Source organism: Pleurodeles waltl, chromosome 1_1 (genome assembly GCF_031143425.1).
Source record: "Pleurodeles waltl isolate 20211129_DDA chromosome 1_1, aPleWal1.hap1.20221129, whole genome shotgun sequence".
In the NCBI taxonomy this organism is placed as follows: Eukaryota; Metazoa; Chordata; class Amphibia; order Caudata; family Salamandridae; genus Pleurodeles; species Pleurodeles waltl.
The window spans coordinates 915,284,484-915,356,572 of record NC_090436.1 but is presented as its reverse complement, the minus strand read 5'-3'; positions in this window follow the sequence as shown (position 1 = coordinate 915,356,572).

Here is a 72,089-nt window from a genome sequence, read left to right as displayed (position 1 = left end):
CAGGAAACAGGCGAGAAAGCCGGAAGGATGAAACGATACAAGGTTGCAATAGTCGTCTTTGCTACTTTGTTGCGGTTTTGCAGGCGTCCTGAGCAGTCAGCAGTCGATCCTTTGGCAGAAGGTGAAGAGGGAGTTGCAGAGGAACTCTGGTGAGCTCTTGCATTCGGTATCTGAAGAATTCCCCAAAGCAGAGACCCTAAATAGCCAGAAAAGGAGGTTTGGCTACTTAGGAAGGAGGATTGGCTACTAACAGAGGTAAGAGCCTATCAGAAGGAGTCTCTGACGTCACCTGCTGGCACTGGCCACTCAGAGCAGTCCAGTGTGCCAGCAACACCTCTGTTTCCAAGATGGCAGAGGTGTGGACACACTGGAGGAGCTCTGGGCACCTCCCCTGGGAGGTGCAGGTCAGGGGAGTGGTCACTCCCCTTTCCTTTGTCCAGTTTTGCGCCGGAGCAGGGCTGGGGGATCCCTAAACCAGTGTAGACTGGCTTATGCAGAGATGGGCAGCATCTGTGCCCATCAAAGCATTTCCAGAGGCTGGGGGAGGCTACTCCTCCCCAGCCATCACACCTATTCCCAAAGGGAGAGGGTGTCACACCCTCTCTCAGAGGAAAACCTTTGTTCTGCCTTACTGGGCCAGGGCTGCCTGGACCCCAAGAGGGCAGAAACCTGTCTGAGGAGTTGGCAGCAGCAGCAGCTTCAGTGGAGACCCCGGAAAGGCAGTTTGGCAGTACCCGGGTTCTGTGCTAGAGAATGGCATTGGGGTGACAATTCCATGATCTTAGACATGTTACATGGCCATGTTCGGAGTTACCATTGTGACTCTATACATAGGTAGTGACCTATGTATAGTGCATGCGTGTAATGGTATCCCCGCACTCACAAAGTCTGGGGAATTTGCCCTGAACGATGTGGGGGCACCTTTGCTAGGGTCAGGGTGCCCACACACTGAGTAACTTTGCACCCAACCTTCACCAGGTGAAGGTTAGACATATATGTAACTTATAAGTTAATTAAGTGCAGTGGTAAATGGCTGTGAAATAACGTGGACGTTATTTCCCTCAGGCTGCACTGGCAGGCCTCTGTAAGATTTGTCAGATCTCCCTATGGGTGGCAAAAGAAATGCTGCAGCCCATAGGGATCTCCTGGAACCACAATACCCTGGGTACCTCAGTACCATATACTAGGGAATTATAAGGGTGTTCCAGTATGCCAATGTGAATTGGTGAAATTGGTCACTAGCCTGTTAGTGACAATTTGGAAAGCAGAGAGAGCATAACCACTGAGGTTATGGTTAGCAGAGCCTCAGTGAGACAGTTAGTCATCACACAGGGCCCCAGTGACACATAGACTAAAACAACATATATACAGTGACATATGGGGGTAAAATGCCAGGCAAGATGGTACTTTCCTACACAACCCCCCCCCCCCCCAAACGAAGGACAATAAGACTAGCCATGACCTGGTGAGTCTTCATTGTCTAAGTGGAAATATCTGGAGAGTCCATCTGCATTGGAGTGGGTACTCCCAGGTCTATGTTGCACTGTATAGTCCATTCCCTGTAGAGATATGGACCACCTCAACAATTTAGGATTTTCACCTTTCATTTGTTTTACCCAAAGTAGAGGTTAGTGGTCTGTCTGAACAATGAAGTGAGTGCCAAACAGGTATGCCCTCAACTTCTTCAGTGCCCAGACCACAGCAAAGGCCTCCCTCTCTATGGCCGACCAACGCTTTCCTCTAGGGGTCAACCTCCTGCTGATAAAAGCAACAGGTTGATCCTGGCCCTCAGAATTGAGTTGTGATAAGACTGCCCCTACCCCTAATTCAAATGCACCAGTTTGAACAATGAATTTCTTGGAGTAACATGGGCTTTTTAGGACAGGTGCAGTGCAGATGGCCTGTTTGAGCTCCTCAAAAGCTTTCTGACAGCTAGCTGTCCAAAATACCTTTTTAGGCATCTTCTTGCTAGTGAGATCATTAAGTGGGGCTGCAATGGAGCCATAGTTTTTAATGAATGTCCTGTAATACCCAGAGAGGCCTAGGAAGGCTCTCACCTGGGTCTGAGTTGTAGGGGGAACCCAATCCATGATTGTCTGGATTTTCCCCTGAAGTGGTGCAATCTGTTCTCCACCTACCAGGTGTCCTAGATAAACCACTTTCCCCTGCCCTATCTGGCACTTGGAAGCCTTGATAGTGAGGCCTGCCTTTTGCAGGGCCTCCAAAACATTCCACAGGTGGACTAGGTGATCATCCCAGGTAGAGCTAAAGATAGCTATATCGTCCAGATATGCTGCACTAAAAGCCTCCCACCCTTGCAGGACTGTATTCACCAACCTCTGAAAAGTGGCAGGTGCCTTTTTCAAACCAAAGGGCATTTCTGTGAATTGGTAGTGCCCTCCAATAGTCGAAAATGCAGTTTTTGCATTAGCATCCTCTGACAATTTGATCTGCCAATACCCTGCAGTCAAATCAAAGGTTCGTAGATACTTGGCAGATGCCAGTGTATCCATGAGCTCATCTGCCCTGGGTATAGGGTGAGCATCAGTTTTGTTACCTGGTTGAGACCTCTGTAATCTACACAAAACCTCATCTCCCTTTTTCCGTCTTTTGAGTGAGGCTTTGGTACAAGCACCACAGGAGAGGCCAATGGGCTTTCAGAATGTTCAACCACTCCTAGATTAAGCATTTTCTGAACTTCTTGCTTTATGCAGTCCCTGACATGGTTAGGCTGCCTATAGATTTTACTTTTGACAGGCAAGCTGTCTCCAGTATCAATTGTGTGTTCACACAAAGATGTGGTGCCTGGCACAGTTGAAAAGAGTTCAGAAAACTGTCCAAGGAGATTTATGCAGTTGTCTTTCTGCTCAGCAGTAAGACAGTCTGCCAAAACTACACCTTCCACTAAAGCATCATCTTCAGTGGAAGAGAATAGATCAGGGAGAGGGTCACTCTCTTCTTCCTGTCCTTCATCTGTTGCCATGAGCAGGGTGAGATCAGACCTGTCATAGTAGGGTTTTAGGCGGTTGACATGGAGCACCCTAAGGGGACTCCTGGCAGTGCCCAGGTCAACCAAGTAGGTGACCTCACCCTTTTTTTCAACAATGGGATGGGGTCCACTCATTTGTCTTGGAGTGCTCTTGGGGCCACAGGCTCCAATACCCCCACCTTCTGTCCTGGTTGGTACTGAATCAGAACAGCCTTCTGGTCATGCCATTGCTTTTGGAGCTCTTGGCTGGCCTGAAGGTTTTTACTGGCCTTTTTCATGCACTCTGCCATTCTGGATCTTAGGCCAAGTACATAGTCCACTATATCCTGCTTAGGAGCTTTTAAAGGTTGTTCCTAACTCTCCTTCACAAGTGTTAGTGAACCTCTTACAGGGTGCCCAAATAGGAGTTCAAAGGGGCTGAAGCCCACTCCTTTCTGTGGTACCTCCCTGTAAGCAAAAAGGAGACAAGGTAACAGGACATCCCATCTCCTCCTGAGTTTTTCAGGGAGTCCCATTATCATTCCTTGAGAGTTTTATTAAACCTCTCTACCAGTCCATTTGTCTGTGGATGAAAAGGTGTGGTGAATGTGTTTGTTACACCACATTCCTTCCACATAGCGTTCAAGTATGCAGACATAAAGTTGCAACCCCTGTCTGATACAACCTCTTTTGGAAAACCCACCCTGGAAAAGATTCCCAGGAGGGCTTTTGCCACTGCAGGTGCTGTAGTGGTCCTTAGAGGAATTGCTTCAGGATATCTTGTGGCATGGTCCACTACCACCAAGATAAACCTATTGCCTGAAGCAGTAGGAGGGTCAAGGGGGCCAACTATGTCAACCCCTACCCTTTGAAAGGGAACCCCAACCACAGGTAGTGGAATAAGGGGAGCATTTGGAGTGCCACCAGTCTTGCTACTGGCTTGGCAGGTAACGCAAGACTTACAAAAATCTTTTGTGTCCTCTGACATCCTAGGCCAGTGAAACAGGGGGAGAAGCCTTTCCCATATTTTAATCTGGCACAAATGCCCAGCCAAGGGAATGTCATGTGCCAGAGTTAGGAGGAACTCTCTGTACTGCAGGGGAATGACCAATCTCCTGGCTGCTCCAGGTTTTGGGTCCCTTGCCTCTGTGTACAAGAGGTTGTCCTCCCAGTAAACTCTATGTGAGTCACTGACATCCCCATTTTGCTGCTTGACAGCTTGCTGTCTGAGACCCTCTAATATGGGACAGGATTGCTGTGCCACACTCAGCTCTTCCCTGGTAGGCCACCCTCCACCCAAAAGCTCAGCAGTGTCTGCTGCCAGCTCCTCTGGTGAAGGTTCTGCACAGGGAGGAAATTCTTCTTCCTCAGAAGGAGAATCATCTTTAGAGGGAGGGATAGTGGGTAGGGATTTACCCTTGCTACCCCTAGCTTTAGGGAGCACTTGGTCCATTGTTCCAGGATCCAAGTCACCCTGTCTTTTTTGCTTTTTGGCCTGAGCCCTTGTCAAAGCAAAAATATGCCTAGGAATGCCCAGCATTGCTGCATGAGCCTCCAACTCCACTTCTGCCCAAGCTGATGTCTCTAAATCATTTCCTAGTAGACAGTCTACAGGTAAATCTGAAGCAACTACAACTTTCCTTGGACCAGTAAACCCCCCCCAGTTGAGATTCACAATAGCCATGGGGTGGCTAAGAGTGTTGTTATGAGCGTCTGTCACTTGGTACTGGTGACCAAGTAGGTGTTGTTAAGGGTGTACCAGTTTCTCTATTACCATGGTAACACTGGCACCTGTGTCCCTGTAGGCCTGAACCTCAACACCATTTATTAGGAGAAGTCGCTTGTACTTATCCATATTAAGGGGACAAGCAACCAAGGTGGCCAAATCAATGGCACCTTCAGAGACTAACACAGCCTCTGTCGTCTCCCTAACAAGACCAACCCCAACTAAATTACCAAAAGTGAGCCCAACTACTCCCTTGGCTTGGCTATTAGTAGGTTTGCTCCCACCACCACTGATATTACTAGGCACTAGAGGTTGCAGTAGGGGTTGTGGTAGTGGGAGGTTTGGTGTTTTTCTTTGGACAACTGGCATCAGTTGTCCAATGGCCTTTTACTTTACATAAATAACACCAAGGCTTTTTTACTTGATTTGAAGAGGATTTGGACCCACCACCCCCACCAGAGTGTTTTTATGGGCCTGATGAAGACTCATTTTTAGATTTGTCCCCACCCTTGCCAGAAGACTTACCATCCTTCTTCTTGCCATCCTTGTCATCCCCTGTATGAACTTTTCTGTTCACTCTTGTTCTTACCCATTTGTCTGCCTTCTTTCCCAATTCTTGGGGAGAGGTCAGATCTGAGTCCACTAGATATTGGTGTAACAAGTCAGACACACAGTTATTCAGAATATGCTCTCTCAGAATAAGATTATACAGGCTTTCATAGTCAGAAACTTTATTGCCATGTAACCATCCCTCCAAGGCCTTCACTGAACAGTCAACAAAGTCTATCCAGTCTTGTGAGGACTCTTTTCTGGTGTCTCTGAACTTAATCCTGTATTGTTCAGTGGTTAAGCCAAATCCATCCAAGAGTGCATCCTTCAAAACTGCAAAATGATTAGCATCACTTTCTCAAACAGTGAGGAGCCTATCCATACCCGTTCCATTGAAAGAAAGCCATAGAATACCAGCCCACTGCCTTTGAGGGACCCCCTGTACCATACAGGCCCTCTTAAGTGCAGCAAACCACTTTTTAATGTCATCCCCCTCCTTGTAAGGGGGAACTATCTTGTGCAGATTCCTGGAATCATGCTCTTTTACAGGATTACTATCAGGAATACTGCTGCTGCCACCATGGGGTCCAAACCCCAACCTCTGTCTCTCCTTCCCCAGGTCTAGGGATTCCCTGTCTAGAGCCAGCTGTTGCTTTCTAAGCTTCAGCCTGCTCTCTTCCACTCTCAACTTTTTGAGTTCCCTTTCTAACATGTTGTCTTCAGGGTGGGTGGGTTGGGAATGTTTAGACACTGAGGATATATTGGAACCAACAGAGGGAGACATGTCCCTAACAGCTTGTACTCTAACAACTTGGCCTCCAGGAACAAAAGCATCCCTACTATGATGAGAGCTTCTATTGCTACCAGCATTGCTATGTGGTCTGCTAAGGGGCAGATTTGGAATAGAACCCTCCACACCTCCCTCAAGGGGTTCCCCTGAGTCAGAGTGTGAGCTATCTACCATCTTCTCAATTGAAGTGCCAGCTGGGGACTTATCATTCTCAATGAGCAAATTAAATAGAAATTCTCCTGAAGGATTCTTTCCTATCACTAAACCTCTATCAATGCAGAGACTCCTTAGGCTCTTAAAGTTTAGATTGTCATAAGTAGTGTTGAACATTTTAAGAGAAGTTCCTACATCAGACATGATAGAAGGAGGTTTAGAGACAGTGAGAAGAGAGAAAAAGTTTCAGGACTTTTTAAAGAACAGGAAACAAAAACGTTTTCAAACTTTTTGAAACTTTTAGAAAGTTTAGGAGTACTTTTCAGCACTTAGCAGAAAGTGTAAGAGAAGAAAAGCAAAAACTTTTTGGTAAGGTGTACATGCACTGAACTTGTTTTGTGTATTATTCTCTTATGAAAAGTACAAAATGACAAAGTGGTAAGTAGTTACAAGTACTTATCCCACCGCTGCACAACCAATGTAGAAGGCTGGCCTGGCTTGTAGTGGGTACCAGAGGTACTTACACCTTGTGCCAGGTCCAGTTATCCCTTATTAGTGTAGAAGAGGTGTTTCTAGCAGCTAAGGCTGATAGAAGGTAGCTATAGCAAAGCAGCTTAGGCTGAACTAGGAGACATGCAAAGCTCCTACTATACCACTCGTGTCATATGCACAATATCATAAGAAAACACAATACACAGATATACTAAAAGTAAAGGTACTTTATTTGTATGACAATATGCCAAAAGTATCTCAGTGAGTACCCTCAGTATGAGAATGAGAAATATACACAAGATATATGTACACAATACCAAAAATATGCAGTAATAGCAAAAGGAAGTAATGCAAGCAGTGTAAAGTTACAATAGATTGCAAAAGGAGCACATAGATATAGGGGCAACACAAACCATATACTCCAAAAGTGGAATGCGAACCACGAATGGACCCCAAACCTATGTGAGCTTGTAGAGGGTCACTGGGACTGTAAGAAAACAGTGAGGGTTATAAAAATAACCCACCCCAAGACCCTGTAAGGTATGTGTAAAGTGCACCTACAACCCCCAGAGAGCACAGAAGTCGTGATAGGGGGATTCTGCAAGGAAAACCAACACCAGCAATGCAACAACAGTGGATTTCTGGACCTGAGTACCTGTAAGACAAGGGGACCAAGTCCAAGAGTCACGACAGTGTCGAGAGTGGGCAGGAGCCTAGGAAATGCCAGCTGAGGGTGCAAGGGAGCTGCCACTGGATGGAAGAAGCTTGGTGTTTTGCAAGAACGAAGAGGACTAGGAACTTCCCCTTTGGAGGATGGACGTCCCACGTCGTGAAGAAGCTTGCAGAGGTGTTCCCACGCAGAAAGACCACAAACAAGCCTTGCTAGCTGCAAGGGTCGTGGTTAGGGTTTTTGGATGCTGCTGTGGCCCAGGAGAGACCAGGATGTAGCCACTTGGATGAGGAGACAGAGGGGGCGCCCAGCAAGTCAGGGAGCCCTCACAGAAGCAGGCAGCCCCTGCAGAAGTACCGGAACAGGCACTTAGAAGAGGAGTGAACTGGAGTCCATGCAAAGTCACAAAAGGGAGTTCCATGACGCCGGAGGACAACTCAGAAGGTTGTGCACTGCAAGTTAGAGTGTCGGGGACCCAGGCTTGGCTGTGCATGAAGGAAATCCTGGAAGAGTGCACAGGAGCTGGAGCAGCTGTAAATCACGCAGTACCCAGCAATGCAGTCTAGCGTGGGGAGGCAAGGACTTACCTCCACCAAACTTGGACTGAAGAGTCACTGGACTGTGAGAGTCACTTGGACAGAGTTGCTGAGTTCCAGGGACCACACTCGTCGTGCTGAGAGGGGACCCAGAGGACCGGTGATGCAGTCTTTTGTTTCCTGCGGTTGCAGGGGGAAGATTCCGTTGACCCACGGGAGATTTCTTCAGATCTCCTGGTGCAAGAAGGAGGCAGACTACCCCCAGAGCATGCACCACCAGGAAACAGGCGAGAAAGCTGGAAGGATGAAGCGATACAAGGTAGCAGTAGTCGTCTTTGCTACTTTGCTGTGGTTTTGCAGGCGTCCTGAGCAGTCAGCGGTCGATCCTTTGGCAGAAGGTGAAGAGGGAGATGCAGGGGAACTCTGGTGAGCTCTTGCATTCGGTCTCTGAAGAATTCCCCAAAGCAGAGACCCTAAATAGCCAGAAAAGGAGGATTGGCTACTAACAGAGGTAAGAGCCTATCAGAAGGAGTTTCTGACGTCACCTGCTGGCACTGGCCACTCAGAGCAGTCCAGTGTGCCAGAAACACCTCTGTTTCCAAGATGGCAGAGGTCTGCGGCACACTGGAGGAGCTCTGGGCACCTCCCTTGGGAGGTGCAGGTCAGGGGAGTGGTCACTCCCCTTTCCTTTGTCCAGTTTCGCACCAGAGCAGGGCTGGGGGATCCCTAAACCGGTGTAGACTGGCTTATGCAGAGATGGGCAGCATCTGTGCCCATCAAAGCATTTCCAGAGGCTGGGGGAGGCTACTCCTCCCCAGCCATCACACCTATTTCCAAAGGGAGAGGGTGTCACACCCTCTCTCAGAGGAAATCCTTTGTTCTGCTTTCCTGGGCCAGGGCTGCCTGGACCCCAAGAGGGCAGAAACCTGTCTGAGGGGTTGGCAGCAGCAGCAGCTGCAGTGGAGACCCCGGAAAGGCAGTTTGGCAGTATCCGGGTTCTGTGCTAGAGACCCGGGGGATCATGGAATTGTCTCCCCAATGCCAGAATGGCATTGGGGTGACAATTCCATGATCTTAGACATGTTACGTGGCCATGTTCGGAGTTACCATTGTGACGCTATACATAGGTAGTGACCTATGTATAGTGCACACGTGTAATGGTGTCCCCGCACTCACAATTTCCGGGGAATTTGTCCTGAACGATATGGGGGCACCTTGGCTAGTGCCAGGGTGCCCACACACTAAGGGCTTTATTTATACTTTTTGGTGCAAAACTGCACTAAGGCAGTTTTGCCCCAAAAAGTTTTGCACCGGCTTGCACCATTTTTTAGCACTAGCTGGGCACCATATTTATGGAATGGTTCAAGGGTAGGCTAGCTTAAAAAAAAATGACATTAGGCAGGTTTGAGTCAAAATAAATGATTCTGACCAGATTAGCATAATTTTTTACCGCTAAGGGGCATATTTATACTCTGTTTGCACTGAATTAGCGTCATTTTAAAAAAAACTCTAATTCAGTGCAAAACTAACTCCATATTTATACTTTGGTGCTAGACCTGTCTAGCACCAAATTTATGGAGTTAAAGTCATTTTTTGGAAGTGGAAACCTACCTTGCCTTAATGAGATGCAAGGTAGGCGTTCCCGTGCAAAAAATGACTCTATGGCCTTAACGCCATATTTATTCTCCCTTGCAAAAAGGGTGCAAGGGATGGAGGAGGGGTCTAAAAATGCGGCAAAGCTTGCTTTGCCCCATTTTTTAAAGCCTGGGTCAGGGCAGGCGTTAGGGGACCTGTTGGCCTATTTCCATGGTGGAACACCATGGAATAAGCCCACAAGTGCCCTCTCCAGGCCCCAGGGGCACCCCCACCAGAGGAACTGCGGAGGATGGGGAACCCCATCCCAGGTAAGTACAGGTAAGATTGCTTTTAATTTTTTTTTTTTAAGTGCCATAGGGGGCCCTGAAATGGGCCCTCATACATGGCACAGTGTGCAATGGCCATGCCCAGGGGACCCCTGACCTCTGTGCTGGTCATTGGGGTGCTGGGCATGACTCCTGCCTTTCCTAAGGCAGGAGTCATGAGGCATGGTAGGTTTAGCACCATAAAATGACACTAATCTGGAGTCATTTTTTTTTTACTCTAACCTGCCTAAAGTCATTTTTGGTGCTAAACCCTCTTCTTCTATACTGCTAGCCCCACCCGACTACAGTCATTTTTTTTACTCTAGCCTACCCTTTGCACTAGCTTGCACCATTCCATAAATATGGTGCCTGGCTGGTGCACAGAAATGGTGCAAGCCGGTGGTAAACTTTTTGGTGCAAAACTGAGTTAGTACAGTTTTGCAGCAAAAAGTATAAATAAGGGCCAATATTTTGTACGTTTGCGCCACTTTTGTGTCAAAAAATGATGTTAATGCGGCTCAAAAAAAGTATAAATCAGGGTCTTGTTGCTAAACGGGTCTAGCACAAAAGTATAAATATGGAGTTAGATTTGCACCGAATTAGAGTTAAAAAAAAATGACGCTAATTCGGTGCAAACAGAGTATAAATATGTTGCAGAGTATAAATATGCCCCTAAATATGGCGTTAAGGCCATAGAGTCATTTTTTGCACGGGAACGCCTTCCTTGCATCTCATTAAGGCAAGGTAGGTCTCCACTTTCAAAAAATGACTTTAACTCCATAAATTTGGCGCTAGAGGGGTCTAGCACCAAAGTATAAATATGGAGTTAGTTTTGCACCGAATTAGAGTTAAAAAAAATGACACTAATTCAGTGCAAACAGAGTATAAATATGCCCCTAAGTAACTTTGCACCCAACCTTCACCAGGATGAAGGTTAGACATATAGGTGACTTATAAGTTACTTAAGTGCATTGGTAAATGGCTGTGAAATAACGTGGACGTTATTTCACTCTGGCTGCACTGACAGGCCTGTGTAAGATTTGTCAGATCTCCCTATGGGTGGCAAAAGAAATGCTGCAGCCCATAGGGATCTCCTGGAACCCCAATACCCTGGGTACCTCAGTACCATATACTAGGGAATTATAAGGGTGTTCCAGTATGCCAATGTGAATTGGTGACATTGGTCACTAGCCTGTTAGTGACAATTTGGAAAGCAGAGAGAGCATAACCACTGAGGTTCTGGTTAGCAGTGCCTCAGTGAGACAGTTAGTCATCACACAGTGAACACATACAGGGCACACACTTATGAGCACTGGGGCCCTGCCTGGCAGGGTCCCAGTGACACATAGACTAAAACAACATGTATACAGTGAAATATGGGGGTAACATGCCAGGCAAGATGGTACTTTCCTACACCTGTGGACCCATTTCCATGGTTAGACACCATGGAATGGGTCAACAGGTGCCTTTCCCAAGCCCCAGGAACACCCACACCAGAGGGAAAACAGAGGATGGGGACCCCATCCCAGGTAAATAGAGTAAGTAGAGGTAAGTATGTTTTTTTATAGTGCCATTGGAGGCCCTGAAATGGGCCCCCTACATGGCACAGGGTCCAATGGCCATGCCCAGGGGACCCTTGTCCCCTGTGCTGGCCACTGGGGTGTTGGGCATGACTCCTCTCTTGCCCATGTAGTATGGATGGTTTTGCTTAAAAAAATGTTGTTAGGCTGGTTAGCGTCATTTGTTTTTACTCTTACCAGTCTAATGTAATTTTTTGGTGCAAATCCCCCTTCTCCCATACTGCGCTGCACCCAGTGTAGTCCCACTTTTCTTGTGTCCCTTAGTGCCCCCCTAACGCCACCATGTGTTCGCTGTATCTAAGATACGGCTCACCATGGCAGTAGTTAGGGGAACTAACATCAACATTTTTTACGCTAGTTCGGAGCGTTGTAGGTTTAGCGTCAACAATATCGACGCTAATCTTGCAAAGTCCATTGAGGCCCATTGAAAACAATGGCATGTCTCCTTTTAATGCCTGCTCTAAGTAGGCGTTAAAAGTGGCGAAATAAATGACGCAAAGAACCCCCCCATGCAGACATTATACCTGGCGCAGGCATTATGTAGCGCACAGGCTTACTAATTGGTGCAATTCATGAATTGTGCCACTTTGTAAATTTGGCACAGTCTTTTTGGCATTGTTGGGCCACATTAGCATAAAAAGAAATTACACCAATGTGCTGCAAGGTGGCCCAAGGGGCTCTTAAATCAGTCCCTAAGGCACTTCTCAGAGCCATCCTATTGCACAAACACTGGTTCAAATTATTTAACTTTCTCTTTTTTAACAACTTGTCAAAATTCACGAATACATTGGAAATGCAAAAGTACACTTTCAATGCATACTACCACATTTAAAATTCACAAGTGCCTAAATGATTCTGACCACCGTAATGGGGGAATTGTTTAAGTAGGTCTATGAGAGAATGAATGGTGTCTCAAACTATGAGTGAGTGGATATATAAATCTCTGAGTGTCTGAGAGGATCATTGAGTGGATGCATGTGTGCCGTACGGGGTCTGTGAGTGAGTGAGTGTATGAGTGCCTGAGTTAATCTGTGAGTGGATGCATGAGCATCTGAGTGAGTCTGTGAGTGGGCGTGGGAGGGTCTGAATGGGTCAGTGTGTGCAGGAGTGTCTGAATGTGTCTATGAGTGGGTGAATGAGTGTCTGGGTGGGCCTGAGATTGGGTGCATGAATTTCTGAGTGGGTCAGTGAGTGGGTGCGTGAGTGTCTGAGTGGGTCTGAGAATGGATGTACAGCCCCCCTCCCCTGTTGGACCCACTCAGCCACACTTCCACTCACAAACCCTCTCAGACATTCATGCACCCACTCAAAGACCCACCCAGACTCACACACCCACTCACAGACCCACTCTGACTCATGCACTCACTCACAAACCCACAGATGTACTCAGAGACTCATGCACCCACTCCCAGACCAACCCAGACACTCATGCACCCACGCACAGACCTATTCAGACATTCAGACACCACTGACAATACCTCTCAGACACTCTCACACACACTCATGCACACACTCACATACTCACTGTAAAAGGCCAGTGGTTACAGTTATGAAATACATAATTTTTAAAAACCTTGAAAATTCACTTAGAAAAAACAAAGGTTTCAGGGACATCATAGTTAGGAAACAACATTAAAAAAAAACTTAGAAATTCACTGAAAAAAACAAAGGTTACAGGGTTGTTGTAGTTAGGAATCAGAATTTAAAAACACTTAGAAATTCACTGAAAAATACTAAGCCTACAGGAATGTTATACTTAATCTCACAGTTCACACATACAAAACCAGTGAAATTCAGCAGTTATAGTTATCAGAGCTAGCTATAACTTACATCCCTGCAGGGCACTGCTTATGACCTCACATATTACATCATTCATGACATGGTCAGTGATATCACTGATGACATCACTGCTGACATCTCAAATGACACACACCTATTCTCACACCCATGAGGCAGACCCTTCGGCTGTGCATGACAGGGGATGGGTGGTTATAGTGGGTTGGCAACAGGGCCTGGCTGAAGGCTGGGCACGATGGTGATTGGATTAATGTATAGTAATTAACATTACTTTACGTTTCAAAAGTCATATAAATTCACTGTTAAAACACAAACGTTACAGGGACACTATAGTTAGGAAATAGAATTTTAAGAAACATAGAAATTCACTTAAAAAACAAAGGTCACAGGGAGTTTCTAAATTTACTCATACAAAACCTTAAAAATTCAGGAGTTGTAGTTATTTCAAGTAATTATAACTCACCCCTTAAGGTAGCTATAATTACTGCTAATTATTGCAGATATTACAGCATTCATCACAACTTTTTTAACATCTTTAAAAACATAAACAAAGCATTAGCACTCAAATTAATGAAAAAAACTGTACATGTTGGGGCAGGAGTTATAATTACTTTAGGGCACGAGTTATAGTTACTTGAAAACTCTTTAACTGCTGAAAACACATGAAGATGAAAAATTGTTTAAAAGACTTTGTAGCTATTTGAGAAATCAAAAAATGTGTTCTCATTTTTGTTTTTTACAACACTGTTGGACTTTTTTGCTTATGCAGGGTCATCCCCAATCTTTTTGCCTCCTGCCTCCTACTTTTTCTGACCTGTTGCTGTTGGCTTTTAAACTCTGAGCACTTTACCACTGCTAACCAGTGCTAAAGTGCATATGCTCTCTGTGTAAATTGTATGGTTGATTAGTTTATCCATAATTGGCATATTTGATTTACTGGTAAGTCCCTAGTATAGTGCACTAGAGGTGCCCAGGGCCTGTAAATCAAATACTACTAGTGGGCCTGCAGCACTGGTAGTGCCACCCACATAAGTAGCTCTATAATCGTGTCTCAGACCTGCCACTGCAGTGTCTGTGTGTGCATTTTTTAACTGTAAATTTGACTCAGCAAGTGTATCCACTTGCCAGGGCTAAACCTTTCTTTTCTTACATGTAAGGAACCCCTTAGGTAGGGCCTAGGAAGCCCCAAGGGCAGGATGCAGTGTATGGTTAAGATAGGACATATAGGAGGTCATTAAAACCCTGGTGGTCGGTGCTAAAGCGGCAGTAAGACCGCCAACAGGCCGGCGGTAACATTTTTGCAATTATGACCGTGGCGGAAACCGCCAACAAAGACAGCCACTTTAACACTCCGACCGCCACGGCGGTACAAACAAACAGCGCAGCGGTCACCGCCAACAGACAGGCGGGAGACAATGTACCGCCTACAGTATCACAACCTACCAATCCGCCACCTTTTCCGGAGTGGATTCACTGCGGAAAAAAACACAGCAGAAACAGGATTCCGAAGGGAAAACGCTCACCTCTACACACCCCACGAGGAACGTGGACACCATGTATCCGGAACTCCAAATTCTCCCTGCGATATTCTTCTTGCTCCTCTACCAGGAGCACGAACGCCGGTGGCGAAGACCACGTGAGTACTGCACCTATGACACAGGGGAGGGGTGAGGGAAAAAATAGGGACACACACACACAACACGCAACACCCCCACCCCCACCCTCACCCACTGCAACACACACACTAATACATAGTGATACATCACAGTTACACTCCCCAACCCCCCCGGAAGAATGCAAAGACCAAAGAAAATGAGTGTAACCATTGTAATATATTAAAAGCAAGTAGGCAAAAATATATATATATATATACACCATTAACAAAATATACACCAAGCATAGTAGACCAGGTAGTGCTCCAATTAAGTCCATGGAACAGTGGGCCCACACGGTATGGGCGAGGCCCACACAAGATCCCCGACCATGACGGAGAGAACACTGCAGGGGCATCAGAGAGCAACAAAACAGGCACCTCAAGGGGAGGAGAAGGGGGGGCACATCAGCCAGTTGAGTGCACGACGTGGGTTGCCCACTGTTCAATCCTGGGGAGTGCAAAGCCACAGTCTCTCAAGTCTATACAGTGGGTGGGTGCCCACTGTTCCATCCTGGGGAGTGCAAAGCCACAGTCTCTCAAGTCTCTACAGTGGGTGGGTTGCCCACTGTTCCATCCTGCGGAGTGCAAAGCCACAGGCTCTCGAGTGCTTCATCCTGCCCGTGACGGACTCAGTAGCGTCAGTGCCCTTGGCGCTCATGGGCCAGCATTGCTTTGCTTGAGACGGGGGTGCCCTGTTCAGCGGTGCTTGGGGTGGCAGTGCCCTGTTCAGCGGTGCTTGAGACGGCGGTGCCCAGTTCAGCAGTGCTTGAGACGGCGGTGCCCTGTTCGGCGGTGCTTGAGACGGCGGTGCCCTGTTCAGCGGTGCTTGCGATGGCGGTGCCCTGCTCAGCGGTGCTTGGAGCGGCGGGCTCCTTTGCAGTGACTCAGCTGCTGGCGGTCCTTCATGGCCCAGCGGGGCTTGTGCTGGCGGTCCTCTCTGGCCCAGCGGGGCTTGTACTGGCGGTCCTCTCTGGCCCAGCGGGGCTTGTGCTGGCGGTCCTTCATGGCCCAGTGGGGCTTGTGCTGGCGTTCCTTCGTTGCCCAGCGGGGCTTGTGCTGGCGGTCCTCTCTGGCCCAGTGGGGATGATGGCAGTGGCCTCCTGGGCAGCAGGGCTGGTGGCGGTGGCCTCCTGGGCAGCTGGGCTGGTGGCAGTGGCCTCCTGGGCAGCAGGGCTGGTGCTGGCAGTGGCTTCCTGGGCAGCAGGGCTGGTGCTGGTGTTGGCCTCCTGGGCAGCTGGGCTGGTGGCGGTGGCCTCCTGGGCAGCTGGGCTGGTGGCGGTGGCCTCCTGGGCAGCAGGGATGGTGCTGGCGGTGGCCTCCTGGGCAGCAGGGCTGGTGATAACGGTGGCCTCCTGGGCAGCTGGGCTGGTGGCCTCCTGGGCAGCAGGGCTGGTGCTGGCGGTGGCCTCCTGGGCAGCTGGGCTGGTGCTGGCGGTGGGCACCTGGGCAGCGGGGATGATGGTGGTCTCCTCCGCCGTGTTGCTCTTCCCAGACTTGCTGAGTTTCTTGTGCCCCTTCCCCACCTTGGAAGGTGTCGCAGCTGACTCCACACTCCCACCTGTACCCCTGGTAGCTGCTTTGGTGGCTGGAGTCTTCCCCCTCCCGGGTGAGCGGGCACGGGGAAAAGGCTGAGGGGCTGCTGGTTGGGTGGTCCTGGAAGGGGGGGTGGCGGCTGTACCTGTTGATGGGGGGGCACAGATGTTGCCGCCACCACAAGGGAGCTCCCATGAGAGGACGAGTCCGTGTCACTGGTCTCAGCTCCTGTCCCCACAGTGGAGCTCCCCTCGCCCTCCGTCCTACTGGTGAAGTCCGAGTCCGTAGTGTGGCCCTCCATGGCCATGTGGGATACAGCCCCCTCATGCTCCGGCGCCACTGCTCCTCCGCCTGATGATGCTAATGCACACAAGAACAGGGAGACCACAAAAAGGGGGGACAACAGAAGAAAGACATGTTGAGTGCATGCATTACCGCTACCGTTTGTGGACACGACGGAATCAGAAGCCCCCTGAACTATGCCCTTGCCTGTGCTCCTTGGCTCCACTGTTCAATTCCTGGGAAATGGCCTACTAGGCTATGGACGACATCTGCACAGATGGATGACACAGTGTCATGACTAGGTGTAGTTGTCACTCTACAGAGGTGCGGTGGGGTGCCACATGGCCTGCCTTACGGAGGAACCTTGCCTACGGAACTCACCCTGGCCTAGGGAAACCTACAGCCCACCTCCCTCACCCAGACCCCTCCACTGCGCGCAAAATCAGCAGAATGAGAGTGTACTCACCCCCTTGTGGCTGCTGTGATGCCCTCAAGCACCCATCCAACTCCGGGTACGCCACCGCCAGGATCCTAAACATCAGGGGGGTCATGGTGCGACGGGCACCCCTCCCACATTCAGAGGCCATCCCCAGCTGGGCCTCCGCCATCTTCTTGCTCCAGCAGCAAATGTCCTCCCATCTTTTCCGGCAGTGCGTGCTCCATCTGTGGTAGACCCCCAGGGTCCGCACTCCCTTGGCGATGGCATGCCAAATATATTTTTTTCTGGTGGGCGCTGACCTACATGAGTTGTACAGGGGGAAGAGAAACTTTTTACCAACTGCACCGTCAAAGTGATTGGCCCCCATCCCTACCCTGGCCATGTGGCACATGCACGCACCGTCGTTTCATGCACGCCGCACTCTTCCCCCATTCCTTCTTCCATCCACCCCTCTCCACACAGGCATAGCCCATACAGCATGCTCCCAGTGTTCTTACCTGTTTGTCTGGAGGACCGTAGAGTAGCGTGTACTGGGGGAGGACCCCATCCACGAGTTTCGCCAACTCCTCCGATGTGGAGGCAGGGGCCCTTTCCACAGACACTCGAGCCATTGTCTCTTCCAGACCGAGGTCACAGCAGCACTTGCAGTGTAGGTCCTCTCCTGTCGAAGATCAGGTATTGAGTGATTGAACAGATAGAAAATGGCGGTCACGTCCGCAGCAGTGCGTACCGTCACTGCCGGCGTACATCGTCATTGGCTCCTGGGACCCATAGGGTCCAATGTTAACCAATGCAGCAATGCGCTGCGGTCTTCGACCGCCTACCGCGATGGTGTACAACGCCAGCGCAATTACCTCACATCCCATTGTCCCACTTTACAGGTCAGGCAGCCGCCATTTCAGGGTCCCACACAGCTTCATTTTCAACTGCGTCACACAAACCTAGGCCTAGACTCAACATACATACAGGCCACTTTTTAGATTATGATTGGTGTTCTCTGTAAGCTGTGGGTACGTACCTCTGAGTTGTTTGACCCTGTGCTCGCTGTTGTCCTTCATAGGCACCGTCCGCTGGGACATGTGAGGATATGGCGGCATCCTCTGGTGTACTGACCCTTGGTGGACCTGTCGACAATGGAGGAAAGACATGTGATAATCACATACAGGCTTGACCGTGCCACAATCCAAGAACTGTGTACCCAGTTGTAGCCAGACCCAATGTCAGCTATCCGCCATCCCACAGAAATCCCCCCTCAAGTGCAGGTGCTGTCAGTACTCCATTTCCTTGCAAGTGGGTCATTTCAAACAACAGTGGCCATAGCATCAGGGATGTCCCAGCCCATGTTTTCCAACGTGTTGTCCAGAGTGTTGTCAGCACTGCTGAAACACATGCGGAGCTACATCGTTTTCCCTCTGGTGGAGGATTTGCCTACATTGAAAGGTGATTTCTATGCCCTGGGACATATCCCCAACTTCATTGCTGCCATTGATGGGACACATGTGGCTTTGGTACCCCCCCACAGGAGTGAACAGGTGTACAGAAACCGGAAGAGTTATCATTCGATGAATGTACAGATGGTATGTTTGGCCGACCAGTACATCTCCCATGTGAATGCCAAGTTCCCTGGCTCAGTGCATGACGCCTACATCCTGCGGAATAGCAGCATCCCTTATGTGATGGGTCAACTCCAGAGGCACCGTGTGTGGCTATTGGGTGAGCACCTGGAAGCTAGTCAGTGGGAATGGTTGTCTGGGTCTGGGGATATCCCTCCAGGTTAGTCTGTGTCTAACAGTTGTCCCTCGCCATTTGCAGGTGACTCTGGTTACCCCAGCCTGTCATGGCTACTGACCCCAGTGAGGAATCCCAGGACAAGGGCAGAGGAACGCTACAATGAGGCCCATGGGCGAACTAGAAGGGTGATCGAGCGGAACTTCGGCCTCCTGAAGGCCAGGTTCAGGTGCCTCCATATGACAGGTGGATCCCTATTCTACTCACCAAAGAAGGTGTGCCAGATGATCGTGGCCTGCTGTATGCTTCACAACTTGGCTTTGCGACGACAGGTGCCTTTTCTGCAGGAGGATGGTCCAGATGGCGGTGTTGTTGCAGCTGTGGAGCCTGTGGACAGTGAAGACGAGGAAGCAGAGGAAGAAGACATGGACAACAGGGACTCAGTGATCCAGCAATATTTCCAGTGAAACACAGGTAAGAATACAAACCTGCCTACTACATGTACTTAAACACTACTACCTCTCTACTGTCTGTCGTTTTCACCCAGTGTATGGTCACTGAGTGGTCACTTTCCCTTACGATTTCACAGATCTGTGTCCCACAGTGTGACATCTGCTTTGATTCCTCATGGACTAGAGCTTTGTGACATAGGTATGTCGACATTACAAGTGAAAGAGCTTTTTGCCACAGTAATTGCTAATACAGTATTCCGAAATCACAGACTGACTCCTGATTGTTTTGTGCTTTAAGGGTGTTTATTTTTGTGCTCAAAATTGGAGGGGGTAGCAAAATGGTGAGGGGTGATGGCGGAGGAATGTCCATGGCAGAGTCCAGTCTATTAGTCTCACAGGTGCATTGCCCAAATGGGCATAGGAAGTGTAGCTGGGGCAGTTTAAGGATGGACAGGGTGACAAAGTGGGACAGTAGGATGACAATCAGTGTGTTCTCATTTCTTGGTGGGGGTCTTGGCATTGTTCTCTGTCTTGTTCTTGGATCTCAGGGACCGTTTGCGAGGTGGTTCTCCCTCTGCAGGGGTTGGGGTGCTGGTGTGGTGGTCCTGTGGCGGTCCATCCTGTCCACTAGTGCCGGCGGAGGTGGTGGGTAGTTCATCGTCCAGGCTAGTGTCAGGGGCCCCTTGTAGTGCCACAGTGTCCCTCCTGGTGTTGAGTACTTCCTTCAGTACCCCTACGATGGTGCCCAGGGTGGAATTGAGGGTTCTGAGTTCCTCCCTAAAGCCCATATACTGTTCCTCCTGCAGGCGCTGGGTCTCCTGAAACTTGGCCAGTACCGTTGCCATCGTCTCCTGGGAGTGGTGGTAGGCTCCCATGATGGAGGAGAGGGCCTCGTGGAGAGTGGGTTCCCTGGGCCTGTCCGCCCCCTGTCGCACAGCAGCCCTCCCAGTTCCCCTGTGTTCCTGGGCTTCCGTCCCCAGGACCGTGTGCCCACTACCACTGCCCCCAGGTCCCTGTTGTTGTTGGGGTGGTGAGTTAGCCTGGGTTCCCTGTAGTGGTGGACACACTGCTGATTGACGTGTCCTGGGGACGGAGGTATGGGCCCGCTGGGTGGGTGCTGTGCTGGTGTTTCCAAAGGGGGGAAGCTCTGTGGTGGCCTGTGACTGGGTATGGGGAACCGACTGTCCTGAGGTCCCCGATGGGCCGGGCTGGTCATCTAGATCCAGTTGGACAGAGGTGCTGTCATGGGCCTCTTCTGTTGGTGGTTTGGACATGTGTGGACCCTCCTGTCCGGTGACGTTGGGTAGGGCTCCTGCAGGGGCATAAAAGGATGTTTATTACATATGTGTGTGGCATGGTGTGCAATGGGTGGGTGACCGTGTACCCCAGTGCTTGCATTCCTGTGTGGGACCTTGTGTGATGATGGTTTAGGGGGGTGTATGGGTATGTGCAGTGGCCATGCTTTAGTGATGTGTGTCCATGCGTTGTTGTTGCATGCAGGGCTTGGTGTTGGGATGGGTGGGTTGTGATGTTGGGACATTTGTGAGGAGTTAGAGTGATGGTGGTGAGGGTGAGGGTGGGGGTATGTGCTGGCATGCAGGTAGGGTGGGGGATGTAATAGTTAAGACTTGACTTACCAGAGTCCATTCCTCCACCTACTCCTGCAAGGCCCTCAGGATGCAGAATCGCCAAGACCTGCTCCTCCCATGTTGTTAGTTGTAGGGGAGGAGGTGGGGGTCCGCCGCCAGTCCGCTGAACTGGCAGGTGGTGTCTTGAGACCACGGAACGCACCTTCCCCGTCGGTCGTTCCACCTCTTCCTGATGTCCTCCCGATTTCTTGGGTGCTGTCCCACTGCGTTGACCCTGTCCACTATTCTTCGCCATAGCTCCATCTTCCTTGAAATTGAGGTGTGTTGCACCTGTGATCCGAATAGCTGTGGCTCTACCTGGATGATTTCCTCCACCATGACCCTGAGCTCCTCCTCCGAGAACCTGGGGTGTCTTTGCTGTGCCATGGGGTGGTGTAGGTGATGTGTGGGGTGGTGTGTGGGGTGATGAGTGTGCTGATATGTAGTGGCGTGTAGTGTGAGGTGCGTGGAAGTTGTGTGGGTGATGGTGTTATGTGCCTGTGGATGCTAGTATTGTTGATGGTGGTGTCTCTCTCTGGCCTTCGTTCATGAATTTGGGTTGTAGGGGTTTGTGGGTGATGTGGGTGTGTGTTATATATTGTATTGGGTGTGTGGGAGTGGTGTGTGTATGTGTATCAGGTGTGTGTATTTCGAATTGTCCAATGTGGCTGTGTTTTGTAAATATGTGTGTATTTTGAGCACTGCAGTGTGTACCGCCCAATGGAATACTGCGGTTGAAAGACCGCCGCATGGATTTGTGTGTTATGATAGTGTGGGCGTATGTCTGTTGGTGTGACGGTTGAGGTTTTGTTTTCGCTAGTTTATCACTGACCTTTGGTGTGGCGGACTTATGCGGGTGTCTGAATTGTGGCGGATTCCGTGCTGTGGGTCATAATAGCTGTGGCGGTTTTCCGCGGCTGCGGCGGTGTGTTGGCGGTCTTCTGCATGGCGGTAAGCAGCTTTTACCTACCGCCAATGTTGTAATGACCGCCATAGTAATGTGTTTTAAATGTCCTGACAGTGAAATATTGCTAAATTTGTTTTTCACTGTTGCAAGGCCTGTCCCTCTCATAGCTTAACATGGGGGCTACCTTTAAATATGATTAAAGTGTAGATTTGCTTTGGGAGCAGATAGACATGTGGAGTTTGCGGTCTTTGAGCTCACAATTTAAAAACACATCTTTTAGTAAAGTTGATTTTAAGATTGTGTGTTTGAAAATGCCACTTTTAGAAAGTGAGCATTTTCTTGCTTAAACTATTTCTGCAACTCCGCCTGCTTGTGGATTCCCTGTCTGGGTCAGTTTGGCAGTTGGGCTGTTTGCACCTCACACTAGACAGTGACACAAAGGGAGCAGGGGTGTAGTCTGCATTTCCTGATGAGCCATATGTGCTAGGAGGGAGGGGAGTCACTCACACCTGAAAGGGCTATGCCTACCCTCACATAATGCAGTCTCCAACCCCTTGGTGTGTGTCTGGGGCCTGGCCTGGGCATAGCAGGATTTCACAAACAAGAGAGACTTTCCTTTGAAGTAGGCCTACTTCAAAGGGAAAAATGGGTATAAGAAGAGCACCCAAAACCACAGACTTTAGAACACTTCTGGAAACCAAGAGGAACCTCTGCCTGGTTAAGAGCTGAAGACCTGAGGAAGAAGAGCTGCCCTGCCTGTGACTGTGCTTTGTGGAGCCCTCCTGCAGTTGATGCTTCTGCCTGTGCTAGAGGACAAAGACTGGACTTTGTGTGCCTTCCATCTTGTGAAGGACTCTCCAAGTGCTTGATTTAGAGCTTGACTCCTGTTGTTTGAAGTCTCAGGGACAGCAAAGACTTCTCTCTGCCAGCACCTGGGGTCTCTGGAGAGACTCCTACTCTGCCAAGTGGTTCCCATCCAGTTCCTGGGACCCTGAGAAGAGAAGCAGGCAGCCCAAGGGTGAGAAATCCATGCACAGACCGCCGTGCTGGGAAAAGATCGATGCAACTCCAATCTGCGGCTGAAAAATTGACACGCTGGAGCAGGAGAAACAATGCGCAGCATCGCTGATGGAGCCTGGTGAGATCGCAGCCCATGCTGCGTGTTTTTCGGACCATCGTGCAGCAGAATTTCTGACGCAAACACCGCTGGGTTTGTAAAAACAGCGCACGCACTGCCCGGACCCGAGAGTGCTGACCGGATCGATGCATCGCTCTCCTGCGGAGAGAAGAAACAGCGCACCCCGACCCGACTAAAGGAGAAACAACGCAAGGTCTCGCTCGTGAGTGAAACCGATGCATCGCAAGCCCTTTTTGACACACACTCGCCCACGCAGGATTATTTTTGACACACCCAAGGTACATTTTCACGCTAACAGCGTTAGCGTTGTGTTTAAAATTACATGAAGACTCATTTTGCATTTTTAGTAATAACTTGACTTTTGTATTGCGTATTTTTGTCATTTTGGTCTTGTTTTGTTTAGATAAATATTTTCTATTTTTCTAAACCTGTGTTGTGTCATTTTGTAGTGTTTTCATTAAGATACTGTGGGCCATATTTATACTTTTTAACGCAAAACTGCGCCGCCGCAGTTTTGCGTAAATTTTTTTACCGCAGGCTAACGCCATTTTGTAGCGACGTGCGGACGTCATATTTATACTTTGACGCACGGCGGCGCAATCAACAGGTGGGAGTCATTATTTTTTACACAAACCGCAGCGTCAAGTCGTAGAGGAAAACGTCGTTAACGCGGCGGAAATGACTGTGGGTCGATTTACGACACCGCAACCCGGATATGCGCAGTTTTTTGACGCAATAGCGTAAAAAAAAAACGCGAACACTGCAAGTGCACCAGAGGAGAGCCAAAATGGATCCCAGATGCCACTACAGACCCCAGGAAGATAACAGCAGACCAGGAACCAGCCAGGACGATCCATACAAGAACCAGGACATTTATAGAAAGAAAAGTAAGTGTCGCTTCAGTGCAGAGGAGGAGGAAATCCTTGTTAAAGAGGTGATGGAACACCAGCACCAACTGTTTATCACCTCAAAGTTGCCAATCAGTAGGAGAGAGGCCATATGGCAACAAATTGTTGACAAGATTAACAGTGTGGCTGAAGTATGCAGGACAGTCACCGAGTGTAAGAAACACTGGCATGACTGCAAACGCAGGACCAAGGAAAAGATGGCCAGGAACAGGAAGGCAGCACTGCAGACTGGAGGGGGGAGTCCAGCACACCAGGAGGCTCTGGACCACATGGAGGAGATGGTCGCCGCCGTCATCCCTGAGGAGATCGTCACAGGGATTCAAGGCCAGGACAGCGCAGACTACCACGAGACAACTCACATGCAGGGTAAGTCGCATGGGGAATTAAAATACAATAATGTTGATTGTAAGCAGGGGGGGAAATACCTACTACACATTGCATGTAAGTCATCATATACATGGAGTGGCATGGGTAAAGGGGTACTGCAGGGGGGCATGGCCTGCACAAACATAAGCTGGGGCACAACATTACACTACACCAACAACAGTCCCATGGGGGCATGCTGTCATGCCAACAATGGAGCAAAGGGAAAGCCTCGACAGGAGGGAAGGCCACTACGTCAAACTTACATCATGGCACTCATCAGCCAACATATCTCCTACAGTAACTAGGGCCCTATTAGCAATCCTCTAGCCAAAAGGACAACTGCAATGTAACTGCAACAACAGTTGCCACTACCACCTCTGATCTGTGTGCAGCTCTAGTAGCCAATGGCAGTAACCTCCCCATGGAACATACATACCTAAATTAGGGGGTGAGGATGACATCTGCAACAATCTCCTGAAACAAGACAAAGGCCCCAGTACACGCAAATGTCAATGCCCATAGGTGTCACAAACATCAGCCAATGTAAACAGCAATAGGAGTGACACAGCACTAAGGACACACCCATGCTGCATATGTCAGGGTCCATCCCGTGCCTGGCAAACAAGGCAACATCACAAATGTCATACTGCTCAGACAACAGCATTGAGGAGGGGACACATGTAACTGGTCAATGAAATACACCTGCACAGTCAGAGGACGAAATAGGACACTGATACGACTATCAGGGCAATCCAATGAAACACACATTACACAACATCAGCAGGACACATTAAAAATATCAACATCCATATCACTTCATAACATTGCCATGCATAGGATATGCTACATGTCAATTACAATTAAGTCAATGTGAATGCTCAGGGATTGGGGCAGGTCCTGAGAGTCAAGTGTGCTGCCAGGACCATCAGAACACCCACAGCCAGTGAAAGGTCTCACCATGAGAATGGATATACACGGAGGGTCGAGTAGGACAAAAAGGTGGCTATTCTCTATTTGGCATAAAGCAACACCTAGAGGCGATGAGGCTGAGAAGTCTGATAACTCAATAACATACATGTGACACACCGGTGGGCCATAGGTCTGAAACAATGCCCATCTGAAGGACAGCAGATATCAATACAAAACAAGATCACAAAGTGAATTCATCAACAGGCAGGCACGTCACGTCAAAATTGTCACAACACAGACACACTAATTGTACCCTGTTTCATTGCAGAGGAAGATGGATCTCCTGCCGATATGCCTGTCCCAGATTTCCCTGATGACATGGATGACGAGCCCATAAAGATTCCCCAGGAGACCATCCAAAAGGTCCTTGAAACCCTCCAGACCCCACCTTCAGTCACAAGGAGGAGCACAGAAGCACAGAACAAGCAGCCAGCGCAGAGGAACCACCCACCACCCCAATTGCAAGACCTGCCAGCTCCAATACAGCTGAGGACTCTGATGACACTGGCACCAGCTTTGAAAGAACTGTAGTTGGAGTACAGCGGGAGCGGGTGGGGATGCAAACTATGGCAGCCAGCCTTGAGGGGGTGCGTTCGTGCATGATGTCATCTGCAGATCAGGTAGCAGCTATGCAAGCCCTAACATCCATACTGCAAGGACTACAAGAAACTGTCAAGGAATTCACCACTGCAGTAAGGGAGTTGCCACAACATCTCGCACCCCAAACATTCCACTGCATGCACGAATGCAATCATGACTCCCTCAGGGCCGACCTAGCTGCCTACCATCGTGATGTGGCTGCTATTCTCAAAAACCAGCAGACCCTCCTTGCTGCAGTACTGCCCTTAAGACCTTCACAGGGAGCAGCGACCAGGATGTCTGACTCCACGTCTTCTAACACTGAGGTGTGTTTTGCCCCTTCACAACCAACAACAACAAGGACAAAACAGGCAACACACACATCAGAAGAAGAAGACATGGAACAGATCACATTCACACAGAAGAGTACCCGGAAGCACTAGTTCCTGCACCATGGCCTACTTTGACCAAGGTCCTACGTTTTGTCAAATGCCAGTCTTACAACAACTATACTCAATGACTGTTCTGCTAACCACTGTATAACTTGTCAGCATGCCCAGTTAATGTCTCTCTCCTACTAATCGGCAAATCCTGTCCCTCTGCGCTGTCTGTAACATCAGCCCAGCATGTCAGTAGCATTATCTACACCCCTTCTGTAGGATCACCATGTAAGATTTCACTAGACCGGACTCAGCAAATATGGACAATGTACATATTGCACTACAGCACCTATCAATAAATAGCACTTGCACACCAAATATGTGTCTGTGTAATTTGACACATCAACTGTGCAGTAGATAACACAAATGTGCCTGTGTGACAATCATGTAGCTTGTCAATACAACTGTCCTGACATCATGTAGTCAGATACATCTGTGCAGTGGCCAGGATTGCATCATAGCCTGCCCATCCTGAGGAGAATAACTGATGAAGTGAGAAACCACACACCATCATGCTGTGTTGGACAGAATAATGCTTCATCAAGAGATATCAAAGCCAACTAATAGTGGCTGATAAATGTTGTCACCATGCAATACTAACACATTGAACTGTGCAGTCTAATCTAAGCAAACACTACAAAACACAGCATCAATCAACCTTTCTGAGTAAACATCCAAATAGGTAATCATGCTGAATTTTTGCACAAATGATCTATGTCAGTTATGAAGACAAGAAGACAAGAGTGTTAACAAGACCTCATCTTCAAAGATGTCCCAGAACATCACACCGCAGTCCGACCTAAAAATGTCCCCACAATACCAAGTCTGGAAGCACACTTTGTGACGTAGAAAACATACTCGACAAAAATCCTTTGTGATCCATGTCAACTCCGATTGGTGGTTCTAACAAATGGTGGATACTTACCAAGGTAGCACTGGGGTAGCTGCCATTTTACACCTCAGTTTGTATTTATTTGTAGCATAGGACACAAATGTCATAGAACAACAATCATCTACACTGATGGCCATGATCAAGTAGCAGTTAACACATAATCCAAAGGGTTATCTATATATTTATTCAAAACTAATCACACCAGAGGCAACTAAGGGAAAATTAATACCTACCCTAATCTAACCTGACTGCTCATTACCCACAACTGTCCCTAACTAACCTAAGCTAAACTTACTCTTCACATATAACGAATCGATCTAAACATCAACCCCCCACCCACCATTATGAGACAGGTCACATGCAGGACAGGACAACACATACTAACCTACACACATACTATACTATCCTAAACAATCATATATTTTTTTGTAATTTGTTTTAATTTTTTTTTCTTCTTTTTTTTTTTTTTTTTCAAACACACAGGAACCCCAACATTGACCCCCACCCACCCACCCACACACTTAATAAGGAAAAGTAGAAAGAATCAGGACCCCCCTCCCTCCTCCCTAACACTAACTCAACTAACAACCTATACTAAGCTAACACTAATCTCCCAAGCCCACTAATCATGATAACAAGGAAAGAGGAGGGAGGGGAGGGAATTATGTCCATTGAATACATTATTCCTAGAGGTTGGCCCTCCGGAGGGTCCGCCTGATAGACTTGACCCGCTTCTTGATGTAGCCGACATCCTGGCTAAGATTGTTCACCTTCCTTAGAACTTTGTGCATTTTACTTTCCAAAGCCAGGAATGCCGCAGGGTCGATTGGTGGTGCTGGTGCTGTTTGTGTCCCGGCAGAGGTGCTCTGTGGGCGTGTTGAGCCTAGCCCACTGGACTGTCCTGCAGCTGTCACACTGCTGGGGCCTGGGTGTGCTGCAGAGGTAGGGACAACTGTCCCCGCTGTGGCTGGGGCCACCGGGGGAGAACCGCTGGTTGTGGTGGTGGTGGCTCTAGTGGGCAACCTTGGGCCACCCTGTGGTGAAGCCCACCATGCTCTGGAGGCCCGATCAGACTGATATTTACGGGCCATCCTTCGGAACCCCGACTGCACCTGCAGGATGTGTCGGTACCTCATGGCCCGCCTCTCAAATTCATGCTTCTGGGCGGGTGTCATGTTTGCAGCTGTGAAGACAAAGGGCAACTACTTACCATAGGAACTGCATTGTGTGGAATAGCACAAGTGGTCAATCTGACAATACATCTACTGTACTTGTAACAGCTCATATCACCATACAGATCATTGAAATTCTCAGAGGAAGTACATGGAAAGCCTGCCTACAAAGGTCATCTCACACATAGCACATACAAAATCTACATGATCGGTAACAACTGGCAATAACTTGTCATCAAAGTACTGACAGTTGCAGCTAACAATCATGCTGCACCTCCTCTGCCTATTGCCTGGACTACATATGTCAGTGTATGTGATAACGATCACAAACTTCAAGGTCTGCAATTTGTAATTGGATTTGCTAGTATAGTACTCATGTGCCATACCTGAGTGTGTACACTAGGTTCAAAAACCATTTTTCATATAATCACAAGTATGTGTAACGTACTGGTTGCTTCAGTCCTAGGTACCCTATTCACAAACCCATGCCTGTGTTTGAGGGGGGGGGGGGAGAACAACAAACAACCCCAAAATCCATGCACACCCAGGAGTGTATAGAAAGCTCAACATGTTTTTGGCTCTACACACACACCACCAGTAAGGGCTATCAACAAATTGGAGTCACCTAAACCTTGTCCTATCCAAGGTCCACACATGTCAAAATGTACTGACCTAGGTCAACATCACATACTTCCAGTGAGGCATAATTTTCAACAGACAGAGAGGAGCAAGAACACCCATGATCATGAATAGCATGCACACCTAGGCCGTTGCACTCTAGTCCCACACACTTCTAGTACAACTTGTGGAAGTACATGCTCCCAGAAGGTCCAACCTACAGTGTACTCAGTACATCGGTTAATAGGGAAGCAGCAGTCTTCAGACAAGCCATTTGCAGAAGCTATCTGGGAGAATGTCAGTCTGACATGCAGACTCAGTCCGAGACGAGTCCCAGTGTAACTCTTATTGTAACTAGTGTATTCCACATGACTCACCCCAGTTCCCATAGCGGGCCCTACAGGAATGGCCTACAAACCCAAGATCAGACAAATGGATAAGCATTGGTCAACTCAAAATATTCTAATAACTGAAATCCCACTAATGGACCAAGACTAATGATTGGGCAGCGCATCACTCCTTGCAATGTGTTCAACACACAGGAGGCCATCACACATCACCAGCAAACACAAAACATAACGCACATGTCAACACTCACTGTAGGTGTCGGGGTCCTCAAAATGAGCCACCTCTCCCACTGTGTACGGTGCAGGTCCACCTGTAAAGCATAGAAGGAAGAATATGCTCAGAATCCGTGCACTGACAAACAATTTCAAATACAAATACAATTTGATAAGCTGACATGGATAATGAAACACTTTCAGACATGCTCATACTGCATGGAATAATTCCTGGGCAACATTTACATTGGATGGGCCTCCTGCTACAGTTACACACACTTCTACACACATGCAGTGGCCCTGACTGTCATGTGGTGGCAAACATGCACCTCCATTAGTGTGCAGCAACAATATAGGTGTGTATTCATCTCATCATGTGCATCCAAGAGAGACATCCAAAGGCTGGTTACTTGAGGACTGCATGACCTGTCAAACAGCCTATGTGGTCATGACACATTTGTAACAGATAGGTACATGGTACAGAGGGCCAGGTACTTTGGCAATACCTCATGTTGTTACAGTTTCATAAATTGATGTGTCCAACAATGGTGATTGGCACCAAACATAGATGTTTGCACCCTAGTCCATACCTTTGGACTGCCATCCCTAATCGGATTTTGGCACAAGTAACAAAAAATACCTGTCTAAGATGTTAGCTGAGGGCACCTGACTCCTTTCCAAATATGGTTCATGTTCAGATCTGGCATGTATCAATAAAATATGAAGGAGCACATTAATCCCGAACAGGCATAGCACTTCTGTGAACACTTTCCCTACACACTCACCAGACACACATGAGACATATGTCTGGGCCACATTGCTATCATCAATTGAGGTGAAGGCAGCACTCATTTTCTGCATCATGTAGGGTTTCCAATGTCAGTCTAGCTATAGCATCAACATATGTAGGTATGATGTTACTACATCCATACTTCACTGGCAATTGTGACCTGTAGAGTCCTGATTGCGTCATTAGGGGCATATTTATACTCCGTTTGCGCCGAAATTGCGTCGTTTTTTCCATATTTATACTTTGGCGTTAGACGCGTCTAGCGCCAAAGTTCATGGAGTTAGCGTCATTTTTTGGCGTGAACACCTTCATTGCGTTAATGAGATGCAAGGTAGGCGTTCCCGTCTTAAAAAATGACTCCCAGGCATGTTCGTGGTATTTATATTCTCGGGCAAAAATCACGCCCGGGAGTGGGCGGGGCAAAAAACCCTGCATTTGCGCCTGAATTTAACGCCTGGGTCAGGGCAGGCGTTAAGGGACCTGTGGGCTCAGAATGAGCCCAGAAGTGCCCTCCCCTGCCCCCAGGGACACCCCCTGCCACCCTTGCCCACCCCAGGAGGACACCCAAGGATGGAGGGACCCATCCCAGGGAAGAAAAGGTAAGTTGTGGTAAGTATTTTTTTTTTTTTTTTTGTGGCATAGGGGGGCCTGATTTGTGCCCCCCTACATGCCACTATGCCCAATGACCATGCCCAGGGGACATGAGTCCCCTGGGCATGGCCATTGGGCAAGGGGGCATGACTCCTGTCTTTGCTAAGACAGGAGTAATGTTAATGGGGGATGGGCGTCGTAAAAAAATGGCGCAAATCAGGTTAAGGCGATTTTTATGACTCAACCTGACTTGCCCCATTTTGAGACGCCCATACGCCATTTTCCCCAACGCCGGCGCTGCCTGGTGTACGTGTTTTTTTTCCACGCACACCAGGCAGCGCCGGTCGGCTAACGCCGGCTAACGCCATTCTATAAATACGGCGCCCGCATGGCGCTTCAGAATGGCGTTAGACGGCGCTAATTTTTTTACGCTAAACTGCGTTAGCGCAGTTTAGCGTCAAAAAGTATAAATATGGCCCTTAATGTTTTGCTTGTCTGACACAAAGGCGGCACTACATTACATTCAGCAGCAAGCAACCTGTAAGTGTGAAAAACATGAGCTGCCTGACTGCTAGCATTTGTCATCCTTCACATAGTTCATCAATTACCCTGTATGTTTCCCTAGCATTACACACAGTCAGCTACTTATCTGGCAGATTGGGTACCAATCATCTCATGTCACTACCCAGCTTTTAATTGTGCACATTTACATGATCTGTACTCACCAACATGGCCACCAATCATGATTCCCAGGTGGTCCAGCAGATCTTGCTCCCTGGAGATCAGGTCAGCCCAGCGGTGCTTCAGTTGATGCTCATTCCGTTGGCTCCCATACAGACGCACCAAGTGATGGCGCACCTTACCCCACCGGACTTTTCGGGCCTCAGTGTGATACCCCTGCATCACCCTACCCCCAGCCTCCAGCATCAGTGGGAGGAAATGGCAAACCAGCCAAATGAACCCCCCCAATTCATCCTCACCCATCCTGGAAAGACGTGGCCTACCAGACATTTAGGCACGGAAAAAGGGTAAAAAAAAAATTAAAGGGGAAAATGGGGAAAGTTTGAGTGAGGAAATACAAAGAAAACTTAACAAATAGAAGAGCCCAACTATCCCCTATATAACAGTACCCACAACAGACTCCCACAGACAATAAATACAACACTGGACTGGACAAATGTATACAACACACACTCAGACAGTATTCTACAACAATATATTGATGACAAAACAACAAGTAAGATGGCACTCTGGACACAAAAGCACAAATTCACAGGACAACACTTTGCACACAGCCACACAGTCTATCCTATTACATCACATCCTGCATAACATGGCCGCCATTTTTTTCCATTATGCGTCATATTTTCACGCATACAGGTGGTGCGTCATATTTTTTGACCAAAGGAGTGCAAATAATGCTGAGTCAAAATATTTTTAATAATTGGTAAATAATATTTGTTTGCGGCATAATTTACAGTTCCAGAGGTGAAAATTAAGCCGCATCAAAATATTACTTAAAATTATTAAAAAATAATTTGACTCTGCATTATTTGCACTCCTGTGCATCATAAATTATGACGCACAAGCTGTATGCGTGAAAATATGACGCATAATGACAAATATGTATTTCATATGTCCAAATGAGTAATGGAATTTTCCAGTACCAAACGGTGCTAAGTGATAAACACTGGGGTTAGCTAAAGCAAATGTGCCTTATAGGTTGTATAGAAGGTATTCACAGTGCAATAGTAATGATTGGCCATAATGGATATTACTCATAATTGCGCACACATGTAGGTAATTGCTGATTGCAACTTTCAAAATATGAAAGAGCTAACTGGATGTCTTCATTAGCTAATTTGTGAGCACATTTATCAAGCTATTCCAAATAGCAAAATAGCCATTTAGGTAATGCAGTTGTCGCCTAAACCTTTTTTGGGGGTAACCATGTGCTAATTACGAGTTAATTTAGCTAAAATATGTTTCACTATTGACATGTAGGGCACACATGCCCCTTAAGCATGTGTGTGCTTCACATGTCTGTAAAAAGTGTTTAATTGGGGTGCAGCAGAGGGGGACTTAGGCCCCAGCACCCTGGGGTTTGCTGTTCCTGACTTGCAAATTTATCAAAGGTTTTCCCAAATTCAGTAATGCTAAACCATTGGCAGCAGGCCCATAGATCCAAATTGAGTATGATTCTCTTTTTTCAAATCTGTAATACCATTTGCCCATTTGAAGTTTGCCCTATTACTTCTTTAGAGAATTCTGACATACCATTTAGCATTGATTTAATAGCAAATTCTCAAAGTTACTTATGTCATGATAGCAAATAGGTTTTTGATGTATGTGGCCCTTTATGCATTACCTGGTTTAGTGGCATGTTTGAATCTTCATGCTAGGTTACAATTGGGAGACTACTGTGATAGGCTGCTTGCAACCATTTTGTTGATTGGATGGTACATGTACATGTGTGTGGTCCAATGTTGATCCTGTATCAACTGTTAAGGTGTATGTTGTCACTGTAAAGTCCAGGTCTCATCATGAGTTATTGGCAGCTAATCGTGTATCTAATGAGTATCCTTTGGAGCTAAATGTGAGTACAGTCATAGAGGACATGGTAACCTACACGTGGATGGTCCCACCCTGTCACTGAAGACGTGTAATGAGACTTTCAACTGGGCAACCGTGGTGTGCTGAGTGAGAAAATGTCTCAGGTGTCTGGATCTGGCATGTGTCTTTGCAACAATTGTACTCAAGTTGGCCTCTGTGGATGGAAATGCATCTGGAAACATCATAGCCTCTGTGCAGAATAAAATGGCTGGTATTCACCACACACGAGCCATCTCTATTATTTGAACAATGTTACTCAGCGTGTGAACTGTCAGGGTCCTCATATGTGTCGACTTTTCATGGACATTATCTGAGGTTGCTGGTTCTGCTGGAGGCCACGCACCCTATCAAAGGCTATGGCCCAGGTACACTGTCACACTTTGTAGTTTAGGCATTCATGAGGCCCAGACAACGGATGGGCCATGATTTAGCTATTCAAGGGCACTGTCACAAATATGATACAAATAAAAGTCAGATGATGCAATACAATGTATTTGAGTATACATTGATGAGGCAAATGACAAATTAGCCTCTGAGGAAAGAGAGGTTTTGGACAGCAAGTGTGGTCCATAGGTGGCCATCGGGTATCTTTAGGGTGACCCACGGACAGGTGCCAGTCAGGCTGACAGGATGCTGGGTCAATCAGGAGCCAGCTCTTTGACAATTGACATGATCAGTGGTCTGACTAAGACTGGTCAGAGGGAGCAGTAGACAGTTGACATGTCACACTGTGTATGTCCTGTGTTGTTTTGAAGGTGACACATGAACCCTTATACAGTGTTACACAGCAACATTAGTAGCAATGCTTAACGGTGTAATTGCCCAAATGACAACATCTATGCTGTAGGAGGCATCAGCAGGGACGGGGCATGTAAATTTGGGTGTTGTGTATGGAGGTGATCACTGGTGTGGCCTCCATCAGTGTCTCACAAGTCCTGTCGGATGAGATTTGCTTTAAAATGGCCTACAGTACCTTTCACACGGGAAGCAATCTACAGGTGATACCAGGCCTTAAAAACGCCAAGCCAGTGTATTATTTGAGCTGACTTCCATGCAGTGAGATAGTACTATGACAATGGTAGACCATAAGAAAGGGTGTGGCACACTGGATGACTCTTGTGAGTGTGTGTGTGTAGATGACGGAATCTCAGGGTACACATATTAGCATTCCAGGGACCTCTTCAGACAGGTGGGGTGTGACCAGGCGCATGGGTGTGTAAGGTTTTTAGAAAAGGGCTGATATGTAGATGGGATGTGAAGTGCAGGATGCTTGTCATATGTGTAGCACTTGTTCTGTGTATGTTCTGCTTATGTGGAACTCTAGTGACAGATAGTCTTTGCAAAGATTGTATGTAGCTGGAATTACTGCTGCCAAGAGTCTGGTCATACATTCCTGTTCCTGAAGCAAAAGCATGTCAACTGCCAGATGTATGAGGCCTGTTTTCCCCTAGTTGAGTGATGGTGTTTTAGTTGTGTGCCATATGCTGCGATGAACCATGTTTCCAACATGTATGTGTGCAATAGGTGTTGTCCTCAGCTATTGCCCTTCAAAGGTGAACTGTACAGGATGTTAGTCATTTACATTGTGTGTGTATGTGACCGTTGTATGATAGGCATCACATTTGTAGTGTAATTTTCTGTGTCCTGATTGTTATATCATTAATGCTCCATGAGGCGACACTCTTCTGATATTTAGAGCTAAAGGTGTGCAGAAATGAATAGCCAGACCATGATGTGGTGTTTGTTATCAGTATTTATTTACAATAGTTCATTAAGTGGTGATGGTGATAATATTTAAAAGAAATTGTTCACAATGTGTTGGCGCCTACGCACTCCAGCAGCCATATTTGGTTGTTCCCCCTCATGTTGCAGGGCAGCATCCTCCTCTTCCTCGTCTTCAGGCATGTATGGGTCTAGTTCCAGGAGGGGAATGTTCCTTTTGATGCAAATGTTGTGCAGGATGGAACATGTTAGTATGATCTTACAGACCATCTCGGGGAATATAGTAGGCTACCACCAGTGATGTCAAGGCAGCGGAACCTTGACTTGAGGATGCCGAAGGTCCGCTCGACAATGCTGCGTGTCCTCTTATGGGCCTTGTTATATGCACGCTCTGCAGCAGTACTCGGGTTGCCAAATGGTGTCATTATCCATGGCTGGATGCCATACCCCTGATCAGCTGAAAGAGAAAAAGAATAGGATCATGTTGATGTAGCTGGCACTATTGAAAAGACCTTTCATGGCAGTAGTTGTCTTGTGTTGTCTTTGACTCTTTTGTGTACTGATGTGACATCCTATACTTGTAGGCTATACCATCTGCATTGTGTTGTTTCCTTGGCTGAGCAAGTGTTTGTCTGCTAACCGTTTGTCATCAGTATGTTTTGGGAATTTCAGTGCAGTGTGCCCTCCCTAGCATTGTGACTTGTGATACAGGTGTCCTTGTGTCTTCACTTGGGGTGAGTTGATAGTTCAATGTAGAGTTTAAATTGTAAGTGTTGTTAACACGTCCATATCAAAGTACCCTGGACATCCCATACCTTTAGGCTTATGCAATGTATTAATGTAAAGGTCATTGGGACACTTACAATTTGCAAGGTGACATTTCGGCAACCACACTCGTTAATGTCTTCACATTAGGCTGTACAGTAAAATCCGATGTGTGACAGGTTCAATGGTGACTTAAGAAACATGGCTAGTGATGTAAGGACCTCAGTGTGTTCCTGTCTAGATGTTGCTGTTGTGGTGTATGTGTTGTGTTCTAGAGGGTTGCTGTGCAGTGTGTATATAAGTAGGTTTTTGTACTCACCAACTAGTAGTCCATTGCCATACCGTCCATCCTGGAAGTGTTGGTTGATGGTGCAGTGACTGAAGATGAATGAGTCATGTACACTCCCAGGAAATTTAGCCACGATGTTGGTGAACATTCCTTGGTGATCGACTATGGCCTGCACGTCGATTGAATGTGTGTGCTTCCTGTTTCGGTAGAGGTGTTCAGTTGCAGCAGGTGGCACAAGGCGTACATGTGTGCAGTCGATTGCACCAAGGACGTGTGGGAAGCCACTGATTGCGTAGAACCCCTGTTTAGTTTCCTGCTGCTTCTGCAGTGTGTTAGGGAAGCAGATGTGGCGGGGTGTCAGGCAAATGATGGCATCCAGTACTTTGGGCAGAATTGCGGAGAATGATGTTTGTGATATTACGCCTACCAGGGCACCAGTTGTTTGAAATGAGCCACTTGCCAGCATGTGGAGTACGGCAAGCAGCTTTGTTTCTGTTGGTATGGTGTGGGGTGTCACCAAAGTAGGGGCCAACTGCTGTTCAATGTTTCGCAGCAGCTGCTGAATGGCCTGCCAGTTCAACCGGTACCTCTGTATGATGTCGTGTTCCCTGAGGCCCTGAAGGGTTGTTTTTGGGCGGAATATCCTCTCCTGCCTTCTGCGCTGCCTTTGGGGTCCCTGCTGGTGTTGTTGTAGCTGCTGTTGCTGCTGCTGGGCTCTGCGTCTGCGTGCACGGTGGATTAGAATGACCTCCATGGCTCCCTGTTGCTGCTCTGCTGCTCTGCTGCTCTGCTGTTTGTTCTGTGTGTTCTGATTAAATACAGGTGTGTTTGCCCCATTTTAACGCCTGCCCTGACCCAGGCGTTAATTTTTGACGCAAATCGGGCTGTGCGTCATTTTCTGGCTCCGCCTCCCGGCCGTGCGTAATTTTTGCCCGAAAGCATAAATACGACGCACGGCCGTTTAATCAATTTTTTGGACGGGAACGCCTACCTTGCATATCATTAACGCAGTGCGGGTTGCCGCATCCAAAAAATTACGCACACGGCGGATTTTTGTCATCCGTGGGCTCGGGCGTCAAAGTTTAAATACGGGGCAACGTTTGCGGTGATTGTGAATCTAAATTTTTGACGCACAATCGGCGCAAACGGAGTATAAATATGCCCCTGTGTGTGTTGGTACAAATACTTTACACCTAGCACTCTGTAGTTAATCCTACTACTCGTGGCAAACTACCATGGGGGTAAGCAGGGGTTAGCTGAGGGTGATTCTCTTTTACCCTGACTAGAGTGTGTGTCCTTGCTTTGATAGGGGATAACCTGACTGCCAACCAAAGACCCCATTTCTAACAAGCACTATCCATAATTTCTATGGGAATAAGACCTCATTTTTATAATTTCTCAAGGAAATGTTTTAGGTATTACAGTTTTAATTACATCAAGCTGACATCAGGTGTGCTACACTGTTGTAATTAATATAGAATGTTAGCAATCTAGATGTTCGTTAGAATACTGTGAAAGGCAGATGTCGGGGGTACGGAATCAGATAATTAAGGACAGGGAGAGAGCAGAGAGGAAACAAGTTGATCACGCTGGGCAGGTGAGAGGGGCATTGGCAGCACAACGGACCATGGAGGGCAGGGTAAAGGGGGCAGGGGCAACAAACCAACCATGCAGGATAGTCAAGAGAGGCTGTGTCAATATAGCAGACCATTCAGAGCAGAAGGCAATGGCAGTACAAAAATACATGCGTAATTCAGGCAGGAGACTCCCTGATGTTTTAAGCCCAAAAGGACCTTATTTTATCTGTCTCCTGATTAAAATCTCATCTTTTTCAATGTAAGCCAATGGGAAAAATCAATTTCCCATTTATTTATTTTTAATTCCCCCTCTTACCAAGTTCAAATGTTGGCAACTATGGTACACTGGGTCACTGGGGACAGGAGGAACGGGACATGGATATGGACTCAGATAAAAGCAGGCAGGAGGGAGATGGACAGGGGCACCGAACTGACCTTACAGTGCAGGTGCCAGGGGTTGCAGCAGCACAATACACCACACAGGTTAAGCGGGATGACAGTGCAGCTCAGCAGACCATGGAATGCAAAAGTGAGGGGAAGTGCCGTGCACATGGACAACTGAGAGCAGAGGGGAAAGAGGCAAGGTCAGCAAACTGACCATACCGGACAGTTGCAGCATAACAGACCATGAAGGGCAGGAGGGAGTGGGCAGGGGCATGACAATGGACCAGACAAGGCAGGAGGAAGGGGATAAGGACCAGCACATGGGAAAAGGTGGGGCAAGGGGGCAGAGATGGAGTAGCAAGCTGTCCATGGACATGGGCAGAATAGGTACTGGAAGCAAAACACACCATAACGGGCAACACTGAGACTATAATGCATACATACAGATAAAAGAGGAAAGATGGAAAGGGGGTCAGGGGCAGCAATCTGACCACACAGGACAGGTGGGAGGGCCTGTGGAGGCACAGATGTCCATGCATGGCAAGTGGGAGGGTTAGTGGCAGCACAACGGCCATGGTGGCCAAGAGAGAGGTGGTAGGGGCCTGCACAAAGGACCATGTTGTTCAGAAGGGATGAGTAGGGGCTGAACACAGACAAAAGAAGACAGGGTAACCGTCTTTACAGCAGACCATGTGGGGTAGGCAAGAGAAACAGTTGCAGCACAATACAGCATGGAGGGCAGAAGGGAATGGCAACAAAATGGACTATGGAGGACAGGAGTCAGGGAATAGGGGCATGGAACTCAGGCATGGCGGAGGTGGCAGTTTCAGGTGGCAGTCATTTGACCATGCTAGGCAGGTGGGAGGGGAAGCGGCAGCTCAATAGAACACTCAGAGTAGATAGAAGGGGCAGTGGCAGGTGCATGGAACATGGTGGGCAAAAGAAGGAGCAGGGGCAAGCACACAGACATTGGAAAGAAGGTGGAAGGACGGTAGAAGCAGCAAGCGAAGCACAGAGAAATTCAGCTGTTTATTTCAAGTAAATATAGCTTCTGCCCTAAAGTAACTATAAATCATGCCACACACTGCTAAATATCCCCAGATTTTACATCACTCATAACATCTTCTATGACATTATTGGAAATTTCACTATAAAATTTGCAGTGAATTTATTGATGAGAAAATTGTGCATGGCGAGGGTGTGAGTTATTATTACCTCAGGGCACAAGTTATAGTTACTTAAAATAGCTCTAACTATAACAGCTGAACCGTTATGGTTTTGTTTGTGTAAAATCTGAACCTAACTATAATTTTCATTTGATCTTTCCTTTTTAGTGATTATCTATCTATCTATCTATCTATCTATCTATCTATCTATCTATCTATCTATCTATCTATCTATCTATCTATCTATCTATACACATACACATACACAGACACACACAGACACAGACACACACACACACACACATATATATATAGAAATAACCTAGTGGTGCTCCCACTAGGTAGTTATAGTTAGGGACATGTTTTCGTAGAAAAAGCATTTTTTTTATTTTTCTACATCTTTAGCACCGTTTGATGAATCTTCCTGAAATTTTCCAACCAAACTGTTAACGTTGATTCTTGTTGCACGTAGAAGGTTTTGTGGTAATTCATCAAGCTGGGGCCTAGAAAAAGGGGGTGTCAAAAAAGTTGTGTTTCCCTTGGTGAGTCCCATAGGATATTTAAACACAACTACAGCCCAAATCACTGGACAGAATTACACCAACTGTGGCAGAAAGCTAGCTTTCGGTACACAGATTCTGCTTTCTCTTATTTGGTGCAAATATGTTCAATAGTTTTTGAGAAATTCGGGGAAATCCAACTTTGTATATCTCTAGCCGCTGCGACTTCATGAATATTTAGCGAAAATTCACACATTTTCCTTAATGCACGTGCGGAAAGAATCGATGTAATTGGCTGACCTCAACCTGACTAGAAAGTTGTGGCCGCCATTTTATTTCACAGTACATGTTCCACGGGGATGAATATCCTAATGAAAAATGGCATAAGGGGTCAGGGTAAAGGTACCCTGACCCCAGGGGTGTGATATAGGTGTGTTTTAGGGGCAATTTATGGGTTTTAAAATAAAAAAAAATAGCAAACTTTCGTGAGTTATTCAGAAAATATTCACGAAAGTGAAACAAATTGAAAGAAAAACCACAGACTCATTCATACACTAATTCATTCAATCATACATGCACTCAGAGACTCATGCACCCACACACACACACCCACTCAGACACTCACACACCCACTTTCAGACCCACTCAGACACTCATGCATCCACTCACAGATCCACTGAGGGAGACAGGCACTGTGGCCAACCTGCGCTGTGCACGGCAAAAGGCAGTGTGTGGCGGGGGGTTGGGTGATTATAAGGCCTCGCAACCAACCTCAAGCTTGCACAACTGAAGCCCGTGCATTGCTGGGGTTGGAATAACGTATAGCAATTAAAATTACTTTTCGTGAAAAAAAAACATAGAAATTCACTGAAAAAAGCAAAGGTTACAGGGATGTTATGATTAGGTTCTGAATTAACCCATTTAAAACCATTGAAATTCAACAGTTGTAGTTAGAGCTCTTTCAAGTAATTATAACTCGGGCCCCAAGGTAACTAGAACTCGCTCCCTCACCATGCACAGCTAATTACTCCACTGATGATATTATTGATGCAATCTTGTATGGCATCTTTAATATTATCACAGCAACATTTGCAATGAAATTATTGATGGGAAAACTGCATGGCAAGGGCATGAGTTATATTTACCTTAGAGACTAGAATTTTAGTTACTTGAAAGTACTTTCTATAGCTGGTGAATTTGTATGGTTTTGTACGTGTAAGTTCAACATCTAATTATAACGTGCCTGTAACCTTTGCTTATTCAGTGGAAAAAGAAAATGTATATATATATATCCAAGAAAGAAGTGACTTAAACAGATGATCTCACCAAAGATCAAAAATATATTTCTACTACAACGTTTCAGCTTCTGCCTTCCTCAGGCAGTAGAAGATGGTTTACTCAGTAGCTGCACAGCTGTGCTAGCGCGCCTGGTCCTTAGTAAGAAAACTTACAAGGGGACGCGTATAGGTCGATGAACCTTTTGAATCACATGGATTATCCTAGTCATGCAGTGACCACTGAAATGGTAGCTAACATCAATAATCAAGGAAAATTCTATGTAAAACAACTCTAAACCATAATACTCAATAATAACCACTACTCAGGAAGAAGTTAACAATTTTTATTCCCTATTGATTACAATTCTAATCATCCATTAATTTAATCTTTATTAATAACTCTTTATTAATCTATTAATAGAGAGACATTATTCTTAATGAAACATATGCAACAATGCAATACCATAAGCTATGAATACCAGCATTAATAATGTAATTCAGCAATTAAGTTCGTCAGTCATTGTCACTGTCAACGTCACCCCTAACAGCCTATCTAACCAAGATTAGCATTAGCATGTGGCTCTTCATGCGAAAACAATTTAGAAAACATTAATTTGGAAAATCTACCTAAGAGAGTGTCTCTAAAAACAGCACAGTTGGTAGCTAGAAGAAAAGGCACAAAATCATCAGTCACATTTTTATAGCTACCTATCCAGGATGGATCATCAACAAGTCAGTCGTCATCCTCAGGTCATCAATCAGTCAGCTGCAAATCAGGCTCACAAAGTATGAACCCAATATCAGCACCTCGGACATCATCAATTTTCTCCTCGCAGTTCTGATTCCTCGCCCCTTGTCATGACTTTTTATTAGGGTCTACGGGTCCATCCCCCTAATTGGTACTTGGTCAGTCGGTCAGCAGATATGACTTTAACTTATAGTTTTTGTTTACCAAATCTCTTAATTTGCGTACAGTTCTATTCACAGAAAGATGATTGGTTCTTCTTGCTATAAGAGCATCATCTCGCTCTTCAGGTATCAAAATTTTGCATATGGGTTTTCAGTCAGTGCCTCTATTGTTAAAGTCCCGGGAAAGTACATTTGGCCTACTCTACATATAAATGTATCAAATTGTCTTCATCATCTCCTGTCCGTCTGTACATTGCAGAATGTTCTAGCTAAGCAACTTGAACTCTGAGCTGTTCAAGGTCTCTGTCCCCGGTTACCAGTTCTTTGCAAGGAGTTCGAATTCTCCATGTTCAGAGCGAGCAAGGCCCAGTGGAACTAGGCCTCTGGTTCAGCTAACTTAACAATACAAAACAGAGGTTATACATTTTATTATGATATATTACTACATGTTTCTCATATATTTTCATTATTTCGCATATTTTAGTCACTTTAGTACATGTGGTGATCATTCCCCGAGGGCACATTTTCAAATGTGCACGTTATTTTCTACCATTAATTTCTCTATGCATTTTTCTCAATAGTAAACACACATATAAGTCATTAATACTTTCTTAATTAACATATCTGCTCCAACAGCTGACACTGCTGGATTTTCAAAAAGCATTATGAGTGAAGATTTAGATTGGAATGTGGAATCAATGCAGTCCTGAGAACTCTTCAGATATGCTGAAATCAATTGGTATTGTCAGTGATGTTCAGTCCATCTGGATGCAGTGATTTTAAACGGTATATTCAGAAGTTTTTTCTGATGTCCAGTAGTTCTTCCTTTAAAACTTGTTCCACATGGAAAATCTTCAAATCAGATAGTAAATGGTCCACAAGGTTAACATGATTGGCTACAGGCTGGTCAAGTTTCTTGTTAATTATTGCTAATTTGTGGTTCCTGAATCATGTACGGAGGTCAATTACCGAGGTCATTCACTGTTTGGCCTACATATTTACAGCTTTGACGTTGGCACTGAATCACATAAATAATGGATCTTGAGCGACATGTAAGATGCTGTCTTATTCCATAGGTCCTTCTTGTAACAGAGCTAGTTACTGATGATGTTTGTAAAAGGTATTCACATGTGATGCACCTTTTAGAATCTGAGCAAGGAACTCCTACATTTGTTACAGCTTTCATCAGTTCAGCTCTCACAAGCGATCATAAATTGGGAGCTCTGCGGTAAGCAATGACTTGTGGTTTTGGAAAAAGCTTTTGCAATTTTTCACAAGCGGATAGTAAGGGAAAAGTTGTTTGTATTATATTTCTGTAGTTGGAAGCTGACCAGATTCGCACTATTCATTTCTAAGCACTAAAAAGCATTAATTCTTTAAAAATTCATATCTCCGGTTCCCTTTATCCGATTGTATTTGTTTTGGTGTAATTGTAAAGCTAAAAATATTTCCTATTTTTATTCATTGGTTTTGGGATTTTTAAGCAGTTTACTTTGTTTTATTAATTTCTGCTTTCTGATATTTGAATGCTTTACGCTTTGGCTCCTAAGTTAAGCCTTGTTGTTCGTTGTCAAGCTACCAAGGGTTGAGCTGATTTTAATTTATTGAGACCTAACTGGACCTAAGTGGAGGTTGATGGCCTATTGCTAAGTGTAGGTACTTACCTGCCCTTACCAATAACCCATTTTCCAACACTGTTGCTAGGCAAGGGTACCTTTTTTTGGGCACCCTGCTCTTTGCCCAAACTCTCTCAGAACCGGTTAAGCAGGCAGTTTATGGATTTTCATTGATGACTAGCTCACATTCACTGGTTATATCTCCAAAGCTGCATCAACCTACTTCACTCGGTTACGTGTCCTGGGAAAATAGTTTCCACTTCTTGCTACCACAGGGTCATAGGAAAGAGTGGCTGACAGTGGGACTTTAGCCACAATTACTGTTGAGAAAATGTGGATGTGCCATACCACCAACCAAAAGGTGGCAAACTGACTGGCTTTTCTGACTTGGTGGACTGGGGGTGGGTGAAAATTCAACTTTTCTTCTGATTCAACATCTGTTTCTAGCTGGACATGACTGGACATGACTCAACATGAGTGGACAGGACCCTCTGTCGCAGCTGCCGCTAGACCTCAGAGAAAACATGCCCCTTCACTGTAGATGAAGGTAGGCAACCTGCATTGGGTGCGTATGTTGGAGGGTCACTTCATATGGGCACGGGACCACTGAAGATATGTACATCACAGTCATTGTTTCAAATTACAGTGACATGCACGTGTTGGGGACATGGGTGGGCCAGACACAGGTGGGGACACACTGGTACACAATACATATCGAACACATATACAACTGTCATTATGGCATCAGTATTCATAGCCAAACAAAGGCTGGCACCACAATGATGGGGTATTCACACTTGTCAACTGTGCCAATGTGTGCACATTTCAAGTGGACATGTACCTGTCAAATTGTGCTTGAGTTGTGTGTGTGAGTCCATACATGTATATGTGTGCGATGTGATTGGCTAGGTGAGGTGGAGAGAGGCACAGTGGGTGATGAGGTTGTGTCAGTATGTGTGCTACATGCATATGGCATGGATGTTGTTGTGTATGTTGTGCTGTGTGTTGCGTTGCTTCGTGCAGAACTCAGGTGCATGTTGAAGTGTGGCAGTCACTTTCATGATGTGTGTAGTTGTGCTTGTGTGTGTGTGTTTGTGTAGATTAGGCAGTTGGTTGTTGTGGTTGTGTCATGTGTGGGTGCAGTGTCACTAATGTGTGTATGTTGTGTGATGGATGTACGTGTGTGTGTGATTACAGCATGTAGGTGTTGCGTTGTGGTGTAATGACAATGGATAATTGTGTGAATGTAGCATGTTAAGTCATGTGTGATACAGAGGGAGTAAATATATGAAGGTTAGAGTGTGTGTTTGTAACTTCTTTTCCACCTCCACTGTCATTGTCCGATGTCCATTGGGTCCAGTGATGTCCTCCCTCCGTCACAAAACCGCTGCCAATACTCCAACTATCCAAATGTAATATATAAAAACGACTGGGGGCCTTAGTTGGCATATTCCCATTCATTCTCATCGGTCCACAACAAAAGCCCTGTTATCCCCCCTACTATTTGGTCTAGTACGCAGGGAGGATATTCCTTCTCCTACGTGGCAGATAAGATTTGGAACTCCCTTCCTCTTGAAATAAAACTTACATAGAACCACAAGCAAATCAAAACATGGTTTGTCTGTCAATAAATGTTTGATTGATTGGTTGATTCTTGCTAGATTTACACGGCGCAGCAAGTACAGTTCCTCCAGTGCATTGTGTGAGAGAGAGAAAGTATAACAGAGCCATATCTACTGAGATATGGTGTTGTTCTGGTTTCTCACTGCTCTGGTGAACGTTTGACTGCAATCCATCCACAAAGACACCCTTGTGTCACAGTACAAAGTCTACAATGTGAGAAGCATAGGCTTTTTGCGGGAAGGGGCTCCTTTCCAGTACAAAAACTATGCTTTAATGCATTCCTCACTTTGTATATGTGCTGTACAAAGTAGCACACATGGAAAGAAGGAAAACAATGAGAAATGAAAACATTTCTCCTCGTGATGCCTTCTTCAGTAATATGCAGGATTTTGCGCAAACCCCTGTCTAAAATTCTTTGATTTTCAGAGACTTTCTATCAAAATCCAATGGGCAGTTGCTTGGGAACACCCATTTAACCTCTTGAGTGCGGGCGTCGGCCACCTGCCGACACTACCTCCCTGGTGCGGGTTACGACCAGTGGCCAACACCAGGGAGTTTTTTTTTTTTGTATTTAATCCCCCATCGGGAGACACAGAAGAGCTTCTGTGTCTCCCCCTGCCACCCCGCATGTCCCTTTGTGACGTCAGCCCGCCGTAAGGCACGCTGACGTCACAATCTGTTCTCTCCACCGGAGCAGGAAGCAGAGGCAAGGCCACTTCCCGCTCCAGTGGGGAAAACGGACCCAAATGGGCCTCCCTACGGTTCGGGAAGGCACGTTTCAAAGGGGGATTCCCCCCTTTCAAACGAGGCCTTTCAGAAACCCTACTAGACACCAGGGATTTCACTTGGGGGGTCGGCCCCATCTGAAAATGGGCCGCCCCCCCCTCACCAGGGGCATATTTAAAAAAATAAAATAAGTTTACCCCTGGGGGTGCAATCGCGCCCCCCAGGGGTTAAAATATATATATATATATATATATATATAATTTACAGGGGGTCACCCATGAGCAGGGCGACCCCCTGTGGGTGCAATTCTTTTTAATAGTTGTATGGTTTCCCTGGGGGCCCAGGGACACCATAGAGCTATTAAAAAATATATAGATCTATGTATATGTATAGATCTATATATATAGATATATTTATATATCTGATCAAGACCTTAGAGGACGAAATGCGTTGGGTGTTTGCAGTTCTTCATGTAATAAAGAATAAGATGATTCATATCATGGGAGTGCCGCGTTCCTGACTTGCTTGTTAATTGTGAAAAATTATACCACAGGGAAATGGTCCATCTCTGATGGGAGCACCAGCTGTTGAGCACACTGAGACGGGACCAGTTTGTGTTTATATATTTATATAAATACATATATATCTATATAGATATACATATCTAGATAGATAGATATATCTCTATATAGGTATGTATATCTATATAGATAGATGTGTAGATTATACATATATATATATATATATATGTATATATATATATATAGAGAGAGAGAGAGAGCGAGAGAGAGAGAGATATGACTTTTGTCAATGCATGTGTGATTTCCCTTGGGGCTGTGATCGACCCCCAGGAAAACTACATTCACATATAAAAGTGATCTCCATACATACATATATATATATATATATTCGCTACCAGTTCTCTTGCAGTTGCAAAATGGGTCTTCAAAGCAATGCACATACTTCAACTGATGCGTTTCAACTGTAGCATTTAGGCAGTAATAAAAAAATCAAGTAACTCTTGTGATTATGTTTCTGTTACAAAAGGATCTGACTTTTGTCTAGTGGCAGGTTGAAACCATTAAGTAGCGCAGACGGGTTACATGCCTACTGCAAAGATCAAATCTGTATTTTATGTAAATAGCTGAGTGGATTAGTAAAGCCAGCCATTACCTGTGCTATAATTCAAATGAAATGGATGTGCGAGAGGGCTATGGAGAGATGAAGGGTGCTTTTGCTGGGTGGTACTGAGCAAATCCAAGGAGGAGGTTATTGGAGCACCAAAAATGATTGTTGGACTGGGCGCCAGAGGAGCTAAAGACTGTGACGATAGGTGTGTGGCAAGGTGAAGTAATAGTGTGTCCTTTGTTTTTTTTAGTGTTTTGAGAGAACGTGCTGATTGAGAGAAGAAGTGAAGGTAAGGGGACTGACCTTTACTGTTGCACACATCACACACACACCCACCAGCAATTTTGTGACTGTCTATGTATGGTAGTGTTTTAGAGCGAGAGTTTAGCCAGTAGCAGAGATGGCATCTCATTGGATGACTGCAGCTCAAGCCCTAACTCAGGTTATACAGGATAGCTCTGATGTAGGATCAGAGACTGAGAGAGCAGATACTGATACAGCATCTGAGGGATAGGACAATGACACAGAGTCTGGGAGTGATTATTCCGACAACCTCTCTTCCAGTGATTCTAAGGGAGGTGATGAGTACAGTCCTGCTGTCCCTTCGCAAGCACAGTCTGTGCAGTGGCACAATAACAGGTTAGCCCAACCCAGAGATCAGGTGCATGTGGTGGCAAGCACAGAGAGCACAGAGAGAGTGCTCTCTTGGGAGCTCCGTGCTAGACTTTTGAGATTATGCAGGGTCATCCCAAATCTTTTTGCCTCCTGCCTCCCATTTGTTCTGACCTGTTGCTGTTAGCTTTTGAACTCTGAGCACTTTACCACTGCTAACCACTGTTAAAGTGCATATGCTCTCTGTGTAAATTATATTGTTGATTGGTTTATCCATGATTGGCATATTTGATGAAGTCCCTAGTAGAGTGAACTAGAGGTACCAGGACCTGTAAATCAAATGCTACTAGTGGGCCTGCAGCACTGGTTGTGCCACCCACATTAGTAGCTCTGTAATCATGTGTCAGACCTGCACTGCAGTGTCTGTGTGTGCGGTTGTAATTGTAAATTCAACTTGGTAAGTGTACCCACTTGCCTGACCTAAACTTTCCCTTTTCTTACATGTAAGGCACCCCTAAGGTAGGCCCTAGGTAGCCCCAAGGGCAGGGTGCACTGAATGGTTAAGGTAGGACATATAGTAATGTGTTTTATATGTCCTGACAGTGCAATATTGCTAAATTTGTTTTTCACTGTTGCAAGGCCTGTCCCTCTCATAGGTTAACATGGGGGCTACCTTTAAATCTGATTAAAGTGTAGATTCCCTTTGGGGGTGATGGACATGTGGAGTTTGGAGTCTCTGAGCTCACAATGTAAAAATACATCTTTTAGTAAAGTTGATTTTAAGATTGTGTGTTTAAAAATGCCACTTTTAGAAAGTGAGCCTTTTCTTGCTTATACCATTTCTGTGACTCTGCCTGTTTGTGGATTCCCTGTCTGGGTCAGTTTGACAGTTGGGCTGGTTTCACCTCACACTAGACAGTGACACAAAGGGAGCTGGGGTGTAGTCTGCATTTCCTGATGAGCCATCTGTGCTAGGAGGGAGGGGAGGAGTGGTCACTCGCACCTGAAAGGGCTGTGCCTGCCCTCACACAATGCAGTCTTCAACCCCCTGGTGAGTGTCTGGGGCCTGGCCTGGGCAAGGCAGGATTTCACATTCAGGAGAGATTGGGTATAAGAAGGGCACCCAAAACACAGAGTTTAGAACACTTCTGGAAACAAAGAGGAACCTCTGCCTGGAGAAGAGCTGAAGAGCTGAGGAAGAAGAGCTGCCCTGCTTTGTGTAGCTAGACTGCAGTTGCTGCTTCTGCCAGAGTAAGAGGGCAAAGACTGGACTTTGCGTGCCTTCCACCTTGTGAAGATCTCTCAGGACTTGATTTAGACCTTGCCTCCTGTTGTTTGAAGTCTCAGGGACAGCAAAGACTTCTCTCTGCCAGCACCTGGAGTCTCTGAAGCGACTTCTACTCTGCCAAGTGGTGCCCATCCAGTTCCTGGGACCCTGAAAGGAGAAGCTGGCAGCCCAAAAGTGAGAAATCCACGCACAGACCGCCGTGCAGGGAAAAGATCAACGCGACTCCAATCTGCGGCAAAAAAATCGACGGGCCACTGACTTCGCGGCTGAAAATCTACGCTCGTCTGCAACGCGACTGAAGAATCAACGCATGGAGCCGGAAAAACAACGCACAGCATGGCTGACGGAGGCTGGGAGATTGCAACCCGTGCTTCATGGTTTTCAGATCATCGTGCGGCTGGATTTCAGATGCAAGCACCGCTGGGCATATAAAAACAACGCAAGGCCTGCCCGGCCTTGAGTTCTGACCGGATCAACGCATTGCTCTCCTGCGGAGAGAAGGAACGACACGCCCCAACCCAATGAAAGGAGAAACGATGCAAGGTCTTGCTCGTTAGTAAAATCGACGCATCGCAAGCCCTTTTTGACTCACACTCACCCATGTGGGGTTATTTTTGACACACCCAAGGTACATTTTCACGCTAACAGTGTTAGTGTGTGTTTAAAACTACATGAAGACTCTTTTTGCTTTTTAATTGATAACTTGACTTGTGCATTGTGGATTGTTATGGTTTTGGTCTTGTTTTGTTTAGACAAATATTTTCTATTTTTCTAATCCTGTGTTGTGTAATTTGGTAGTGTTTTCATTAAGTTACTGTGTGTGTTGGTACAAATACTTTACACCTAGCACTCTGAAGTTAATCCTACTACTCGTGCAAATCTACAAAGGGGGTAATCAGGGGTTAGCTGAGGGTGATTCTCTTATAACCTGACTAGAGTGAGGGTCCTTGCTTGAACAGGGGGTAACTTGACTGTCAACTAAAGACCCCATTTCTTACACTCCCCACTTAAGTTCTGTCCCAAATTCCACCGCCCAAATCGTATTGTGGAGACATCAACATTATCTATCATAAAACAACCTGGTTTTGTAAAGCAGGCACCCTCACTTTTGGTCCAGGGCTTGGCGGCCATACAGAGACCACAAGGGGTCTGAGAGGGGAACGGAGTAGGTGCATAGTGAGTGCCTTCTTTGGAGTATGTGTGACTATAAGGGGACACTCCCCCTCCTTTAGACCTGGGGCCATTTGCCCTTCAGGATTAGGGCCTCCATAGGGTAACTTCCCACAGGTAGGTCCTCCCCTTGTATAGCACCTGAGTTCCTCCTACTGGAGTAGCCTCTTTCGCTTGCTTCTGTAGGGCATGGCACTGAGGGATCCCAAGTCCTGAATAATGCCCCCAGACCTCCTTTGACTCTTAGCTGTGGGCAGAAACATGTTGGCCAGTAACTACTAGATAGGTGACCCTGTGAGTCTTTACTCTCCTGTAGGTGTCCCATCATTTGTTCTTAATCTCACCAGCGGTCACCACGAATAAAGGTGTACTATTACACAAGTGACTGACTAGGTGTTTTTTATATTTTCCCTAGCATAGCTGGATCCCATATATTTCCAGATAACTTGAATTTCTGCACTCCCTCCTTTTAAAAGTGAGGTTGAGTCCGTCCAGGTGGCACTGTCCTACCTGGATGGGGCTAGGTGGTCATATGATGAAGCAAGACACTACCTAGTGTGTGAGACCACCTAGTCCATAAAGGAAATTTCCCCCACCACATAGTTGTAAGCAGCACTCAACATGTTGCTCATAGTGTGAGATTGCAGAGCCCTAGGTAAATTTGTTACCAGCGGTTCCATCTAACAAATAAACCTGATACTTCTTGTGTTTGTGGCCATATTGAGAAACCTACCAAACCCAGACATTTCTGGAAACTGAGGTGTGACTTGTGTGGATTCCCCAAAGCTTTCTTACCCAGAAAACCCTGAAAAGGTGAAATGTTGAATAAAAACTCTATTTTTTCTTGCATTTCTGTCACACAAACTACAGGAATATGCTGGGATCCACAAAATTCCTACCACCCAGTGTTTCCCCACCTGTTCTTTTAAAAACGCTACCCCACTTGAGTGCCTGTACCTAGTGTCTGCATCAGGAATGGATCACCCAAGGGTCAACATTTGCCCTCATGTAAGGACTGACATTGACCGTTGTGTGATCCATTCCTGACACCGGCACTAAGCGTACCCACACAAGTGAGGTACCATTTTTATTGGGAGACTTAGGGAAATGCTGGGTGGAAGGAAATTTAGGGCTCCTCTCAGTTTCCAGAACTTTCTATCACCGAAATGTGAGGAAAAGGTGTTTTTTTTTTGCCAAATGTTGAGGTTTGCAAATAATTCTTGGAAACCAAACCTGGTGAGTGTGCCACAAGTTACCCCATCCTGTGTTCCCTTATGAGTCTAATTTTAAAACATGCACAGGTTTGGTAGGTTTTCCTAGGTACCGGCTGAGCTAGAGACAAAAATCCACAGCTAGGCACTTTCCAAAAAACACGTCCGTTTTCAATGTAAAAATTTGATGTGTCCATGTTTCATTTTGGAGCATTTTCTGTTGCGGGGAGTAGGCCTACCAACACAAGTAAGGTACCAATTTTATTGGGAGGCTTAGGAGAATGCTGAGTGGAAGGAAGTTTGTGGCTCCTCTCAGATTCCAGAACTCTCCATCAAAGAAATGTGAGAAAAAAGTATTTTTGTTGCCAAATTTTGAGGTTTGCAAAGGATTCTGGGTAACAGAACCTGATGAGAGTCCCACGAGTCACCACATTCTTATATTCCCCTAGATGTCTAATTTCCAAAAATATATAGGTTTGCCAAGTTCCGGCTGAGCTAGAGGCCAAAATCCACAGCTAGGCACTTTACAAAAAAACAGGTCAGTTTTCTTTGGGAAAATGTGATGTGTCCGCGTTGTGTTTTGGGACATTTCCTGTTGCGGGCGCTTGGCCTACCCACACAAGTGAGGAACCATTTTTATCGGGAGACTTGGCGGAATGCTGGGTGGAAGGAAATTTATGGCTCCTCTCAGATTCCAGTACTTTGCAGCACTGAAAACTGAGGGAAAAGTGTCTTTTTTTCCCACGTTTTGAGGTTTGCAAAGGATTCTGGGGTGACAGAACCTGGTGAGAGCCCCACATGTCACCCCATCCTGGATTCCCCTAGGTGTCTAGTTTTCAAAAATGTACAGGTTTGGTAGGTTTCCCTAGGTGTCGGCTGAGCTAGAGGCCAAAATCCACAGCTAGGTACTTTCCAAAAAAGACTTGTGATGTTTCATGTTGCGTTTCCTGTCGCGGGCACTAGGCCTACCCGCACAAAAGAGGTACCTTTTTTATCAGGAGTCTTGGGGGAACACAGAATAGAAGAACATGTGTTATTGCCCCTTGTCTTTCTCTACATTTGTTCCTTCCAAATGTAAGACAGTGTGTAATTCACATGGTAGTATGGGGACTCCGTAATTCAGAGATGTGCAAATAACCACTGCTTCTCAACACCTTAGCTTGTGCCCATTTTGGAAATACAAAGGTTTCCTTGATACCTATTTTTGACTCTTTATATTTAACCAAATGAGTTGTTGTATACCAGGTACACAATAAAAACCCATTGCAAGGTGCATCTAATTTATTGGCTCTGGTTACCTAGGGTTTTTGATGAACCTACAAGCCCTAAATATCCCCGCAACCAGAAGGGTCTAGCAGATGTAACGATATATTGCTTGAAAAAATCTGCGATAGATGGGAAAAGTTACAGAGTAAAACTTGGACAGAAATGGCTCTTTTTTCACCTCAATTTCAATATTGTTTTATTTGTTACTTTCTGTAGGAAACCCTTGAAGGATCTATACAAATTACCCCTTTCAGAATTCAGAATTTTGCCTACTTTTTAGAAATGTTTAGCTGTCTGGGATCCAGCATTGGTTTCACACACATTTCTGTCACTAACTGCAAGGAGGCTGAGAGCACAAAAAATAGTAAAAATGGGGTATGTCCCAGTAAAATGCAAAAATTGTGTTGAAAAATGTGTTTTTCTGATCTAGGTCTGCCTGTTCCTGAAAGCTGGGAAGATGGTGATTTTAGCACCGCAAACCGTTTGTTGAAGCCATTTTCAAGAGGAAAAAACACATGCTTTCTTCTGCAGACCTTTTTTTCCCATTTTTCAGAAAAAAACAACATTTTAGCTGTATTTTGTCTAATTTATTGGTCTCCTCCAGAGGAACACACAAACTTTGGGTAGCTCTCTAGCATGTTGGAAAAAAAGGACGCAAATTTGACTGGACAAAAAGTTATGAAGGCCTCAGCACGAACTACCCCAAATAGCTAAAAAAAATAAAAGGGCTCAGCACTGGGGGTGGGGTGTAGAGACTCAGCAGCTAAGTGGTTAAATATATGCTGGTGCTATTGTTTTTCCTGTACAAGGAGGAAGAATGACGGCTATCTCTTCTCTGTCATCTTTAATAACATGTTCACACAACTCTCACCTAATTCTTCATTTTCTAAAAATAAATATTGATTGTGATTATACATGGATTTTCATTGTTTGAAACTTTGATAAAATCGGGTAGATATGGTAAAAATAAAAGTAGTAGGCAGGCCTTATCAAAATGCATTTCTATGCATTTGACAACTCCGCTCCATGGAAGTGGGAGCAGGGCTAAGGAGGGGTGGTGGTGGCAGCACCCCAGGAAATCACAGCAAACTCAATTATCTATCTGCTGACAATGACAAAAAGCATTTCTTTCCTCAGCTCTTCAAGGAACGTGAGAGGAGGGGGAATTAAAAGCGTGAACATTTTTAATGAGAGCAATTATTGAATCATCAGTCACACAGTCCATCTGCTCTGGAGTGTTCCAGTGACTAGAGAAAGACAAAAAATTATGCCTCGCTATATGTAATCACATCGATGTTCTTTAAAGAAGAGCTAATGCTATTCATAGATCATGGCGAACATCGAATAAGATTATGCTGCCTTACATATATCTATTGCACTGTGAAGAAACTGGCTATTATTGCAAAGCTTTGAGTCAATCCACGGACGCAGAATGGGGATCTGTATAGCACAAAGTACATGAATGGACGACTTTTTCTCTTGAGTATTGTTTAACTTCACGCTTTACAAAGGCCAAGGGGAAGTTCTATTTCCTTTCAGGCAGCTTGTATTCACTGATATGGAGACATTCCTTTGACACATTCGAAGGATGCAATCAAATTAACCCAGTGAACATTCAAAGGAGTGTACATTACTTGAAAATATGTAGGAATAACGAAGAGGAAGTAATGTATTAGTATAACACTTCACCCATTAGCCCTAAAGCCCTTACTCAACGAAAGAGTGAAAGCAGACTTTAAACTCATTGCTGCCAATTTCACCTTATATTTGGCAACAGTAATTTTGTACTGATATTTAAGAAAATACTGGTTTCGGAAAAAAAAAAACTTTTGTATCAACCCATTTGCTCCAACCACCATAAACGTCTTGCTGGGGATTCATAGTAACAGTCAGGTCCAACAGTATGGGGACACCTGACCCTCACTCAGAAAGGTGAGTTCGAGGTAAAAGCAGTGTTGAAGCAGATATGCTAATTAAGAAAATTATTAATGATTTATATGTTATTACTAATGAGAAAATGCATAGAGAAATTAATTCTAGAAAATTAATGTGTATGTTTGAAAAATGTGCCCCCGGGGTATGGTCACCATGTGTACTAAAACGACTGGAAATGTGCAAAATAATGAAAATATATGGGAAAAATGTAGTAATATGTTATAATGAGACGTATAACCTCTATATTGTATTACTAAGTTAGCTGGACTAAAGGCCTAGTTCCACTGGGCCTCGCGCACTCTGAACATGGAGAAACCGGACGCCATGCAAAGAACTGGAAATCGCTGAACACTACCTTGACCCGTTCGCAGTTCAAGTTACTTAGCTAGAAGTTTCTGCAATGTATCGGCAGACAGGAGACGATGAAGACAATTTGATACAATTATGTGTAGAGCAGGCTAAATGTACTTTCCCAGGACTTGAACAATAGAGGCACTGACTGGAGAGCCATATGCAACAATTTTGATACCTGAAGGGCCGAAGGATGAGGGCATCGCATGAAGAACCAATCCGCTTCTTGTGACTTGGAACATATGAAAATTAGTAGATTTGGTAAACAAAAACTATAGGTTAAAGTCATATCTGCTGATGACTGACTAGCAACTAGGGGGATGGACTGGGAGACCCTAATAAAAAGTCATGACAAAAGGCGAGAAATCAGAATTAAGGAGAGAAAATTGATGACATCAGGAGACGCTGTCCGAGGTGCTGATATTGGGTTCATATTCTGTGAGCCTGATCTGTAGCTAACTGATTGATGACCTGAAGACGAAGACTGACTTGGTGCTGATCCATCCTGGATAGGTAGCTTTGAAAATGTGACTGACGATTTTTGTGCCTATTTTTCTAGGTACCAACTGCGCTGATTATAGATATCCTCATTATGGTACATTTTTCCAAATGAATGTTTTCTCCAAATTGTTTTCGCATGAAGACCCACATGCTAATGCTAATCTTGGTTAGGTAGGCTGTTAGGGGTGACGTTGACAGTGACAAATGACTGACGAACCTAATTGCTGAATTACATTATTAATCCTCGCATTCATAGCTTATGGTATTGCATTGTCACATATGTCTTCTTTAAGAAATAATGGCCCTCATTGCAACCCTGGCAGTAAATCCCGCTTTCCGCTGTGCTGAAGACCGCCAACATACCGTTGTGGCTGCAGAATTTCGCTACAGGTATTACGACTCACAGCTCGGAATCCACCACAATACAGACACCACACAAGTCCGCCACACCAAAGGTCAGTGATAAACTGGTGATACCAAAACCCACACTGTCACGCCAACAAAAATATGCCCACACTATCACGACCACAAATCAACGCGGCGGTCATTCAACCACGGTAATCCATTGGCAGTACACACCGCCATGCTCAAAATACACACACATTTACAAAACACGACCACATTGGACAATTCGAAATACACACACCTGATACACATACACACCACACCCACACAGACAATCCAATATAAAGCACACACCCACATCACCCACAAACCCTTACAACCAAAAATTTGAAACAAGGCCAGAGAGAGATTAGCTAACACAACACCAGCATCCACAGACACACAATGCCATCACTTATACAACATCCACGCACCTCAAACAACACACACCAACACATCCCCTGACACATCACAACAGGCAGCACCTCACACATCACCCACACCACATCATGGCACCTCAAAGACCACCCAAGTTTTCAGAGGAGGAGCTCAGGGTCATGGTGGAGGAAATCATCCGGGTAGAGCCACAGCTATTCGGATCACAGGGGCAGCAGACATCCATTGCTAGGAAGATGGAGCTATGGCGGAGAATCGTCGACAGGGTCAAGGCAGTGGGACAGCATCCAAGAACACGAGATGACATCAGAAGTGAAGGGTGAAGGGACAGCATCCAAGAACACGAGATGACATCAGAAGTGAAGAGTGAAGGGACGTTCCGTGGTATCCAGACACCAGATTGCTGTGCAGAGGACTGGCGGTGGACCCCCACTTCCTCCCCCACAACTAACAACATGGGAGGAGCAAGTCTTGGCGATCATGCCTCCTGAGGGCCTCGCAAGAGTAGCAGGAGGACTGGAGTCTGGTAAGGCAAATCTTTACTACAAATCCCCTACTACCTGCATGCCATCACATACTCCCACCCTCACCCTCACACCCATCACCCCAACACCCCACAGATACCCCACTAACACAACCCACACATCCCAAAACCAAGCCCTGCATGTAACACCAATGCATGGACTCCTATCACCAAAGCATGTCCAGTAGAGAGACTCACTCATGCCCCAAAATCACCAATCACACAAGGGCCACGGCAATAATGCAAGCACAGGAGTAGAGGTTAACTCACCCATTGCACAAGATGGCACACACAGATACTAAGATTATGTATTCACACCCCAACAGGACCCATACCCAACGTCACCGGACAGGAGGTGCCAGACATATCCAGTCCCCCCACAGAAGAGGCCCACAGCGGGCCTATAACTCTGTCCCCAGGACACGTCAATCAGCAGTGTGTCCACCACTACAGGCAACCCAGGCAAACCCACCAACCCAAGAAAATCAGGGACCTGGGGTCAGTGGCAGTCGGCACACGGTTCAGGCGACAGAGGCACAGGATAACAGGGAAGCTGGGAGGACTGCTGTGCGACAGGGGGAGGACAGGCCCAGGGAACCCATTCTCCACGACGCACTCTCCAACATCATGGGAGCTTACCACCATTCCAAGGAGACCATGGGCATTGTACTGGCCAAGTTTCAGGAGACCCAGCGGATGCAGGAGGAACACTACTTGGGGATCAGGGAGGACTTGAAGTCCATTTACATCACCCTGGTCACCATTGCAGGGGTGCTGGCAGTCCTTGTCAACACCAGGAGGGAAAGAGTGGCACATCAACGGGCCTCTGACACTAGCCTGGATGATGAACAGCCCTCCACCTCCTCCGGCGCTAGTGGACAGGAGGCACCGCCCCAGGAGCACCAGGCCACCAGCACCCCAACCCCTGCAGAAGGAGAACCAGCCCGCAAACGGTCCCTGAGATCTAGGACCAAGACAGAGAACATTGCCAAGACCCCTGCCAGGAAATAAGACCCCCTGAATGTCACCATTCTGTCCCACTTTGTCACCCTGTCCACCTCAAACTGCCATTGCTCCACGTCCTATGCCCCATTGGACAATGCACCTGTGATACACATAGACTGAACTCTGCCATGGACATTCCTCCACCATCACCCCAGCCCATTTCACAATCCCCTTCACTTATTTGCACAGAAATAAACACCCTTGAATCACAAAACAATCTGGAGTCAGTCTGTGCTTTCACAAATGTCTAATTGCAAAACCTCTGGAATATAGCAATGCCAATGTACTTGTTCACATACCAGTGTAACACAGCTGTAGGCCAGCAGTAAAAATAGCAGAGGGCACAAAGTGGGACCCAGATCTGTGAAATGGAAAGGCAAAGTAACAAGTCAGGGTCCATACACAGAATGAAAATGGCAGACTTATGCTAGCTCCAACAATAGTATGAGATGTGGGAAGCAGTTCCATCTTCTTACCTGTGTCTCACTGGAAGCACTGCATGATGATGTTGTTTCGGTTGTCTACATCTTCTTCTTCTGCCTCCTCTTCGTCACTGTCCACAGGCTCCACAGCTGCCACAAGACCACCATCAGGCCGATCCTCCTGCAGAAAAGGCACCTGGCGTCACAAAGCCAGGTTGTTCAACATACAGCAGGCCACGATCATCTGGCACTCCTTCTTCGGTGAGTAGTATAGGGAGCCACCTGTAAGATGGAGGCACTGGAATCTGGCCTTCCGGAGGCCGAACGTACATTCTAACATCCTCCTAGTTCACCCATGTGCCTCATTGTAGCATTCCTCTGCCCTTGTCCTGGGATTCCTCACTGGGGTCAGTAGCCATGACAGGTTGGGGTAACCAGAGTCACCTGCAAATGTCGAGGGACAACTGTTAGACAGACACTAACCCTTAGGGACAATGCCATACCCAGACACTTATGTCAACTGTGTTGGGACCTTGGGCTCACCTATTAGCCACACACGGTGCCTCTGGAGTTGCTCCATCACATAAGGGATGCTGCTATTCCTCAAAATGTAAGCGTCATGCACTGAGCCAGGATACTTGGCATTCACATGGGAGATGTACTGCTCTGCCAAACACACCATCTGTACAATCATTGAATGGTAGCTGTTCTGGTTTCTGTACACATGTACATGTGTTTCAGCAGGGCAGACAACACTCTGGACAACACGTTAGAGAACATTCGCTGGCACATCCCTGATGCCATGGCCACTGTTGTTTGAAAAGACCCATTGGCCAGGAAATGGAGTACAGACAGAACCTGCACTAAAGGGGGATTCCTGTGGGTTGGCGGATAGCTGACATCAGGTCTGGCTCCAACTGGGCACACAGTTCCAGGATTGTTGCACGATCAAGTCTGTAAGTGATAATGATGTGTCTCTCTTCCATTGTCGACAGGTCCACCAGGGGTCTGTACACCGGAGGCTGCCGCCATCTCATGACCTGCCCCAGCAGACGTGCCCTATGGAGGAGAACAGTGAGCAGAGGGTCATCCAACACAAAAATTCGCAATGTGCCTTTATCTGTCCGTATTTCAGGCCTAAATAGGTGTGACGCAGTTTTTTCCCCTGCCCTGTGGCCCCCTGAAATGGCGGCTGCCTGACCTCTAAGGTGGGACAAGGGGAAATGAGGTAACTGCGATGGCGTAGTACACGTCGCGGTAGGCGGTCGAAGACCGCTGCGCAATTCAGCATTGGTTAACATTGGGCCCTATGGGTCCCATGAGCCAATTACGATATACGCCGGCTGTGACAGTACGCAGCGCCGTGGATGTGGCCGCCATTTTCTAACTGTTCCCTCACTTGACACCTGACCTTCAACAGGAGAGGACCTACACTGCAAGTGCTGCTGTGACCTGTGTCTGGAAGCGACAATGGCTACAGTGTCTGGGGAAAGGGCACTTGCCTTCACTTCGGTGGAGTTAGAGAAACTGGTGGATGGGGTCTTCCCCCAGTATACGCAACTGCACGGTCCTCCAGACAAACAGGTGAGTACACTGTGAGCATGGTGGATGGCACATGATTGTATGGAGTTTCGTGGATGGAAGAGGGTGGGGAGGGGGACAGGCCAGCATGTCAGGATAGTGTGTGTATAGGTATGTCTGGCCCAGGGTGGGAGGTGTTTGGCAATGCGTGATATGAAATGTACAGGATAGTAACATCCATTCTAACTTCACTTTTCCTCTAGTTCAGCGCCCACCAGAAGAAGGGTATTTGGAGTGCCATCGCCAAGGACGTCCAGACCCTGGGCGTCTACCATAGACGGAGCACCCACTGCTGGAAATGATGGGAGGACCTGCGCCGCTGGAGCAAGAAGACGGCGGAGGTCCAGCTGGGGATGGCCTCCCAACGTGGAAGGGTGCCCATCGCACCATGACCCCTCTGATGTACCGGATCCTGACGGTGGCCTATCCGGAGTAGGATGGGTGCTTGAGGGCATCACATCAGCGACAAGGGGGTGAGTACACTCTCATTCAGCTGATTTGGCATGCTTTACAAGGTGTCTGGCTGGGGGAAGTGTGCTGTGGGGTCTCCTAGGCCAGGGCGAACTTTGTAGGCTAGGTCCCTTGTTAGGCAGGCTCTGTGGCACCCCAACCCCACTACTGGTAATAGCCATCTATACCTAGTCAGGCTCCTGTGGCTTCCAGGTGGGCAACAATTGGGCTTAGGCATCGTCCCCCACGGGCATGTGAATTTCCTAAGAACTGTTAGTGCATGGCTTAGTGCATAGGGCTGCTCCCTGTGTGTTGTGTCCGCCAACGGTAGTGGTGTTGCATGCACTGAACATGTGTTTCTTCTGTCTTTCCCCCAATTTTTGTTTTGTGACCCTGTTCTTGCGTGCATTAGCATCATCTGGCGGTGGAGCAGTGGCACCGGAGCAGGAGGGAGCTGCATCCAACACGGCCCTGAGGGTGAATTTACGGAGCCTGAAGCCACCAGTGGGATGGAGGGCGAGGGGATCTCCAAGATGGGGACAGGAGCATACACCAGCGACTCCTCCTCTGATGGGAGCTACCTTGTGGTGGCGGGCACCTCTACGCCCACCTCATCAGCAGGTAAAGCTGCCCTCCCAGCAGCCCCTCAATGTGTGTCCCTTGCCCGCTTACCCAGGAGGGTGGGCATCTCCTTCGCCCCAGGCACCTCAGCCCCTGCCCCAGTCAGCCCTGCTGCCCTTATTTTGAATGCCATCCAGGGTGTTCAGAGGCATTTGCAACAAACAACTGCATACCTGGAGGGCATTCATTCTGGGCAGGCGGCCCAACAGAGAGCATTTCAGGCTCTGGCCTCAGCACTGATGGCAGCCATTGTCCCTGTGTCCAGCCCCGCCTCCAACTTCCTCCACCCAGACCCAATCCCCTGTACCTCAGCCTATTCCAAGCACACCATCAGACCAGCATGCACACTCATCAACACACAAGAGTGGACATGGCAAACATAAGCACCACACATCCAACAGACACTCACACAAGCACCATCCCCATGCAGACACAGCAACATCCACTGCCTCCAGTGTGTCCCCCTCCTCCATGTTCTCCTCTTCCCTCCCTGTCTTGTCTCCACTCACACCTGCATGCACTACATCCTCAGCCACTACCTCCATCACCAGCACGCCCATCCCCACACACTGCTCACGTGCAATCACCACCCCCCTACCATTCACACATCACCAGTGTCCTCTTCCAGTGTGTCTGTGAGCCCTCCTCCCAAAGTACACAAACGCACGCACACACCCACCCAACAGCCATCCACCTCACAACAGCCTCCGACCCAAGCACCTTCACCCAAATTCAGCAAACGTACACCTCCTACAACCACAACTCTTCCTCCACTCCGAAACCCCCTCCATCTTCCCATCCCAGTGTGTCTAAAAAACATTTCCTGGCTAACTTAGACCTCTTCCCTTCACTTCCCCCCCTGGCCTTCCCCTAGGGCCAGGCTTTCCAGGACCCAGCCCAGCACCTCAGCCACCAAATCCCCAGGCACAGTGGTGCCAGCAACTGCGGTCTCATCGAGTGTGCCACCCATCAGGGCTGCCAGTGTGCCACCTAGCGAGGCCAAGGACATTCTGCCACCTGCCAAGGTGAAGAAGGTGCGCACATCCCAGAGAGAGAAGCCGCACCTACCAGCCACCAAGGGCTCCTCCAAACCAAAAGGGGACAGCGGCAAGGCACCTGCGGCAACCTCAACGGTGGGGAAGAGACACAAGCCGAAGAGCAGGTCAGGACAGGGCACGGTGGCTCCGACTGAGGGACTAGAGTCACCCCTTCTATCAACCACTACACCAACCTGAGCACCGCCACCAGCCCCGTGACGTGCTCAGACAGTGCCACCACATCTGACATGGCTACCATCCCCAGAGGACAGCTGTACAAGGATGGAGGAGACTTACTGGACCCTGCCCAGCTTCCATGAGGCATGTCTCTCATCACTGTTTGCACCTGCAGGTGGCAGGTGAAGCTGCAGCAGGGTGGGGTATGTCTCTGCCTCCATGGCATATCATGCTACCTGTTCCTAGCAATCTCATGGCACACACACCCATGTGAGGTAATGGGATCAGCCACACTGCATGTGAAGCACTCTGGGCACCAAGCCCTCTCCAGAACCAGTGGAGATTGACATCCACTACCTCAGTCCTTGGCAGGATGAAGCACTCTGCAGAACCAGTGGTGATTGACATCCACTACCTCAGTTCTTGGCAGGATGAAGCACTCCGGGCACCAAGCCCCCTCCAGAACCAGTGGAGATTGACATCCATTACCTCAGTCCTTGGCAGGATGAAGAACTCTGGGCACAAACAACCCCCACCCAGAACCAGTGGAGATTGACATCCACTACCTCAGTCCTTGGCAGGATGAAGAACTCTGGGCACTAAGCCCCCTCCAGAACCACTGGAGATTGACATCCACTACCTCAGTCCTTGGCAGGATGAAGCACTCTGGGCACAAGGCCCCCTCCAGAACCAGTGGAGACTGTTATCCACTTGAGAGACTGTGGCTTTGCACTCCCCAGGATAAAGCAGTGGCAAACCACCCACTGGAAAGACTTGAGAGACTGTGGCTTTGCACTCCCCAGGATAAAGCAGTGGGAAAAGCACCCACTGGAAAGACTTGAGAGATTGTGGCTTTGCACTCCCCAGTATAAAGCAGTGGGCAAACCACTCACTGGAAAGACTTGAGAGACTGTGGCTTTGCACTCTCCAGGATACAGCAGTGGGCATGGAGCCCCCTCGTGCAGCAGTGGTGTCGTGCATTCATCCGGCTGAGGTGCCCCCCTCTCTCTGAGGTGCCTGATTAATTTCGATCTGATGCCCCTGCAGTGTACTCTCCGTTTCGAGTCAGGTATCTTGTGTTTGCTTCGCCCATGCATTTTGGGACCACTGGTCCACGCACAATGATTGGAACACCATCCGGACTTGTGTAGTAGGTGTACATATTCGTATATACTGATTTTAGAAAATGCACTATCTGAGTTTTATTGATTACACTCGTTACAATAATTTCCTTTTGTCCTTGCTTTCTTCCAGGGGGTGAGGGGGTGTATATGTAATGTTGCTGCATGTATTTGTGTGTATGGTGTTGTGGGTGAGGGTGGGGGTGGGGGTATTGTGTATTGCGTGTGTGTGTCACTCTCTTTTCCCTCCCCCTCCCCTGTGTTGTAGGTGCAGTACTCACGTGGTCGTCGACGGCATCTGTCCTGCTCCTGATACAGAAGGAGGAAGATCAGCATGGGCAGGATGTGTAGTTCGGACTCATTGGCATCCTGGTTCCTCATTGGGTGTCGAGAGGTGAGTGGTTTCCCTTCTGTGACCTATTTCCGCCGGTCTTTTGATAGCGTTGGTTCCGCCCCAGAAAAGGTGGCAGATAGGCGTGTTGTAATACAGTGGGCGGAACCTCGTGTTCCGCATGTCTGTTGGCGGTTACCGCTGCAGTGTTTGTTTCTACCGCCGTGGCGGTCGGAGTGTTAAAGTGGCTGTCTATGTTGGCAGTTTCCACCATGGTCGTTATTCCATTTATTTTTCCGCTGGCCTGTTGGCGGTATTACCGCTGCTTTAACCGATCGCCAAGGTTGTAATGAGGGCCAGTGTCTTTTGCTAATGAATTAATAAAAAGTTGATTTTAATAAAATTTGAACTAGGAGATGATTTAGAATTGTAAGCAATAGGGAAATAACAATTGTTAACTCTTCCCTGAGTAGTGGTTATTCTTGATTAGTATGGTTTAATGTTGTTTTTCATAAAATGTTTTCTTGATTATTGATACTAGTTAATGATTCAATAGTCACTGCATGACTAGGATACTCCATGCGATTTAAAAGGTTAATCAACCTATATGCGTCCCCTTGTAAGTTTACTTACTAAGGACCAGGCGTGCTAGCAGATTTTGGTAACAGCTTGATAGTTAGTTTCCTTGGGGAACTAGTTATGTGGTGATTATTGGTTATGGTAGTAGTACAAGTTAGGATTAGTTGTGTGTATTTTTATGAGGTTTGAATTTAGTTTTTCTGAAATGGCTACTGGAGCAAAGATGATGTCCCCTTAAGCCCAGAATTGACTTTCCCAGATCCTGGATCCTACTAATGGAGTTGGGTATGTTCTCGGCATGTTTTGAGATAGTGTGAAAGTGGTAGTTTGCGCTTGCACAGGCTTAAGCAAACCGCAGGTGAATTGTGAAGTATGTGAGGTAAGTAGGGGGTCTGCATACGCCAGTTGAGTATTAGTACGAGTGTGCGTACTCCATAGTATGAGAGTAGGGAAGTCGTCGAACTTCACATGTGTGTGGCTCTTTGTGCTAAAAAATTACCCATGTGGTTCGTGGTGATGTACGGACCCTGTGTGGTCTAAGACTCCGGAGTATATTGACGAGTGTAGGAGATAGTTGGTTATATGTTGTAATCTGTCTGGTTTAGTAGGTTGATCGAGCATGGTCAACAAGTCGGTGTGTGTGCTAATTGAGTAAAATAAATTTTGACGAAGATTTGGTGAGTTTTATGTGCACCAGGACAGACCCATTGATCAGTTGAGAGTAAAATTCACGGGCTGAATTTTGCTTGCGAATGTGGGAGACCGAGAAAGAGGAATAGCTACATGAGCAAAAGAGCCATTAGTGAAAATCCGTAAGGTCTCTGAAGTGATTGTGTGTTTTTGGTAAGTGCTTGCAAATAATTCACATTAGTTGTGTGAGTTGAGTTCAGGAGGAGGAGCCGCAAGACTTTGTCAGCTGCTGTGTGTGAGTATGACGTCAGATTGTGCTGCTCTGGGATAGGTTGGTTAGTGAGAAGAGTCGCGAGCAGATTGGCAGCCATCCGGAAGAGGCAATTGGTTGAGTAAGCGGGTGAGAGGAATCTTGGGAGTAAAAGTCATTTCATTATTGAATTGAAGTAAACAGAACAGATAAAATGAAGTTTTTCAAGGCGTTTAGAAGTGCGATGAAAGGTGATTCTTACATTAAGGCGTCAGTGGGGGAGCCAACCCCACGGGAAAATTCTCTGGCTTACATTGTGATGGAGGAGCGAGGAGTAGCACCATGTTTCTGGTTGAAGCATTGGTGTAAGAAGTGAGGGTCCTTAGCATTTCCGGAGCATGGAACGTTTAATGTGAGAATACTGGACCAATTGCGAATGGCATTATGTGAGATGAAATCATTACCAAGACCAGCACAGTTTGAGACTTTAGCGGTATGGGAACTAGTGGCTAGACAGCAAAAAGAAATGAAGTTTAAAAAGAGAATGAAGCGAGTAGAGAAATCTTCAGCTGAAGCTAGATGGGATTGGGAGCAGAAGAGATGGAGAGCGGAGACACTACAGTGTGCCAAATTCTTTCCTGCCATTACGGAGGAAGATGAGGCAGAGAAGGAAGATGGCGCTAAAGAGGATGAAAGTGATGGAAAAAAGAAAAAGAGACAGTCTTATGTAGATGATGAAGATTCTAATGTTGAGGATCTCATTACGCAGTTGTTAAGAGATCGACCTCCACCTTTAACGACCTACTTAGGGGGTCCAGGCACTAATGCCACTACAACTGCTCCAACACAAGTACAGGGAACTGAGGGAGCAGTCCAGACAGATAGTGGATAAATACCATTGGTAGTACAGGGTACACCTAATGCAGAAACTACTACTGTGGTTCAAGCGCAGATGCATCCACCTTCGTTACAGAGAATTTATCCGAAAGTACCAGTTCTTGAGACAGTCTTGGACATAATGGTGCCAACGGAGAAAGTGCTTCGAAGGCCAAAACTAGTTCAGACAGAACCGACTCCAGGTCTTTCAGCACAGGCACAGGGTTTGCCGAAGTTTACACCAATGACAGGAACACAGTCAGATATTACACCAGTCATGAACCAGGCAAGGGGGGTAACATTCCCACAGGGTGCTAGTGTTAGGGCAGCTCCAGATGCAATATCACTACCAATTACTGTTGGTCCAGCGGTACCCTTATTTGCGCAAAAGAAATCAAACACACGGGAGCAGAATAAAATGTCATAGAGCCTTGTGAGAAGGGGAGTGAGTGATCCTATGCAGATTATGTCACCCGCAGGAGAGACTTTTAATGGATCTAGACATTTAATGGATCATAGTCCACTTGTAGCGCTTCCAGATGCAGTGAATGGCCAGAATGTGAGTCAGAGTTTGAGACTTTTGACACAGCAAGCTTCAGGTGCAGTGGTGCAACAACTACCAGTACCAAATGAGAGTAACATTTCATTACAGGGATTGTCAGCTCAGCAGTTGAGTGAATGGTTAGACAGTCTAAACCAGAGGTCTTCAAACTGGGGGGCGGGCCCCCCTTGGGGGGCCTCAAGTGATCCCAGGAGGGGCGCCAAACTCTGGCCAAAAGAAATATTATACAGATAACATGCCTTTGTTTTAAGCAGAAGCATGTTATTGCAGTTTTAGAAAGGTAACAGTACTTAACTGCAATGTTTAAATAGGTTTAGACCTATTTAAACATTGCCATCTTTCTAAAATAACTGTGAAAAATTCTGAGGGGGGCCCAAGGATTTTTATTTTTCAACTTGGGGGGCGCTGCATTAAAAAGTTTGAAGACCACTGGTCTAAACACTCCTCAAAATGCATCCAAAGGCGAAGAGCCGATAAATCGTGTGAGGTTGAATATAGAAGCAACCGAACTTGTTGAGGGAACAATGGGGGTGAACAAATTGGAATCCTACAAGAGAAGAAGAGCTGAGATATTTGTGCTCAAAGATTACAAGAGAAGTGGGTAAAACACATCAGAAATTGGCAGAGCTAGCAGAGAAACATGACATTGAGATTGCGAAAACGAAGCATTTGAAACGCAGTTACAGATTAGATTTCGAGGCAAAAGATTTCGAACACATGAGATCAGCAGGAATGAAGGCACATTTGAGAGAACTGTTGCAGAGTGCTCAGATTTGGGGAGCATCAGAGAAGTGGCAAGGTAGATGGGCAAAAAAAAAAGATAAGCGGAAGCTGGAGTCACAAGAAGGGTCTGAGAAGGTTCAAAAAGAAAAAGAAACAGTAAAGATGCTTCCAATGAGAGAGATTCCAGGAGGGCAGTTTGTTCTTGTGTTACGGCACAGGAGTGATATATTGTAATTTACAAATGATTACCCAAAATTGAGAGAGAAGCCAGTCGAGTGGTATCAGCAGACAGATAGATTTGTAAAATGTTCTATATGTCTGTGGGAAGACGTGAACACGCTATTGGAGATAGTAGTACCAGCTGACTTGTGGGTTGAGTGAAAGAGAGCAGTGGATTGGCCAACAAGTAAACCAGAAAGGGATAAGGTCACGGGTGCACCTTCACCTGAGGTAATGAAAAATTATTATAAGGTGATTGAGTTCCTGGAGACCAGAATTTCTCCCAAAAATTGATTGGGGGAGGATTGATAGAACGGTCCAAGAGTCTAAAGAGTCAATACATACTTACTATGAAAGATTGCTAAAAGCATTCAAGGAGTACAGTGGCAAGGAAGCAATTGAGCCGAAAGACAAGTTGCATTTTGTGTTCAGGTTTGTTGAAGGGTTGAGACCAGAAGAAGGGCAGATGATTAAGAATCATTTGATTTGCTTGCAGGCAAAACCGATTGATGAGGTATTGCATTATGCGAAATACTGTAGTGACGAGTTCGTATTAAAACAGAAAAAGTTGAAGGAGAAAGTGATGGTGATGCAAATAAAGGCAGCTCAAACAGGAGTGCAAGGAGCTATAGTACCGCCTATGCCGCCGCAGAAGAGAGCTGTTATGTTTCAGCCTCAAGTGAGGAGTAGAGGACGTGGAGTTGACATGATGCCTGGTCTGGAGTTAGGGACTGTAGTGGTTCAGAATGACATGCAGGGGATGAAAAAGATGTTGCTCTGTCATTTGTGCGGAAACGTGGGACACTGGAAGCGGGAGTGTCCGTTGATGGCACAGGATGGTGTTGTTCAGCAAGGTGATGTCAGTACATTTCAAACTGTGAAAGTCCCAAGAATGAAACGATTTATTCTTAATGTTCAGAATCAAGGACAGAATTTCCTACCGGTGCAGCAAATGCAGGTGCAATGTGCACAATTAACCCAATTGCAACCAATACAGCAGCATGTTCCCATGGTACCTAGACAGCAAATGCAGATGCCTCAAGCCCCGATGAAAGAGCAACAGCTGATGCTTACTCAGCAGGTCACAGGTCACCAATTTCCATTTTATAGTGAGGATGAAATAAACGAAGAATGGATGAGTGATAGTTCGGATGAAGGAGCTTGTATGCTTGCAGCTTCCCTAGAAGTAGATCAGGGAGGACCTTTTGTGAAGAGAAAAGTGATGGGAACCAAGGTCTTATTCTTAGTGGATACAGGAACTGCACGCTCTACAGTGAGAAGTATAGAAGTCCTGAATTTACCACTTTCAGGCAGGACAGATCGAGTTGTGGGAGTAGAAAATAGACCAGTGCAGGTTGAAATTGGAAATTACCAGGGACTACATAGAATTGTGGTGTCTGATTCGAGTCCTGTTTCTCTACTGGGAAGAGACATAGGGGCATATTTATACTCTGTCTGCGGCAAATGTGCGTCAAAAATTTTGACGCACATTCAGCGCAAACCTTGCCCCATATTTAAACTTCGACGCCTGAGCCCACAGACATCAAAATCCCGTGGTGTGCGTCATTTTTAGATGCGGGAACCCACCTTGCGTTAATCATATGCAAGGTAGGTGTTCCCGTCCAAAAAATGACTTAAACGGCTGTGTGTCGTATTTATGCTTCCGGGCAAAAATGCTGCACGGCCGGGAGGCGGAGCCAGAAAATGACGCTCAGCCCAACTTGCGTCAAAAATTAACGCCTGGGTCAGGGCAGGCGTTAAAATGGGGCAAACACACCTGTATTTAATCAGAACACACAGAAGCAACAGCAGAGCAGCAAAAGGAAGACATGGAGGTGCTCCTCATCCAGCGTGCACGCAGACGCAGAGCCCAGCAACAACAACAGCAGCTACCACAACACCAGCAGGGACCCCAAAGGCAGCACAGAAGGCAGGAGATAATATTCCGCACCAAAACAACCCTTCATGGCCTCAGAAAACATGACATCATCCAGAGGTACAGGTTGAACTGGCAAGCCATTCAGCAGCTGCTGCGCAACATAGAGCCACCGTTGGCACCCACCTTGCTGACACCCTGCACCATCCCAACAGAAACCAAGCTGCTAGCTGTACTTCACATGCTGGCAAGTGGCTCCTTTCAAAGCACTGGAACCCTGGTTGCCGGAATATCACAGCCATCATTTTCTGCCTTCTTGCCCAAAGTACTGGATGCCATCATTGGATTCACACCCTGCCACATCTGCTTCCCAAACACACTGCAGAAGCAGCAGGAGACAAAACAGGGGTTTTACCTCATTAGTGGCTTTCCACACGTCCTTGGTGCCATTAACTGCACACATGTACGCCTTGTGCCACCTGCTGCAACTGAACACCTCTACCGCAACAGGAAGTGCACACATTCCATCAATGTGCAGGCCATTGTCGATCACCAAGGATTGTTCACCAACATCGTGGCAAAGTATCCTGGGAGTGTCCATGACTCATTCATCTTCCGTCACTCTACCATCAATCAACACTTCCAGGATGGACGATATGGCAATTGATTACTTGTTGGTAAGTACAGAAACCTACTTATATACACACTGCACTGCAGCCCTCTAGAACACACAACACATTAACCACAACAGCAACATGTGGACAGGATCACACTGAGGTTGTGACATCACAAGCCATGTTTCATAGGTCTGCAGTGAACCTGTCACACATCTGAAATTAGTGTGCAGTCTAATTTTATGACATCAATGATCACAACGTATGGAGAGGTTTGGCCAATTGTCACCTTACAAAATGTAAGAGGCTCACAGATGTTTAAATTAATCCATTGCATAAGTCTAAAGGTATGGGATGTCCAGGGTTCATAGATGCTAACGTGTTACCACCACTGTCAAAATGAATCTGTGTATGGAACTATTATCTCACCCCCAGTGAAGACACAGGGACACCTGTATCACAAGTCACAATGCTAGGGAGTGCACACTGCTGCAAATAACCAAACATACTGCTGACAACCGGTCAACAGGCAAACACTTGTTCAGCCAAGGAAACAACCCAATGCAGATGGTACATCCTACAAGCCTAGAAAGGAACACAATAATACAAAAGAGTCACAGACAACACAAGACAACTACTGCTATGCAAGCTGATGTCAATGGGGCAAGCTACATCAACATGATCACATTCATTTTCTTTTTCAGCTGATCAGGGGTATGGGATCTAGCCATGGATTATGACGCCATTTGGCAAGCCAAGCACTGCAGCAGAGCGTGCCTACAATGACGCACATAGGAGGACACGCAGCATAGTCGATAGGACCTTCGGCATCCTCAAGTCGAAATTCAGGTGCCTCAACATCACTGGTGGCAGCCTCCTATATTCCCCTGAACTGGTCTGTAAGATAATTCTAAAATGTGCCATCCTACACAACATTTGCATACAAAGGAACATTCCCCTCTTAGAACCAGAGCCACACATGCCTGAAGAGGGGGGAGAGGAGGATGCTGGCCTGCAACATGAGGGGGAACAACAAAACACAGCTGCTGGAGTGCGTAGGCACCAACATATTGTGAACAATTTCTTTTAAACCAACTCACCATCACCACTGTATTAACTAATGTAAATAAACACCGATAATAATCACCATATCATGGTCTGGCTAATCATTTTTGCTCACCTTTATCTCTAACTATCAGAAAAAAAGTGTAGCCTCATGGAGCATTGCCGATATACCGATCATGACACAGAAATTTCCTGAGCAATTGTGATGCGTGTCATACAACAGTTACATATACTACACAATGTAAATGACATATTTCCTGTACATTTCACCTTTGAAGGGCAATAGCAGAGGACCACACCTATTTCACACATACATGTTGGCAACATGGTTCATTGCAGCATATAGCACACAACTAAGACACCATCAGTCACTAAGGGAAAAAATGCCTCATACATGATGCAGTGGATGTGCAATTGCATTGGTAACAGGACTGTATGACCAGACCCTTCACAGCAGTAAGTCATACAGCACCTATCTTTGCAAGGACTATCTGTGACTAGAGTTCCATAGAAGCAGAACATAGACAGCACAAGTGCCACACCTAGGACAAGCATTGCGCACATGACATTCCATAACTCCTGACACACCCATGCTCCTGGTCTCACCCCACATGTCTGAAGTGGTCCCTGGAATGGTAAAATGTGTACCCAGATATTCCCTTCTCTCCACACACAGACTAACAATAGTAATCCAGTGTGCTTCACCCTTTCCTATGGTATGCCATTGTCATAGTACATATAACTGCATGGACGTCAGGTCAATGAATACACTGGCTTGTAGTTTCTAAGCCCTGTTATCACCTATAGATTGCTTCCCATGTGAAAGGTACTGTTGGCCATTTGAACTCGAATCTCACCTACAGGACTTGTGAGAAAGTGATGCAGCATACACCTGTGAGCACCTCCATGCACACCACCCATTTCAACATGCACTGCCCATGCAGATGATTGGACCAGCATAGAATTTGCCATTTTGTCAAATACACTGTTATCCAGCTAGTATTTAAGCCATGTAACTCAGCCCTGGGGTTTATGTGTCACCTTCAAAAACACAGGACGAACACAGTTTTCCTTGTCAACTGTCTTGTTCTTCCTCCGACCATTCTTAGTCAGACCACTGAATATGTACCTTGAGAAATTGCAGAATCCTGATTGACCCTGCATCCTGTCAGCCTGACCGGCACCTATCTGTGCGTTACCCTAAAGGTCC